Source organism: Mytilus galloprovincialis, chromosome 4 (genome assembly GCF_965363235.1).
Source record: "Mytilus galloprovincialis chromosome 4, xbMytGall1.hap1.1, whole genome shotgun sequence".
NCBI lineage: Eukaryota > Metazoa > Mollusca > Bivalvia > Mytilida > Mytilidae > Mytilus > Mytilus galloprovincialis.
This window is the reverse complement of record NC_134841.1, coordinates 97,028,334-97,089,281: the sequence shown is the minus strand read 5'-3', so window position 1 is coordinate 97,089,281 and position 60,948 is coordinate 97,028,334. Positions and strand designations below refer to the sequence as shown.

Genomic DNA, 60,948 nt, shown 5'->3' with positions numbered 1-60,948 from the left:
TCGTTTGGTGCACATATATTTTATTGTTTTATATACGCATGGATTGTTGGATTGGTGTGTAGATCATACCCCAAATCAATATACAGTTATCAAACGTAAATGCATTTTAATATAGGATGTCATTAAAAAGGAGGGTCATTTTTATATAAAATCTCGCAAAATTATGACCCATATTTTTGGCACATCCCCGTATACCCAATAATAGGAAGTTAACCCCCCGTGGGACAGGCACAAAAATGTGGGGGGTTAAACATGTTTTTTGAAATCTCAAACCTTCCCCTATACCTCTTGCCAATGAAGAAAAAACAAACACACAACAATAAACATACATGTAGTAAAACTCTGTTTAAGAGAAGTCTGAGTCTGATGTCAGAATAGGTAACAAAAAGAAACTAAACAAAGTGACAATAATACAAAAATTAACAAAGGACTACTAGCAGTTACTGACATACCAGCTCCAGACCTCAATTAAACTGATTGAAAGTTTATGTCTTCATCATATGAATATCATTCTTTATACAAACTACATGTAAACTACAAGTACAAATCAATGACCAATGACGGAAGGTGTAGGGCAAAACAGTCATTGGAAATAAGATATGCTGTTTACTAGAAACACATTAATTATATACTTTGCTGTTATGGCAATGTTAAGGATGTCTTTTTCCTTATTTTTTCTTTTTATGTTCTAGTTGCTTTACCCATCTTGTCAATGCATGGTGAATATTGATAATAATCAAATATGTCAATAATGTAAAAGTAAATACAGCAAAGCTTGATACAGCAGCAAAGACGAATCTTGGAGCAAATATCTTCCATACCATCAGATGTCGTCTATGTAAAGCAGCTGCACACATTGAACCAAAAACCTGAAAAAGAATTTTCATATTCATGATATTTTACAAATTAGTTCATAAGGTATATTACTTTTAAATATGTCACATGAAAAAGAAAATAACATGTATACAATCTGTTCAAAATAATTTCTCTGAGATTATTGTGTGTTTCATTGAAAGTTTTGAACGTTGTTCATTTTATGTAGAGTTTATGTTTTGTATTATGAACAACTGGATGATATTATTTGATATATTTATTATGCTAAGTAATTTTTTATTACAACTAAAACGGTTCATTTATTATAATCATATCTTCATTTCATCAGCAGTTTGCTCTTTTTCTTTACACTTTTAAAGGTTAAAAACATGAAAATTTTTCTAAAAAAAATTATGACTAATATATAAAAGCCTTTTCATTTCATTGTAAAAATTTGAAAAATTCATAACACAACAGTCATTACTGTCATACATTGTGATGCCACATAAAGCAATCACCGATCAAAGAGTCATACATTGTGATGTGACATACAGCAATCACTTATCAATGAGTCATACATTGTGATGTGACATAGGCAATCACCAATCAATGAGTCATACATTGTGATGTGACATAAAACAATCACCCATCAATGAGTCATACACTGTGATGTGACATAGGCAATCACCAATCAATGAGTCATACATTGTGATGTGACATAAAGCAATCACCAATCAATGAGTCATACATTGTGATGTGACATAGGCAATCACCAATCAATGAGTCATACATTGTGATGTGACATAAAACAATCACCCATCAATGAGTCATACACTGTGATGTGACATAGGCAATCACCAATCAATGAGTCATACATTGTGATGTGACATAAAGCAATCACCAATCAATGAGTCATACATTGTGATGTGACATAAAGCAATCACCAATAAATGAGTCATACATTGTGATGTGACATAAAACAATCACCCATCAATGAGTCATACACTGTGATGTGACATAAGCAATCACCAATCAATGAGTCATACATTGTGATGTGACATAAAGCAATCACCAATCAATGAGTCATACATTGTGATGCGACATAAAGCAATCACCAATCAATGAGTCATACATTGTGATGTGACATAAAACAATCACATATCAATGAGTCATACATTGTGATGCGACATAAAGCAATCACCAATCAATGAGTCATACATTGTGATGTGACATAAAACAATCACCTATCAATGAGTCATACATTGTGATGCAACATAAAGCAATCACCAATCAATGAGTCATACATTGTGATGTGACATAAAACAATCACCAATCAATGAGTCATACATTGTCATGTGACATAGAGCAATCTCCAATCAATGAGTCATACATTGTGATGTGACATAGGCAATCACCAATCAATGAGTCATACATTGTGATGTGACATAAAACAATCACCTATCAATGAGTCAAACATTGTGATGTGACATACAGCAATCACCCATCAATGACGTCATACATTGTGATGCGACATAAAGCAATCACCAATCAATGAGTCATACATTGCAGGGGCGTAGCTTGGGTCTTATATATAGTGAGGCAAAAATTTGAGCCGAGCGGAGCGAGGCGAAATTTTTTTTAGGGGTGTTTGAGGGCCTGAAACGCGTTTTCCTGGATTTAAATGTATGATTTGTGATCACAACCTAATGCCATATCGCCATATCGCAACATATCTATATGAGGAAAGTTAGTCTTGATACAACACTGTCTTTTGGGATGACAAGTACTAAATATTAAATAAATAGTGTATTCGTCTCGAAAGTATACCTCTTATGCATTGTATGGGATTCTCTTTTCACATGTAAATAATATGACAGTGTACTTTTTTTTGCAATTTTAATAAGTTAGCACCTGTGTACAAGTACATGTAGTTATCAAATCATCATTAATGTTAGAAATGTAATGGTCCAAGGCGACGTTTTTTGGTTTCATCAAATTTTCTCATAATCTTCTCTCTACAAACGGTGATATCTCTATGTATGAAGAGGCTAGCCAGTCCAGAAAGTCGGTCTTCGGTCATCGTAGATCTGCTCCAATGTTTTAATCGTCTCATCGCAGAGAAAGACCTCTCACAGGGCACGGATCCTACAGGCATTGTGAGCAGCACTCTAAATACTGCATGAACATTGGGATAATAATTGGGGTCTGCAAGTTGAATTGCCGTTTCCAAAGACTGATTACCGGTATCTTTATCTCTGTTTTGGAGTCCGAAGCAGAACATTTTCCACCGTTCAAGTTCTCTAACAAACCCTGGAGAGTCTGGCATATCCTCCTCATATCTGACTTGGATATCGGCAATTTCCTCCTCAGTTATGTTCTGAAGGCGACATGGCAGCAACTGAAACGCCAAGACCGTCTTTCCGTAAGAAAATGAAATATTGCCTATCAAAGTGTTATAAAGGACGGACAGACAGACATACATGTTATCAATTTTTAATATTGTACTGTTTGTATATTTGTCTCATGTTTGTGTGTCAGTTTAAAATAGCCTACAGAGCTTATGTTATTTGTACATGTAGTTACCGACTTTAAAAACAAAAAGGGGGTGTAAATATTTCTACCGATATGTCTCCGACCGCGGACTTTCTCTTTTTTTTATTGGGAACACACATTAGTATGTCACAGGGGTGGATCCAGGTTTAAATACTAGGGGGGCGAAACAATGACAAGTATATGATAAAAAAAGAGAAAAGTGCATGTTTAGGGGGCGTATGCCGGGTCCGACCCTCCCCCATTTTTTCTTCCATCTGAATCCGCGCCTGTGTCATACACAATTTAAAGATCTACGATCTATACACAATAAATCAGATATAATGCTGTCATGATACTAAAGAACTATTATATATTAATTTACCCGGATCCATATTATCCGTGGATTCTGCAGTGACTGTCTTTCTTTTTTTAATAAGATATTTGTCCATGATTTCCAATTTTGGATCGTCAACAACTTTTTACAAATTTGTAATACCAATGACGGGCGACAATATATGTTTCCGTAAAAAAGCTTCACAGAAAAAGACGATGATCTAGTATTTTCTTATTTGAAATAAAACTAAGTGTCAAGTACATGAAAATATTTCATATTTTTTTTTTTTGCCAAAAAAACTAGTGAGGCAGTTGCCTCATTGCCTCAATGGAAGCTACGCCACTGCATTGTGATGTAACATAAAGCAATCCACAATCAATGAGTCATACATTGTGATGTGACATAAAACAATCACCAATCAATGAGTCATTCATTGTGATGTGACATACAGCAATCACCAATCAATGAGTCATACATTGTGATGTGACATAACAATCACCAATCAATGAGTCATACATTGTGATGTGACACAAAGCAATCACCAATCAATGAGTCATACATTGTGATGTGACATAAAACAATCACCCATCAATGAGTCATACACTGTGATGTGACATAGGCAATCACCAATCAATGAGTCATACATTGTGATGTGACATAAAGCAATCACCAATCAATGAGTCATACATTGTGATGCGACATAAAGCAATCCCCAATCAATGAGTCATACATTGTGATGCGGCATAAAGCAATCACCAATCAATGAGTCATACATTGTGATGCGACATAAAGCAATCACCAATCAATGAGTCATACATTGTGATGTGACATAAAGCAATCACCCATCAATGAGTCATACATTGTGATGTGACATAAAGCAATCACCAATCAATGAGTCATACATTGTGATGTGACATAAAGCAATCACCCATCAATGAATCATACATTGTGATGTGACATAGGCAATCCCCAATCAATGAGTCATACATTGTCATGCGACATAAAGCAATCGCCCATCAATGAGTCATACATTGTGATGTGACACAAAGCAATCACCAATCAATGAGTCATACATTGTGATGTGACATAAAGCAATCACTAATCAATGAGTCATACATTGTGATGTGACATAAAGCAATCACCCATCAATGAGTCATACATTGTGATGTGACACAAAGCAATCACCAATCAATGAGTCATACATTGTGATGTGACATAAAGCAATCACTAATCAATGAGTCATACATTGTGATGCGACATAAAGCAATCACCCATCAATGAGTCATACATTGTGATGCGACATAAAGCAATCACCCATCAATGAGTCATACATTGTGATGTGACACAAAGCAATCACCAATCAATGAGTCATACATTGTGATGTGACATAAAGCAATCACTAATCAATGAGTCATACATTGTGATGTGACATAGGCAATCACCGATCAATGAGTCATACATTGTGATGTGAAACAAAGCAATCACTAATCAATGAGTCATACATTGTGATGTGACATAAAGCAATCACTAATCAATGAGTCATACATTGTGATGTAACATAAGCAATCACCAATCAATGAGTCATACATTGTGATGCGACATAAAGCAATCCACAATCAATGAGTCATACATTGTGATGTGACATAAAGCAATCACCGATCAATGAGTCATACATTGTGATGCGACATAAAGCAATCACTAATCAATGAGTCATACATTGTGATGTGACATAAAGCAATCACTAATCAATGAGTCATACATTGTGATGTAACATAAGCAATCACCAATCAATGAGTCATACATTGTGATGCGACATAAAGCAATCCACAATCAATGAGTCATACATTGTGATGTGACATAAAGCAATCACCGATCAATGAGTCATACATTGTGATGCGACATAAAGCAATCACTAATCAATGAGTCATACATTGTGATGTGACATAAAGCTATCACCAATCAATGAGTCATACATTGTGATGTGACACAAAGCAATCACCAATCAATGAGTCATACATTGTGATGTGACATAAAGCAATCACTAATCAATGAGTCATACATTGTGATGTAACATAAGCAATCACCAATCAATGAGTCATACATTGTGATGCGACATGAAGCAATCCACAATCAATGAGTCATACATTGTGATGCGACATAAAGCAATCACTGATCAATGAGTCATACACTGTGATGTGACATAGGCAATCACCCATCAATGAGTCATACATTGTGATGTGACATAAAACAATCACCCATCAATGAGTCATACACTGTGATGTGACATAGGCAATCACCAATCAATGAGTCATACATTGTGATGTGACATAAAGCAATCACCAATCAATGAGTCATACATTGTGATGCGACATAAAGCAATCACCAATTAATGAGTCATACATTGTAATGTGACATAAAGCAATCAACGATCAATGAGTCATACATTGTGATGTGACATAAAGCAATCACTAATCAATGAGTCATACATTGTGATGTGACATAAAGCAATCACCCATCAATGAGTCATACATTGTGATGTGACACAAAGCAATCACTAATCAATGAGTCATACATTGTGATGTGACATAAAGCAATCACTAATCAATGAGTCATACATTGTGATGCGACATAAAGCAATCACCCATCAATGAGTCATACATTGTGATGCGACATAAAGCAATCACCCATCAATGAGTCATACATTGTGATGTGACACAAAGCAATCACCAATCAATGAGTCATACATTGTGATGTGACATAAAGCAATCACTAATCAATGAGTCATACATTGTGATGTGACATAGGCAATCACCGATCAATGAGTCATACATTGTGATGTGAAACAAAGCAATCACTAATCAATGAGTCATACATTGTGATGTGACATAAAGCAATCACTAATCAATGAGTCATACATTGTGATGTAACATAAGCAATCACCAATCAATGAGTCATACATTGTGATGCGACATAAAGCAATCCACAATCAATGAGTCATACATTGTGATGTGACATAAAGCAATCACCGATCAATGAGTCATACATTGTGATGCGACATAAAGCAATCACTAATCAATGAGTCATACATTGTGATGTGACATAAAGCAATCACTAATCAATGAGTCATACATTGTGATGTAACATAAGCAATCACCAATCAATGAGTCATGCATTGTGATGCGACATAAAGCAATCCACAATCAATGAGTCATACATTGTGATGTGACATAAAGCAATCACCGATCAATGAGTCATACATTGTGATGCGACATAAAGCAATCACTAATCAATGAGTCATACATTGTGATGTGACATAAAGCTATCACCAATCAATGAGTCATACATTGTGATGTGACATACATTGTGATGTGACACAAAGCAATCACCAATCAATGAGTCATACATTGTGATGTGACATAAAGCAATCACCCATCAATGAGTCATCAATTGTGATGTGACATAAAGCAATCACCAATCAATGAGTCATACATTGTGATGCGACATAAAGCAATCACTGATCAATGAGTCATACACTGTGATGTGACATAGGCAATCAACCATCAATGAGTCATACATTGTGATGTGACATAAAACAATCACCCATCAATGAGTCATACACTGTGATGTGACATAGGCAATCACCAATCAATGAGTCATACATTGTGATGTGACATAAAGCAATCACCAATCAATGAGTCATACATTGTGATGCGACATAAAGCAATCACCAATTAATGAGTCATACATTGTAATGTGACATAAAGCAATCAACGATCAATGAGTCATACATTGTGATGTGACACAAAGCAATCACCAATCAATGAGTCATACATTGTGATGTGACAAAGGCATTCACCAATCAATGAGTCATACAGTCATACATTGTGATGTGACACAAAGCAATCACCAATCAATGAGTCATACATTGTGATGTGACAAAGGCATTCACCAATCAATGAGTCATACATTGTGATGTGACATAAAGCAATCACCAATCAATGAGTCATACATTGTGATGTGACATAAAGCAATCACCAATCAATGAGTCATACATTGTGATGTGACATAAAGCAATCACCAATCAATGAGTCATATATTGTGATGTGACATAAAACAATCATTAATCAATGAGTCATACATTGTGATGCGACATAAAGCAATCACCAATCAATGAGTCATACATTGTGATGTGACACAAAGCAATCACCAATCAATGAGTCATACATTGTGATGTGACATAAAGCAATCACTAATCAATGAGTCATACATTGTGATGTGACATAGGTAATCACTGATCAATGAGTCATACATTGTGATGTGACACAAAGCAATCACTAATCAATGAGTCATACATTGTGATGTGATATAGGCAATCACCAATAAATGAGTCATACATTGTGATGTGACATAAAGCAATCCACAATCAATGAGTCATACATTGTGATGTGACATAAGCAAAACCAATCAATGAGTCATACACTGTGATGTGACATAGGCAATCACCAATCAATGAGTCATACATTGTGATGTGACATAGGCAATCACCAATCAATGAGTCATACATTGTGATGTGACATAGGCAATCACCAATCAATGAGTCATACATTGTGATGTGACATAGGCAATCACCAATCAATGAGTCATACATTGTGATGCGACATATAGCAATCACTAATCAATGAGTCGTACATTGTGATGTGACATAAAGCAATCACTAATCAATTAGTCATACATTGTGATGTGACATAAGCAATCACCAATCAATGAGTCATACATTGTGATGCGACATAAAGCAATCCACAATCAATGAGTCATACATTGTGATGTGACATAAAGCAATCACCAATCAATGAGTCATATATTGTGATGTGACACAAAGCAATCACCGATCAATGAGTCATACATTGTGATGCGACATAAAGCAATCACTAATCAATGAGTCATACATTGTGATGTAACATAACAATCACCAATCAATGAGTCATACATTGTGATGTGACACAAAGCAATCACCGATCAATGAGTCATACATTGTGATGCGACATAAAGCAATCACTAATCAATGAGTCATACATTGTGATGTGACATAAAACAATCACTAATCAATGAGTCATACATTGTGATGCGACATAAAGCAATCACCAATCAATGAGTCATACATTGTGATGTGACATACAGCAATGACTTATCAATGAATCATACATTGTGATGTGACATACAGCAATCCACAATCAATGAGTCATACATTGTGATGCGACATAAAGCAATCACTAATCAATGAGTCATACATTGTGATGTGACATAAAGCAATCACCAATCAATGAGTCATACATTGTGATGTGACACAAAGCAATCACCGATCAATGAGTCATACATTGTGATGCGACATAAAGCAATCACTAATCAATGAGTCATACATTGTGATGTGACATAAAACAATCACTAATCAATGAGTCATACATTGTGATGCAACATAAAGCAATCACCAATCAATGAGTCATACATTGTGATGTGACATACAGCAATGACTTATCAATGAGTCATACATTGTGATGTGACATAGGCAATCACCAATCAATGAGTCACACATTGTGATGCAACATAAAGCAATCACCAATCAATGAGTCATACATTGTGATGTTACATAAAGCAATCACCAATCAATGAGTCATACATTGTGATGTGACATAGGCAATCACCAATCAATGAGTCACACATTGTGATGTGACATAAAGCAATCACCAAGCAATGAGTCATACATTGTGATGTGACATAAAGCAATCACCAATCAATGAGTCATACATTGTGATGTGACATAAAGCAATCACTAATCAATGAGTCATACATTGTGATGCGACATAAAGCAATCACCAATCAATGAGTCATACATTGTGATGTGACACAAAGCAATCACCAATCAATGAGTCATACATTGTGATGTGACACAAAGCAATCACCAATCAATGAGTCATACATTGTGATGTGACATACAGCAATGACTTATCAATGAGTCATACATTGTGATGTGACATACAGCAATCACCCATCAATGAGTCATACATTGTGATGTGACATAGGCAATCACCAATCAATGAGTCATACATTGTGATGTGACATAAAGCAATCACCCATCAATGAGTCATACATTGTGATGTGACATACAGCAATGACTTATCAATGAGTCATACATTGTGATGTGACATACAGCAATCTCCCATCAATGAGTCATACATTGTGATGATCAATAAACAGACCTGAATTTATATAGCTGCCAATGTTGTTGTCTCACAGATGTAGCTGTTGAGATAGTTTGAGATCGAGCAAATATAAGATTTTGATAGCTTGATTTGTTTTACATTTTTCATGCCTTTAATAGCTTGCTATGTGGTATGCTTTTTTTTTTCAATGTTTAAGGCTATATGACAACCTATAGTTGCTAACTTCTACACAATTTGGTTTGGTGGAGAGTTGTCTTTTTGGCAACCATCCCACATCTTCTTGTTTTTATATAAAATCTTTTTATTTAAGATACTTATAACCTAAGATAATTTCAAGACTTTACCTTGATTCCCTGAAAAAGAAACATAGAAGAAAAGAGTCTAAACAACATCTGCTTAAAGACATCTTCATCCTCCAACAACAGGAAGTCCCCCTTCCAATGTCCTGGTTCTTCCTTCTTTGCTGCCATGGATTTTAGAAACAATCCATCTGTCAGTGGCCATATGACAAGCAGTGGACACAGAATGCTATAGAATACTTCTGCAGCAAAAGTGTTTAAAGTGATCAAGATAGCAGGAATGATATTGTAGTCAAAATCACCATGGAAACCAGTAAATGCAGATTCCCACTTAATTGATGGTACTGTAGCTTGATGTCCAGTAGAATAAAATAATGTGGCAAACAACGTTGACATAAACACTACTGGTGGCCAAATGTTATTTACTTTGCCTACAAATAAAAACAAGTAGAAAGAAATGTTGACATAAACACTACTTTGTACAGGTGAGCAAATGTTATTTACTTTGACTACCAATAACTGATTTTGTTAATCATGTTAAGCTTTCCTGCAATATGGAAAATGATAAATTGTTGATTGAGCATTGTTCAGTATTTAGTGGCAAATATTACAATCATATTCAGAAAGTTACAATTGGAACTAGGTTTTAAAAGGGGGCAATAGGAGGTCATGTCAGTTAACATGTTAATCACACCTCGATTTCAGCCATAACAGTTAACAACAAATGCAAAAATGCTGATAACAGTTAACACAGTGGGTTGAAAACAGTTTAACAGTTTTAATTTATCTCAGATAACAGTTAACAACACCTTGAAAAAGGCCAAAACAGGTTAACATAAAAATGTTTTAAATATGCTACAGAACATCCCTGGGCAGTACATGTACATTAGAAAGAAACAGATCCCAGGAAATGATATGGGATACCAGTACATTGGTCTTACTCCAAGCTGACCTGTATTGTCTCTTTCTTCATATTATTGTGTGTTTGATCAAGAAGTAGTAAATACCAACTTTAGAATCTGGATTATTGAGACTGGGAATTGAATCCAATTTCTCACAATTGATGTTAACATGATATCATCAGACAATGAAGACAAAAACATAATGAAATAAAATAAATTTCAACATGTATGAACATTACATAAGGTGTATGTCTAATGTTTAGCTAGGATAGATCATTTTTATGTTTTTATTGTAAAAAAAAAAGCTTTACTGTGTACATTGTATATGTTATAACATGTATTTTAGTATAACATTATTTTAAAAATATTTCCCATGACTCATCAGCTAGTTATGTCTGAATGCCCCATATACATTTGTACATGAAGACCAATCTCAGGGTATTTTGTGAATGAGTTACCCTAATTGACATTAGAAGTCAACTTTAACATGTTTAATGAAGTAATTGAACTATCATTTCTTACTTTGACATTAAAAACACAAGCTTTGTGACATGGGAAAATGCATGAATTTGGAAGTCCTCTATTCTACATCTGTTTTTTTAAGTATGGATAGTTATATACAAAATACTTACATGCTTTAGTCAACCCAAATCCTGAACTTTCATCTCCTGAGAAAAGCATCTTTGTAAATGTTCCTGAAGCTGTATATACTTCTAAAAATAACCAAACTGATAAGAAAGCAAATAATAGGCTAGGTGAAGGGCCATCTCCCAACAGCAGAACAAGTAATAAGTAGAAGATCACAACAAAGTTGATCAGCGCTGATGAGTATGTTGTTCCTAGACCAAACACAATCGGTGGATGCTCAGCCTCTTTCTCATCTTTAAAATTTTGCTTGAGTTTGTTGTAAACCTGCGGTATAACAGTTCCATCAGCTTGAACAGAAAACTTCTCCTGTTTCGGTAGTAAATGAATTGTTAATGGTTTAATGGTGGTAGCTATGAATGATATGAATAGAAGTATATACACAAGTCTTGGCAAAAATATCTGCTGCCACACTGGTAAAGCATCTAATATTGGCTGAGGTAGTCCTTGCAAAGCCCAGTGCAAAACAATCGCAACACCACATATAGGATATATGTATTTTATACATATGATTCCTGCAGAATTTCCTTGAAAATTTCCAGAATGTTTTACATATTTACGGATTGAAAGGAGAAAAAAAATGACACAACCAACACTAAAAAAGTATCTAACATTTCTGTAGCTTGTTAACTCCTCTGGTAAACTAGCTAATGGATACAGAAACAGTGATAAAGAACATGTCCATTGTTCTTCACGGCATGCTCTAAAGTTTGATGAAAATCTGGCTAGCACATTTAAAAGTAGTGTCACAAATATTGCTAGTATTGATGGCTGAGTCAAAGTTCTCATAATATCGTAAGTTTTATGTTGTGTTTTGTGTCTTTTTGCTTTTTGGTCCAATTGTGAAGTATCGTATTTGACTAGAAATGACTGAATACTTTTAAAACAAAATATCCACGTTAATGTCTGAGTAAAGAACAATGTAACTGAGTCTTCATGCACTACAAAACTGTTTGAAAAGAATAATACAAAATATAATAACATTATCATCCATGAAAAGATGTTATTGATGTTTAATGAAAGGCATGTTTCTGCTACTGCTTCCGGTGCAGAAAAGTTATAGGTTAAAATCCATATCATTACTATACCAACTATGGCCAGAATATATACCATGAATGCTGACAATGTTTCTCCCACAAAAAATGTCTGAAACATTGCATAAGTCAAATAAACAACACAATATAGAATTAAAATGACCACAGTATTTGGCACTTCACTACTATCTGAAATTCGTATGTAATATATATTGGTTGAAATGGCCAAAAGAAGGGTCAATATTCCTATTGATATTGACATCATATCAAATTTGGCCCAAATTCCTTTACAAATTTTCCCAACTTGTGATATGTATTCAATATAATGGCCTCTTAAAATTTTCAAATCTTCAGTTATGTCCCTTGTTGCTCCATCTTTTACCATAGCAGTAACTAAAGCTTGTAAGTCTTTCTCAGCATGATCTAAAAGATTTTGTAGTTCATAATACTTTTGTATTGGAAAGTCTGATGAGTATTCGTAGTAAGATGTAAGGTAGTAACTGATTTGTTTCGCATTCAATCTCAAGGCTTTGGTGCTGTGATAAACCTAGAAACAGAAAATACAGTCATTTTTCAATCAATACACAATTAAATCTTCTATACTGTGGATTCATTTATTTTCATGGGTATCAATTTTCGTGGATTCAGTAAATATTGCATTTTCGTGGATATTTAATTTTGTGGTTTTGCCAGAGTCTGCATACCAGCCTATAGAATATTTGTATTTCATTGAACGTTTAAATTCTTGGTTCACCTTTATCAACGAAATCCACAAAACTTGATATCCCATGAATAGTAGTAATGAATCAACAGTTGTCAGTACATCACTTGTAACACTACTTCTGCAGATTTAGTTTTTTTCAGTGGGTACCAATTTTATCCAATTCTAAAATAAATTCTAAAATGTGGGCCAGGCCTTGCGGTCATAAAACTATCGAGCACGATTTTTGTACTCAGACTCAAGAATCAACCAATCAAAATACTGGATTTTGTGTTTCGAGCACTTATTTTGTACTCGGAGTACTGAGTAAAGTTTTATGACTGAGAGCCCTGGCCTTGCGGTCATAAAACTTTCAAGCACAATTTTTGTTCTCAGACTCAAGAATCAACCAATCAAATTGCTGGATTTCATGTTTCGAGCATGATTTTTGTGCTCCGAGCACTGAGCAAAGTTTTATGACTTCAACCCCATGTGTGCTAAAAGAAGAAGACGAAGATTTCCATTAAATTGGATCAAAAGGAGTATTTGCCACTGGACATTGATAACAACAATAATCAATCAAAATTCAAAACTATATGTTAAATTAATTAGAAAAGACCTTCTGTGTATATCAATTAACATTCTGCATAATGTTGGTACAAATGTATTTACTTAAAGGGGCGTTAGCTGTCATGTTTATGTTCACTGATTTGACTCAAATTCTAATCTTTGATTTAAAACAATGTAAAAAACTTAATTATCCGAACTATTAAAATTCTAAAATAAACAATTTACAGGGCATGGGCTCTATAATATGTAGCTTCTTTTCATGTGTATTTTAGTCTAGACGCCATCTTACTAACTATTGAGATGACCTCTGAAGTCATCCAAAGTCCTCAGATGAGCATTTAAGGGATGTAAACATAAATAAAATTCGTAAAGGTTCTGCAGAACCCAGTGTCTCGCCTACTTTTGCTGTTAATCGCAGACTCAACAAAAATGAGAAAAAACATCAATAAAAATTTCCCTCTCGATACTGTCTTTTGATTGAAAGAAGCTTCCAAGTTTGGTAAAAATCCAGGATAGTTTATGAATCTGATAATTTTTTTATAAACTTTAACTGCAGACTGTATGTAATGTTAACTGGAAGAAAAACTAAGTCCATTTATAAGTAAAATACGGAAAAAGTGGATTTTTTTTTACAAAATTTACTTCTGAATAATATCTTATGATCAGAAACAAGCTTTTGTCCAAGTTTGGTAGAAATCCAGGATAGTTTAAGAACATTATAAAAATTTTAAAAACTTAAACCACAGAGTGAATGTTTTGTTTCTGGCAAAAAACTATGCCCATTTATAAGTAAAATACGGAAAAGTGGAAATTTATTTTTACAAAATTTTCTTCTTGATACAAAATGTACTATCTTATGATCCTAAACAAGCTTCTGTCCAAGTTTGGTACAAATCAAGGATAGTTTATGAAAGTTATTAAAACTTTAAAAACTTCAACCACAGAGTGAATATTTGTGGACCCCGCCGCCGCCGCCGATAGAATGTAGGATCGCTTAATCTCGCTTTTTTGACTAAAGTCGGAGGCTCGACAATAAATATTATATAAATTCTTTTCCTCCAAAAAACTTGACACGCACAATTCATGTGTTATCCATCTCTAGATAAGTGGTCAAATTGAAGTTTACACAATTCAATGAGGTCCAATTATTCACTTGCAAGTGAATAATCTATCATCAATGTTTCTGTGCTCATTTTGACAAAACTGAACCATACTGGCTGCTTAAAGCAAATAAATATTTCATTATTTCACTTTCATTAATGATTGTACAAAATAAAATCATACTTTTTATTGTTTATATATCTCACAGCTAGTGCCCCTTTAAGAGTCTCTTTTACATTTGTTTTTTTCCTACAAGCGTATCTTATTCTGTAACAATATTATATAAATATATCTTAAATAAAAACTAAATATTGTAATTATATTTGTCAACTAGTGACAGCTTACATGATTAATTGAAAAAAATTGTATCATTACAACAAAATCAATAAAAATACTATTAACAAGCTTCCACATATGTTAATGCAAATAATTATGTTCCATTTAAAACAAAAATTGACTTTGTAGTTGCAATCTTTTATAGATTGTCAAACTTGCATTTCACATCCAGTGTTCTCCCCAGGATTTTTGGATAGCACCAGGGTAACGCGTGACGAAATGAATTTTACAGTATTTTGTGTCGCTTTGCGTCGCTTATTTTTTTTCTTGTTACTTTTTGTCATTACCTGTTTGCCTTTGTTTTGTTTACTGTGGAACTGTGTTGTAGGACTTTGGGTCAGAAAATTATTGGTAGAAAAAGTAAATTAATAAACAGTTTGTATACTTTAATATCTTTGAAGAATAAATAAAAGAAAGCACAATTAGTCTTTAAGCTAAAGTCACTTCTTATATTTTGATCTAGCCATTTTGTCCCGATACTTGTAGTTACACTACACATTCCCCATAACAATGAACTTTGAACAAGATTTTTGATACAGAACCTTCAGTAAATTAAAAGCTATTTTCCATAGTTTTAGATCTGATTCTTTTAGACAACAACAAATTTGTTTTTATGATTAATACTTTGTTACAGACATGGAGAGTACTTTTAAAGAGTTTTCTATTCACAAGGTTCATCCCTAGCTTTAGTCCTGTGTGGGAATGTATTAGAGTTGTGGCAGTAGGCTTTTTAAACCCGTTACAGTCAAATATTTTTAACATCGTATAAATTACCCATTTATTATAATATGTCTGTGCATCAATAATGGTATGATTCTCAAAAATAATTTGCAAAACATTTTTGTTGGTATGTTCTAAGAATGTTTTCATCCTTAATGTAACATTCTAATATAATTTTGCATTCAATTTGTACTTTATTTTTATTTGCAATGAGAAATTATATGTGAGGAGCATTTATTTGTAATTAGCAAAAATCAGGGGAAGTAACTCCACAATTAATTCCTAAAAGGCAAATTATTTTGACTTGAGACTGGCGTAATAGGGTTCATTAACAAATGTCTGCTTGTCCCTCACAAGTCTGTTATTTAAATTATGATCTCTTAATTAATTAAAACACAAAAGAATCATGTACATCGATTAAATCCAATCATCAAGGTTAACCTCAACAGGTAAATCGATCACGTGGTGTAAACAATCATCTTGTCAATACTGGATTAAACTGGTTAGAACTGGTCAATTTTGATGTAAAGTTGAAGTCATCTGAAACTTTACCGATTTTAATACGATTTTTTTACCGAAAACTTTAGCACCACGGAAAAAAATTATACATCGCGGCAAGAACGATACCACCGCGGCAGAAAATTATACATCGCGGGCCCGTGGTCCTTTAAGGGCCTGGGGAGAACACTGACATCAATCATTTATTAACAGATATTTTAAAGAACCTTGCATGGGGAATGTGTCCATGGAACACAGATGATGCCCCCCCCCCCCCCTTGCATATCATATAATAAACAGACATTACTGAAGAAAGGTAAAAGTGACACTACCCAATTTTGTACTTGATCTGAGTTTTGTGGTACATGTAATAAGCATTGTGTATAAGTTTCATAACATTTGGTAAAGGCAAACTTAAGTTAGAGAACGGAAACGAAAAATTCAGCAATTTTTCCATTTGTAAAGGGGCATTACTCTAGGAAGGTTAAAGTGACACCACCAAAATTCGAATTTGATTTGTGTTTTGTGGTAATAACATTGTGTATAAGTTACATAACATTTGGCATAGTCAAACTTGAGTTACAGAACAGAAACGAAAAATTTGGTAATTTTTTCCATTTGTAAAGGGACATAACTCTAAAATGGTTTAATTGACACCACCAAAATTCGAACTTGATTTGTGTTTTGTGGTAATAACATTGTGTATAAGTTACATAACATTTGGCATAGTCAAACTAAGTTACAGAACAGAAACGAAAAATTTGGTATTTTTTTCCATTTGTAAAGGGACATAACTTTAGAATGGTTTAATTGAAACCACCAAAATTCGAACTTGATTTGTATTTTGTGGTAATAAGCATTGTGTATAAATTTCATAACACTTAATAAAAGGCAAACTTAAGTAAGAGAATGAAAACCAAAAATCCAGCAATTTTTCAATTTGTAAAGGGGCATAACTCTAGAATGGTAAAAGTTACGCCATCAAAATTTAAACTTAATCTGTGTTTTAAATTTGTGGTAATAATCATTGTATATAAGATTCATAATATTTGGTTTAGTGAAACTTAAGTTAGAGAACGGAAACCAACTTTGGGACTTACATTGTACAGATGGGCCTTCCTCTACAGTGGGGACATAAAAATGCAATTTTTTTTGAGAAATAATATATGTATTAATTGACACCACCAAAATAACCAACACTATCAAATTACTGTATGGAAATTAAATTAAGGTTTTACTTTTCTTAATAAACACTCATAGTCATACTCAAACAGCTAAATTGTAAGCCGGATGGAATCACAAGAATAAAGACAATATCTATATCACCATATCCACAACTGATTGTACTATATATGTATGTAACAATTTATTGTATCTGTAGTTTCGTGTAAGTACTAATTTCTGACTCACTGTTCAAGAATTTGTAATTAATAACTTTTAAGTTCTTAGTATGTGTATCCAAGAATATTAAGCAATGTACATTTGATCACTCCTACATGTCTTTGTCTCAACTGGAACTAAAGTCGCTAGCATGGCCAAAGCAAGATGCAGGCTTGCTGTTTCCTTCATACACGTAGGTCGTATTGATACAAAAAAAAGTTCACACATAACTCTGTGTCACAACAAATTATTATTCTATTGTTGACTTGTGGTTTTAGTTATTTTTAATTTTTATGGAAATGGAAACTGTTTATTATTTATATATCATATACATGTACTTCTGTTTTGTTCATAATTACCTTCTTGATGTCACTGCTAGTTTGCCACCATGGACAATGTGTAAATAGTTCCTCTATCACCTGGCCTAGATTAGAGAATGGTATTGGTATACCTAATAGCAGAGAGATGGTTGGTACAAAATCTATTTGGGAAATTGTGTCCCTTTCTTTCTACAACATCAAAGAACAAGTATTAGCATGATTAGCAATCATTTTTGTATCTTCATCATGTTCATAGGGAAAGTAAGATCAAATTTATTTTTTGGCTAATTTTGATTCTGACGAAGCAGCAACCAATTTTTTACCAGATGTCTTATAATTGTCTTTAAGCATTCGTAATGAGTAATAATTTACATTTTATAAACAAACTTACCCCCTACATTTCAAATAGTTTGTTCTTATGTCAGTCCCTTGTAATTCAGTGGTTGTAATTTGTTGCTGTGTAACATATTAGTATTAGTTGTTCATTTTTTAACATTAATGAGGCTGTTAGACTTTTTGTGTGAATTGTTCTATATTTGTGATTTTGGGGCCTTTTATAGCTGTCTATGCGGTATGGGTGTTGCTCATTGTTGAAGTTGTACAGTGACCTAAAGCTGTTAATTTCTAAGTCATGTCAAATACTAAGCACAACTAACAAAAGGACACAATGTAGTTATTTACAAAGCCATATGCATGAAAGCCCAATTTAAACTATTGAATGAACCATAAAAATCTGAACAATTTAAAGGTTGGTAAAAGAAATCACCAGGGATCTCCATGGATGAAAATTGAACGATGGAGGAACTTTAACCATCATAAACCATATCTACGCCGTACAGTGTAGCGCGATCGAAAGTATTTCATCCCTCCACATAAGGATAGGTGAACATGCTAATTCATTGCTTATTTAAATTATATTTATTTGAATTTTCATTATAAATACTATATAAAAGTATATTTATTTTCAATAATTGCCGTTTGTAACCCTTCAAAGACCAAGCCCTCATGCCCCCTCCCTTTCCCTTAGTCGAAATAACCAATAGCTATTACGAAGGTCCCAATGTAGTTTTCTTGCTATTTTTGGTAATTGTAATGGGGTTAAAATTCATGTGGAGCTTATTTTTCACGGACATTGTCAAATTGTCAAATTCAGAATTCATGAACCCATTTCCGGTATGGCTGGTTTGCAGCAACAACAAAACGAGTCATACGGGTTATGTAAAAGGTTAAAAAGATTTGTAAAGCGAACGTTGTCAAATGAAAAGGTTTTTAATGACTTTATCTAGCAAATCGATGCTATATGCAACATGCATCTTTCGAGTCTGAATAGAAACCGGAAACGCGGATGTATCAATTGAATTTGATTGTAAACTACGAAATGAATTCGGAATTACGATACGATATTTATTTACAGGAAATATTAAAAGTTTTTACTTTTTAACTTTCAAAGTAATTCTATATTATCGTTACAATATAGCAGTACTCGAGTTATTTGCGATGAAATAATAAGTACTGTTTTACGTCTTATTTTGTACTTCTTAAAAAGGGGGATGCTGATTGCGTAAGTCAAAATATAAGCACCTGTTCTACTTGTTAATTTATGTTAAACTTTGTAACTGGACTATTAATTTATTTATTTAATCTGAATTATCATAAGCATTTGTGGAAACTTAATTAAATAATTCGACAAATGAATCGTCTATCTTCAGATAATATTCTCCTGTCTGCTTTGTTGATCTACCTGTACAAGCTCAGGTACAAGTGATTAGCGATCTTAATCCGGATATCCCTCAGGCGTTAGAACTAGATTATACTATAAAGAAAGCCTGAAGGTTATGCAATTACATGCATTTGATTATAATTGCTAAAAAAATGGCGTCAGGCTATTAAAACGATCACAGTTTTGAACGATGGCGCAAGTCATTTGACGATGGCGCAAGACATTTGAACGATGGTGCAAGTCATTTGACGATGGCGCAAGACATTTGAACGATGGCGGGGCGCCATCGTTAAACAGGCCATGGAGATCCCTGATCACAGAATTTTTTCTTGCCTTAACTGAATTATTACCCATAGATTATGTTGGCTGGTTATCTGTGCAGGACTATACACAAATAACGCTGCTTCTAATTCATCTTTACTGTCTCCGCCATGGTCTCCTGTTTTAGTCATTCCATGATCACCCATCACAAATAATATCGTGTCCTCTTTCATCGACCTTGTCACATTCCTTTAAAACAGATTTACAAAAAAATGCATTATTAAGTTGAAAGAATCAGAATTACTTTCAGTATAAAAATCAATGACATGCTCGCAAAGGATAAAACAGGTTGCTATTATTTAACAAATAATGTTAACTTTTCATATGATACATTGATAGAAGACAAACACAAGTAATGATAGGTCACAACATTTGCTAGACGTGCTAGAGGCAAAAAATTTGGAAAGACAAGATATCTAAACACAATAACAAAATTATTTAGAACATTTGCATACAGGGACAACAACATATTTGTAATAGAGGTATGGCAGGTGGCAGGTGGCAGGTGCTTTGCAACATTTGGGTAACCCAATCTGATTTATGATCATAAAACATTGTAATCATCTTAATAAGTGGACAAAGTCCCCTATAACAGTAGAAAAATTAATAAAAAAAAATAATTTCCAATGTGCTAATGAACATTCAAAATTGTTAATTTTTTTTTGTAACTTTTTCATTTTCACGCATTTGCGCAGAAAACTCTTTCGGTCTGTCTTCCAGCCTTGTTTGTCATGAGACTTTGAGTAACAACAGCACAAATTCCGAATTGTAACTGTATTTCCATTTCTTTTGAATATTAAAATATGTAATTGATATGGACTTCGTCCCCTTTCACAGGTAACACCTGCCTCATGTTACAATGTATTATTAATACAATCAATATATACATTGCATGTAAAAGCAGGATAATAAAAATTTGCAGATCTGGAGGTGTACATTGTATTACCTAATCATATCATTCATTTGAGACAATTTGTCTCTCATAGCTGGATGGTTTGGACCATATCGATGACCACAATGATCAACACCAAGAAAATGAGCAACCAACACTTCCCAGTCATTCTTGCTCTGTTCTTTGAACAGGTGTTTTAAGACACCATCATCAACTGTATGTAAATCTTTCACATTAAATGATGGAAATGGAAACTGTTTATTAAATCTGTTAGGGAACAGTCCAATCCAAGTGTCATCACCAAGAAATTTTATTCTTTTGTTGTGGCCAATTAACTGATCTATAAAATTATCCTCTGTTATTTCAGAGCTAGCAAAATTAGATCCAGCATCAACAAATGTGGGAAGACTTCCTGTAGTCAGTCCTTTCAATCTCTGTAGTGTCGTCGTAGGTGGGTCGGCAATAAATTTGTAAAGTTTTGCATTGTTTGGTTTCATCAGAGAATTTTTAATAAAAGTTAATCTATTTTTGTATGGAATAGAATCATTTGCTGTGGGGTCAAATGAAGCGAAATCGTATCGTAATGCGTCTATTACGATTATAATAGCCTTCTTATAACGGACATGCATCCAACAACCCTTTTCTCCGTGCATGTCACTTTGCATGGCAAAGTCAACTTTACAGGTACTGTTTCTTTCTACAACCACTCTCTTCAAAAGAAATCCTTTTGCAAATATAAGCAACCCACAAACGTAAAGTAAGATTAGAAAGCATAAAAGGAAAAAGCATTTAAAGTTTTGTCCCATTTTTTTCCTAAAAAATTTCTTCACATTTTCGCCGGTTTTTTACGGAAGTTACCAAACGAAAATAATGAAAAAACGTTTTCGGTTCAGCATTCGTCAAATTTACGGTTATTGAAGAAAATCGAACAAAAGAATATAAACAGATGATCACAGATAAATGAGAAATATATCGATTAAAAGACATGACCAGAGACATATGAATAATATATCTATCATTTAAAAAAAATCATGCACATCTAACGCCATGCGACAACTTGCAAAATTTCAGAAGTTCTAGCAATCTTATAAATTTATATAAAAAATTTAATAGTCTAAGAACTTTTTATCAAAAAACATCAGCAGCTCATGTGACAAGCACCTCTACTGGATAACCTGACAGCATGTCAGCAGCGTAACTGAAATTGAAAAGTTTAAAGATAATTCATATATATGCTGAAAAAATAATTAGTCAAAAAGTAGGTGGTATAGAAAGTAGTATACTAATTAAAAAATTGAACAGACAAATTAGTTGCAGAGCTGACAGTATAATATAGCAAAGATTTAGAAGTAAAGAATTAAAACAAAAACTAAACATAGCTCTAATTGTCACTGGCACCTTGCTTTTAGAAAATAAAAATAAAATTAGATACGCGATTCGTTTTTCTCCTTCAAAACAAGGCAGGTCAAATGACTTTGGGACTAATACAATTATCTAATGGTACCAAATAATTTATTTACATATTCCTCTTTAAAAGTTAGTCTGACAATCATGAGTTATCTACGGAAGCGTATGAGGGACATAGAAAAAATAAAATTGGCAGTGAACTTTTTTTTCAAAGTTGAAATTTTGACTTTTCAAATCTCGAAAATTTGACTTTAACTTGAAATTTTGACCCCGTTCACTAGGACATTTTTATCGATTTAAACTAGACCGGTTCACTTTAGATCGGTTTAAGGGCTAATGTGAACGCATTGAATCGATCTTCAATCGGTCTAAACTAAAACACCAAAAGAGGTAGTTTAGTTTGAATCGATCTAAAGTAAACCGATCTTACTTTAGATGTGAACGCAGAGATCGGTTTAAACTAGTACGATTGAATCGAAAATAACGTATGCGCATGTATAGCGGCAAAACTATCTCAGAGGCTCGTTGTTTAACCCATATTTCTCTGTTAAAAGACCTTTAAAACAAACTGTAAACATGTTGTCTTCGCCATAGCATAAATTTGCGAAGTCTGTGTCTTCTTTTCTTATGTTGATTTTTTTTCTTTGCAGGAACCGCAGTATTTCCGGCGTCGTGTTGTTACTTCGTTGCTACAGTTATTTTTTTTCAAAATTTAAGAAAACTGCAATAACACCAGTATCAAAATTTTAAATTGTGATTCAAGAGAAACAATAACTTTATCCAATTTTTTTTCCAAGTGTGTGTGTATCAGTGTATCAGCACATGAATTTGATAAATCAGTTCTATTTATACACAGTGTTTACAGTTTTACGGGCAAAAAGGTTAGATCGATTACGTTTTTAATTGTAGTGTGAACGCAGTGGTTCATATTAGACCGATAGAGATCGATATGATTAAAGATATTAATGTGAACGCTAACTGGTTTTATTTAGATCGATTCAAATTAGATCGATAAAAAAAATGCTAGTGTGAACAGGGTCTTTGACTTTTCAAATCCCGAAATTTTGACTTAAACTTGAAATTTTGACTTTCTAAAATCTTGAAATTTCGACTTTTCAAAAAGTCGAAATTTTGACTTTTTTGAAACTCGAAATTTCAACTTATAAAAAGTCAAAATTTCCACTTTAACCTCGAAAATTCGACTTTTTTAAACTCGAAATTTCGTCCTATTTTTAAACTCGAAATTTCGACTTATTTAAAACTCGAAATTTCAACTTATTTTAAACTCAAAATTTCGACTTTTTTAAAACTCGAAATTTCGACTTATTTTAAACTCGAAATTTCAACTTATTTTAAACTCAAAATTTCGACTTTTTTTAAACTCGAAATTTCGACTTATTTTAAACTCGAAATTACGACTTATTTTAAGCTCGAAATTTCAACTTATTGTAAACTCAAAATTTCGACTTTGATCTCAAAGTTTTGACTGTTGAAATCTCGAAATTTTTACTTTTCTAAGTACTGTTAAAACTTTGATGTTAGTATTCAAACAATTATTACAATTTTAGAAGGAGTAGACATGGACGCAAATTATTAAAGCGCCATCCACTTATTTTGGCAATTTGTATTCAGAAACTGGTTTTGTTCTTAAATTAAGATATGGATTAGCATTTAATATTAAAGAAACCATTCGTAAAGAACGTGCTTGTTGAGAGAATTCCCCCCCCCCCCCCCCCCATATTCAATGTTTTAGTTTCCACGACACTGTCATAGGATCGTCAGATCTGAGGACATTTAGCATCACAGTTGCAAAGGCCTGTTTGGTATACCAATAGCAAGTCACTGACTTTGCCTTGTTTAAACAATGGTAAATCAAGTAGCCAAAAATGACTGGCATATTCAGAACGACAAATGAGCTGCTCGGTTTTCTAGTTTTGGAAGTTTGCATCCTTAGAACAATTAACCCTTGGCTTTATATATTAGACTGTTGAATACAAGTATGTTGCAATATAGGTGTGTCGGAATAGCGGGGTTACTTGATACACATATCTGAAGTCCAGACTTGAAATATGTATTTGAACGTGAAACATATTTTATTTATTCTTTGGCAAGAACAAGATTTTCTATCTAAAATAACCTCTTTAAAAATGGTTAAGTTTATTAAAATATGCTTAATGAATCTTTTGTGGATAGTTGTCTCATTGGCAATCATACCACATTTTCTTTTTTATATTATGAAGTTTATGATGTAAATGGTTCTGTGCCTCGTTGATATAAATGACTGTGAATGTGGTAATCGCAAACGTATAAATACTGAGGAAAAGTCGAAATTTTAAGTTTAAAAAAAGTCGAAATTTTGAGTTTAAAAGAGGTCGAAATTTTGAGTTTAAAAGAGGTCGAAATTTTGAGTTTAAAAGAAGTCGAAATTTCGAGTTTAGAAAAAGTCGAAATTTCGAGTTTACAAAAAATCGAAATTTTGAGTTAAAAGAAGTCGAAATTTCGAGTTTAGAAAAAGTCGAAATTTCGAGTTTACAAAAAATCGAAATTTGAGTTTAAAAGAAGTCGAAATTTTGAGTGTAGAAATATCGAGTTTTAAAAAAGTTGAAATTTCAAGATTTTAGAAAGTCAAAATTTCAAGATAAGAAAAGTTAAAATTTCGAGTTAAAGTCGACATTTTGAGATTTGAAATGTCAAAATTTCGACTTTGAAATAAAAGTTCACTGCCAATTTTATTTTTTCTATGTGTCCCTAATACGCTTCCGTAGTTATCTCTCCTTACAAGGCTAAATTTGAAGCCTGAAACAAAATTAATCTATTAAAAGATGTTTCACGGTATTTGTAAAATCAGAAATAATAATTAGATAAAACATAAAATTTTAAAATGAAGGTCTTACAAATCATATATGAATGGATTCCGCTATCCAAATTTGCATATTTCACTGAGAAATGATCCGCTCACTAAGTTGACCTATTGTTTTCGAATTTTTGTACAATAAAAGATAGCGAATAACATTAGTTGAATTTCTTTTTTTTTCGACCGTTCGACCCTGTGCGTAGTCACTGAGCTCGTTAAGCACCTACGTGGTAGTAATGGTTCAAGGGTAGCCAGGATTGCTAACACTGCGTAGTTCTATTTTGATATATTGATGTGCCAGTTTGATTCACAAAACTCTTTTTTTTTTTTTTTTTTTTTTTTTTTTTTAAATTCAGATGTGTAGTTGCACTAACATTTTATTCAAACAGCTTCAAATTTATGAATAAGAAACATGAATCGAAACCATTACATTATATTGGTCTTTACTTTTAAAGGTTTTTAACCATCTGCTTTTGGATTTGCTAAAATCTCAAACCCACCTAATCACCATTTATATAAAGTTTCATAGCTGACATTTGACATCATACATGTAGTTTGAAAGAGGGAAACGTTAAAGTCATCATGATGAAACGAGTGACTGGTGAAGAATAATGATTATCCAACAAATCAACCAAATTTTTCCCACGAAAGGGGGAGCCCGGGCCCCCCTGGATCCGCCTATGTCCAATTCTTCAACCAATGCATGTATATATTATAAACTAAGTCTTCTGTGCACGGTTTTATCATTTTATTACTGTCTGTTTTGATGTGAAAATATGGCAGCTCCTTAATTGTCGTGTTTTGAAGTCGTAGTTTACCAATTGTCACTTTATAGTAAATAATCAACAAAGGAGCATGGATTTTTAACACGTGTATAACATGATAAGAGTTTATTTTAATGACAGATCCATGCGTATTACGATCTACGAATTTTTTACGAGAGGGGTTAACGGCTAAGCTCACTTGCATACGGAAAATATGTCGACGAATTGCTTCCTAGCTGGAAGCAAGCAATAAGAATAAAGTAAACTTCTTCTAATGTTAACAAATTAAAGAACTTTCTTCAAAAAAAGGTTTTGTACATAAGTGTTATAATGAAAACTGTCCTTTTAATTATAAAAAAAATATGCATCATTATTTTTTAATTTGAGGTTTGTTATTACTTTAAACTGACATCTTAAGGATCTCGGATTTTGATGCAACGTACTTCACTTTGTAACTAATATGTATGATTTATCAACATATATTTTTGAATATAAACATCCTGTACGTACATGCACGGAAGTTAGTACAATAAAGGACATATGTATAGTTTATTTCAAATATATGATATAATGTCTACACTAATCAGAAAAAAACTATCATGATACAAAACAAAATCATTAACAAGCTTGCTGACAAATATGTAAAACATAATAATATTATACAGACACGTGTCAAAGTTATATTTTAGATACATTTCTAGGTATTGACTATGTTAGAAATAGTAAATATATGCGCTGAAGGAGATTTTTTTATAATATTCTAGTACATTAATTTGTAACAGGATACGTATGCAGTCGATTTTACCGGGTTGTTTCTAATATTTTCGACATGGCAGTATTCATTGTTGGAAAATATAATTTTGTTTATTTCTTGTCATCTTATTTCACGTTCTTATCCTTTACCGCGTGTGAAAATTTACCTGGACATTTAAAGCCTCTTGGTCACCACAGAAAATCACTTGGAGGAGTTACCATATTGAAGGAATTCCCATCTCCTACAGACTTTTATGAAAATTACATTGCCAAAAGTGTACCGTTTATTGTGAAAGGTATTCTAGAAAACGGACAATTTCCAGCATATAAGTTATGGACTGACCAATACTTAGAGTATGTACTGTTTATATATACTATATGTTTATCCAATCAATAATCAATTAGAAAACTGTATAACAAGTAAAACATATATCACTGGGATCTGGGTCTCATTCAAATTAAAATTTCATTTACCAATGAAAATGCAAAACTGTGTAACTCTGCATAAATCCTATACATTGAATGTATGTTCTATTGTTTATATGGAAAGACTATTATAGGAATAAAACATGCACTAGCTAAGAAAACAAACACTTCTATAAACGAAGTTTAATAGATGAAATACAAAGACGGGATAAGCATTTTTTTTTTTTTACAAATTAATGGGGTTTTTTTCAAAAAATATTGATAGAAAAGGGTATGAAAACAAAACAATGAAATCCACGTATATCTGTACCGAACATACATCAAAAATGTGGATATATATAAAGGAAAACACCAATAAATTATACCGTTATAACTATAATTAATGTTGTGGTCCTGAAGGACGGGGGTTAATAACATAAAAAATAAAATAAACAAAAAGAAAGTACGGAGAAATGTTGGAATAATTAAAGACAAGAAGACAACTTGAGGCTAAATATAAAGAATCTGAAATTATCTAAAATTTTGTTTTTGCCATTTTTGACCATATCAGATTCTCGTCAAGATTATAGCGTAGGAGTCGAATACTCACACCACTAGTTTAACCCAAGAACTTGTTTTTGATCCACGTAAGGAATCTAGTAATTTTATTGTGACTGGCACATTTTCCGGAAACTCGCTGTGAGTGGCAAAGTTCCAGGAATGTTATTGTGACTGCCACAGGTCTAAGAAACTTCTTGCAGAATTCCAGGCATTTTATTTTGACTGGCTTGGTTTTATGAAACTTGCTTTTGAATGGAAAGAAAGGTCAAGGAAGGTTATTGTGACTCTGGCACTGTTCCATTAGGAATTATCATGAATGACACTGTTGACTACTGTTCCATGAGGAATTGTCATGACTGAAACAATTCCAAGAGTATTTCTTTTACTATCTCAGTCCCAAGAATAGTATCACGACTAGCACACTTCCATGAAAAATATCATGACTGGCACAATGCCAGGAATTTTATTATTACTGGCTCTATTCCTTGTCGTCTTGAACATGCATGAAATATTTGCCACGGGAAATTTTGAAGACAGCAACAAGCAGTCACTCTTCTTTTGTGGGTTACCTTTTATATTCATTCCACAAGCTTAGTATTAGTAGAAGACCGACGATTTCCTACATCGATTGAATTTTACGAACAACTAAATGATAACCAAACTAGGCTAGTGATTATCTGTTACATTTTTTTCCCGACACATCTATAGGCGCGTAGCAACCAGTACGCAAAAACTCAGTTGCGTACACATCGAAAATTTGACAAAAATAAAAATATGGTAAGTCTAGTTAGAATAAAAACTAAGTAATAGAATTAATTATAAAGTGTTATAAAAATATGTTAATAGTCACTTTATAACTATATTTCGTTCCAGAAACTAGTTTTCTCTTTACATTTTCGGGACCAGCATCGTGATTGTGCTGCTGATGCAAACAATTAAAATAGCTGAGTCCTCGGGGTTTCAGAATAAAATAAGTGCGTCTACTATGCCTCCTTACCCTGAAATCTTTTCTGAAGATTTCAAAATGACTGATGAAATAAAACGTGATGTTCTATAAATAGGGTAATATTTTTACAACCTATTCGCCAGTTTTTTTTAACGATCAACGTGTTTTTTACTTTTTTATTTTATGTTCGGTCGTGCAAGATGGGTGCCTCGTTCATTTAAGAATTGAATGCTTCTTTTTGTAACTTCATTGGGGTGTAAAAGCGTTGACCGAAGTACATTTTGTATTCCGCGCTTCATCCTGAAAATGTACGCATGGTCAACGCTTTTACAACCCTATGAAGTTACAAAAAGAAGCAGTCAATACTTATAATTACATTTTTTTTAGCAATGATCATGAAAACACGAATTTTATTATTGTTTTATTTAATTCATCTGTGCACTTTATTGTGGGACCACGTGTTATCATGAATGAAAAGTTTTATTGAGCAATGCAATTGCTTACGGAATGTGCAGTTAGCCAATCAGAATAAAGTATCATAATGAAACATACATCTAATGTAATTATTCATTTATACGTGTCTCGAGATTAAAAGTGCTTATTCTCCATGTGCAAAATTTAAAGTGCTTGTTTTCCTTGCTCTGTTAAAATTAAACAATCGTTTTTGGAAGTTGAAAAAAAGAACTCAAGATTTAGTTTTGAAGCTTTTCCTTGTAGATTTTGGGACTTCAAAGGTATTTATATACAAATGTATAGTTAAAGGTTTCCAAACTATGATGTTATAAACAAGGATTTATACCCGGGAATCTTTAAAATACTTAACATATAATATGCATGTATGTCGGTCTGGACGACAACGACAGAACACTCTTTCAGTACCATGAGACGACTAAAGAAATACAATGAAATCCATGGTTTATCTGGGCTTGTTCTATTGAACATATACCACGAAAAACAAATTTCAACAGACACGGTTTTGGATAACTGGAAAGGGTCATTGACTTCCAGAACTAACTTTGAGAATTAAAAGCTAAAAGAAAGACTGCTTGTTCTCTTATAAAATAAAACAGAGAAATGTGATTCGATTTATTTATGTATTTTCTCAATAAAAAAAATACCCTTTAAGGCTTAGAAATTTGGATTTTTCTCAGTGAAAGTATAGTGGGTTGAGACTGATTAGGTAGCAATTAAAATATATGGTGGTGGCACTATATATTTTAATTGTTACCTAATATATAAATAAGCTCTACCCACTACACATTAGAAGTTTTTTTTCTCTAATTTTTTTTTTTCAAATTTAATTATTTTCAAAAGTTGACTTGTTACTCATGAAAATAAGATTTCTGTGAGATCATTTTCAGTCCCAGGAAATCGCGAGAATGCAGGATTTTGCACCATTTACTCTAGAGCTTCTGGGGGGGGGGGGGGACCCCTCGCCGTATGACTTCTTTCCCCGGCATTGCGTACACATCATTTTGGCCTAGCTACGCCCCTAATCTACTCACTGACCGCTTGTCAAGAGAGGTCTTGGTTGAAAATCAACAATAGAAAAATGTTTCCAGAACCATGCAGAATATTCTTTTCAATTTGAAAAAAAAAACTGAAATAAATATGAACAAAAAGTTTTGTAATGTCCGTTTCTACACAACCAATTACCAACATTACATGGTGTCATTTTATTGTCTATTTCTAGACTCAATAGAGTCTTAATTATAATCTATTTCAGTGTTTACCCTAACTATGCTTGCCCATCCCGAAGCACACGAGTTAAAAACGAGTACGGATGTGAATGCAGTAAAACTATTTAGCTGTGGCCTAATCTGTATCCAATAACAAAGTATAACAAATGTCAGTAAAGGCATAGGACAAATACAAACACAAAGATTTCTAAAGAAACATTGGATACATTGCGTGGGTTATGTGGGTATATGCTCCTTTTAACGTTTAATATTATATCTCCTGAGCAGTCAGTCAAAGTACGATGAGACTATTTCTCACGTGAAAACCGAATAAGAATTATATTATGCTGGAGTGTGACTGTGTCCTGATGTTAACATTAATTTCTATTCTGATCTCTACTTTTGTTTACAGGGTGTATGACGATACCCTGTTAAGGTAACCTGAACATTTGCACGACTAGTCGGGATATATTTTTGTTTCAAAATTTCTTAAAATCTTATATCAAATAGACAATGTTAGTGTCTTCTTGTTGTTATCCATACGATAGTAAAATAAAATTCTTTAATATATATGCTTTCCCTCTATTCTTATTTTCCACATGTATGCCCTATACAAGCACATGTGGTTATGTACTGATCGGGTGTTAAAGTGCTTTAGTTAAGTATATCTCAATTGCGATTTCAATGTACATCTTAATCTAACGTATTGTAGGAAGGAATATGGAAGCCTTTTTGTGGACGTGGAAGGAGGGAAGAAAGAGGACCGTAATGCACAGGCTTACACAATGCCCATGTCAAAGTTCCTTCAGATATACAACCAATCAAATGTATACATGGTTCATGACGTAGCAACACAAATGAAAGGTATTTTAGAATGAAACTTTTTTTTGTAAGAATGAACTTATATTGTGATTTTTAGTATGATAATCTTTTCACAATATTCAGTCTTGGACAGTTATTCCATCATGACTGCCCAGTAATCCTAGGACACAGCATCCCTCATATGATTCTGATATAAAGATACAAATGTAGGCTATATATAGATATATTTTTAATACTTTCATATACAAATAATGTTTTTCTCGTATGTGAGTATAACATATTTGTTTTTCGTTCATTTTTTCTTATATAAATAAGGCCGTTAGTTTTCTCGTTTGAATTGTTTTACGTTGTCATTTCGGGACCTTTTATAGCCGACTATGCGGTATGGGCTTTGCTCATTGTTGAAGGCCGTACGGTGACCTATAGTTGTTAATTTCTGTGTCACTTTGGTCTCTTGTGGAGAGTTGTCTCATTGGCAATCATCATACCACATCTTCTTTTTTATACATAAAATGTGACAACATAAAAAATATACCATAAATTAATACATTGCATCATATTTGAAAATTGTCAACCTTCTTGCAGCTGATATTACAATACCAGTATCTCTACAATGTGGAGGTTTAGAAAAGGCTATAAAATCCGTTATAATGTGGTTTAGCAGTGGCGGAACAAGGTCCGTTCTCCATAATGATGGACTCGACAACATCAACTGTTTACTGGATGGAAACAAAGACTTGATCATGTTTCATAAGGTATTAACAAATAGAAATATCCATTGTTCTCAAAAACAAAACGAAGCATAATTTACCGAGTTCAGGCACCAAAGATCAAAGTTTATGAAGATTTTTTGTGTGCCGTACCATTTCTGTCTCTCCAAACTTACGTTTGTGCAATATCTAAAACTTAATATTTCAACCAAGGATTTGTATATTTAAGACTATACAAATCTTTCAAGTTGTTTTAACTGTCATATTTCTTTCCGGTAAACAGGACTTTCAATCGTCTTCATTGGTTTACTCTTTTTTTCTCTTCTTGAAACAAAGTTTTTGGCGTCTATGCTTTGATATTTAACATTGAATATAATAGTGTTTTTTTTATTTCTACACATGTAATTGCAAGTTATTTTGTTTCATTATTTCATTTAATAATACAGTATGATAGTTCTATCAAATGAACGATCTGTCCGTTTGTTTGGTGATTGTGCATGTTGTTTTTAAGTCTTCCGTGGTTTCTTTTTTTTCGTTATTTTAGTGTCCCTCTTTATTATTGATTTTTGACATTGCTCTGGAACATATATATATTGTTCCCAGCATTGCTTACTATGATTCGTTAACATCTAGATGTACTTTCTAGAAATACAAACCTGAGATTGAAGCGGATCATTTCGTGCACTATGGCGCCTATAGTAGTGTTGATGTCGAGGCTGTGGATATGGAGAAATTTCCTAAACTACGTGACTTACCATGGTATATGGCAAACATTACCAAAGGAGATTGTCTGTTTATACCATATCAGTTCGTATCCATTAAAACTTTCCATATTACTTTTCATTTTTATATATTTCAAAATTTTAGAACTTCTAACGTTTGGGAAAGGCATTTCAATAAAATGGTTAAAATATATAGGGTGTGAACTATCAAATCTTGATTCTAAGCCGTTTGTTTATATATTTAATGAATGGCTATTATCTATTTTGAATTTATTTAATGAATGGCTATTATCTATTTTGAATTTATTGAACCATAAAACTAATTTTTGACTCTTCACATTGAATAATCCGCGAAGCGGATTATGTAAAATGTGAAGAGTCAAAAATTAGTTTTATGGTTCAATAAAATCAAAATAAATTATTGCCATTCATTATAAATAAGTTTCTATCAAAAATAATGCTCAAGGAACATTTTTTTTATTTATATTAACAATAACAACGTACACACATGTTGGCGTATGAATACACAACGTCAGAGTGGGCGTGTCGCCATCAAAATTGACAACATTGAAAATAAAACTAATGATTTTAACCAATCAGAAGACAGTGAATACACCAAATTTATTTATTGAACCATAAAACTAATTTTTGACTCTTCACATTGAATAATCCGCGAAGCGGATTATGTAAAATGTGAAGAGTCAAAAATTAGTTTTATGGTTCAATAAAATCAAAATAAATTATTGCCATTCATTATAAATAAATTTCTATCAAAAATAATGCTCAAGGAACATTTTATATTATTTATATTAACAATAACAACGTACACACATGTTGGCGTATGAATACACAACGTCAGAGTGGGCGTGTCGCCATCAAAATTGACAACATTGAAAATAAAACTAATGATTTTAACCAATCAGAAGACAGTGAATACACCAAATTTATTTATTATGCCATGTTTCAACTGAAATATTTCTGTCATACACAGGACTTTCAATTGCATTTAAATAAACTGGTTTGTTTAAGAAATAATTGATGCAAGCTATACTTTATTGTAGTTTTAGTTTGGTAGGCATTATATTCGTGATTATTTTTGCCCGAGCGATAGTGTTTGTGTAGGCTCTTCCATGAACCTCCATTTTTTGTTTGTAAAGAAGCAAACGGCTGGCACTGTGATTTTTCAAAGGGAGGAGTTTAAACAGCCTGCATGAACGGTTGTCGTATCTAGGTCAAATATGTCAAATTCGGAATGCAACACACTACAGTCATGATAAAAGAATCAGTAACATCATGTGCACCTTTTAAGAGTTTGAAAGTGTAAATATATTTAGTGTATCAGTATGATAATTTGATAAAATTCATTATTCTGAAGAAGTCAATTATATACGAAACAAAGCGAAAGAAGCATGTCATATTAGCATTTTCATTTACACAAAGTTATATATACATATATGTTCCTTATTGGAAAAGTAATACCAAAACTTAAGACTGAGAAAAATCAACCCCAAAATTGGAATCTCTGCCTCAGAAGGTAATGAGGGGGGCAAGGGGGGTCCCCATAAAAGCAAAACAGTGAATTGATTTGGTGAAAAACAGATAACAAGGAATTGAAAAGGGACAATAACAGATAACAGTAAATGAAATATGAAAATAAATCTGTCCAGGACCAATCCAGTAGATGACTCGTAGATCTTAGTATATAACTTGTGGTATGGACCTAGAAAATTGTAATTTGTGTAAACAAGACGTTTCGGCCGTTGAGGCAGTTCTGCCTTGGTTGATTTTTTTTCCGTAACTTGTACAATAAGTTTGAATTTTTCTGTTTTTGATATACGGATATTTTTAGGGCATTTGAGGGATCAATTTTTAATGATTTAGGTTTTTTTATTTAATTTTTGAAAGTAGTGCAGCCAGTGACACTTTATTATAAATTTGATTTTTAGATTTTTTATTTCTGAAAAGCAATATATATACATTTGTACTTTACAAGTAATAAAAAAAAACATTGATGCACAATATATTTTTTTAATTTAATGACCTCATGATAAAACTTACTTATAAAATACAAAAATACCCAGATCAGTGGAGACAGGACATGTAACTGACACACGCATGCCAGTTATGGTTATTCTGATAATAGAAATTGACTCAAGTGACAATTCTGATAGTATAATAGAAATTGGACCTAGTGAAAATTTGGATGACACCAAGTGAAACACCAATCATGCATCTTATGTGAAATTATAGAATATGGAAAATTTGGGTACAGCATTGTAGAAGCTGTAGGATTTTTAAAAGGGTATTTGTCGAAAAATTAAACTGATGACACATCTTTATTTGCATCAATGGTTTCTGAGCTTCAATTTTCGCCATGTGAAGCAGTTAAAAACCTTTTAAAAATATGGTGGTCAGGGTTCTCTTTATGTAAATGAAAAGAGATGGAGTAGCACTTATAATATAAATGCTAAAAGAAAAAGATGTTGTATAATTCCCAAAGCCATAATTCAAACCCATACCACTTAGTAATGTAAAACAATTCAAAGGAGAAAACTAACTGCCTAATTTATCCACAAAATAGTGAACGAGAAACTTAGTAACAGTTACACAGTAACAAACTACAACCACTGAATCCAGGCTCCTGACTTGGAAATAGGCACATACAGAATGTGACTGCGTCAACTTAAGCATGCTAGTTGGTGTCCAATCCTCCCCTTATCAGGGACAGTGATGTAATAGTACAGCATACAGATTATTATGTGGTCATTGAATAAAAAAAATCTACAGGGTGTACCAATTCTTTTTTTTATAACAAAATCCATACTATAAGTTATTGTACAAGTAATAAGTGAATTATAATTTGTACAAAATGCTACATGTTCACAGACAACGGAATTTATTACAAAGGATAATAATAATATATACTGGAATGGTCCTGGGTCCAATTGATTTTAATATGTTTATGTGATGTATGTTACTGAAATTCTTCTGCAAATACAGGGCCACCCGATATTACCAGTAGAAAGACCCCAATAGATATCATAGGCGGATCCAGGGGGGGGCCCTTTCGTTGGAAAAAAATGGTTGATTATATAGAGAATCATTGAAGCATGACTGGAGCGCCCCCCCCCCCTTAGGTCAGTCAGCGGGCCCTCCTTAGGAAAAGTTCTGGATCCGCCACTGGATATACATTGTAAGAAGATGTGGTAAGCGTGCCAAAGAGACTATTATCCATTCAAATCACAATTTTCAATTATCTTCAATTTCTACGGAAGATTGGTTGTCAAAATGATAACATTCCAATTTTTAATAACAGTTAACAGCAAATAGATTCTCACAATAACAGATAACAAAATAGATAATAGTCCTATAACAGCTAACAAAGAATAAGACAATAACAGCTAACAGTAAATATATTTTCAGAATAACAGATAACAAAGAATTAAAATGCCCCATAACAGCATAACAGTTAAACCCCTTGCCCCCCTCGGTAATCGTGCACGTGTGCCGACTGCAATATTTCAAAAATTATAACCGACGAATAATGAAGATTCAAAGAACACACATTCCAGTAACGATTTAAAAAAAATATTTTCCTGAGCGTAAACGAACATTTTAATCATGATAATTGCTTAAAAATGTCTGGAGAATCTTATGATTTGAATTTGTACATGCATTACTAAACAATGTGTACTTTTCTCCATAATCTCAAATAAATGAAATAATGATCTGTTACTTTTAGATGGTACCATCAAGTGTATTCTCATTCCGGGCGTAATTTGGCTGTTAACATTTGGTCTAACCATCTTCGTTGGTTTGACAAAACTGTATGCAAAGAAAGTGAAGACAAACTGAAGCCAAAATCATTGAAGAACATAGAGTTAAAGAATGACGAAGAATCATCTCTAGACGACGAATTACGGTGAGTGAACTGGGTAATATAATGTTGTTTAATTCTTGCTTAATATATGCATTCGTATTTTGGATGTGAAGAAAACGTTATTAGTTATATCAAGAATTTATTTGGTATACAAATCCTTGGTAATATATTATAGGCAGTTAAAATGACAGCGTTAAAAAGAATAAAACTAAACGAATTAGATAAACATTGAAAATTATTTAATTTCAAAAGTATAGAGACTTCATCTGCCCACTCGAAGTTACGACAAAATCTAGAGACCAAAACTGTGACATACAGTCCCAGGATTTAGCAAATAACTCGCTTCTAGTATAATAGTATATATAAGCTTCTGTTCTAAATTTTAAAAAAATATGACAAGCGTGTTTAATTTTCGTCCAACAGATATGAAATTTGAACTTAAATTAAAATCCAATCTTGTTTAGTGGAAAGTAAGTAGTTTCTTTTTTACTTATAGCATCACGTAACGTTTGAATCTCATTTAAAAAAAGATAGATCTTTGATATCGAGTACGCAAATTCATATAGATCCAATTTTTTATCAGATTTCATGACAAAAGCCTCAATGGCCTACATTTCATATACTTTAAACTTCTATAGATATATATATATATATATAAATACAAATTTGAAAAATACCGCATCCAACCCTAAAATATTACTAACAAGTTCACATTAACGGTAAAGAAAAATGCACATTTACTTAACAAACTTCCCGCCTTTTTCAGAGATATGTTTTTGGATGCATTGGACGAACTAACAAATGTCAATTTTGGAGAATTTGCAGGTCGAATCAGAAAGATTGCTGTAAACGAAATACCAGATGATGCCTTTACTAAGGTTAGAATAAACAAATAACTAGATATAAGAAAATGTGTCAATCAGACAACTCACCATCTATAAGTAACAGTTTGTAAAAATAACATATATTGCACTAGATAAATAATTTTTCATTTTTATGGAATTTAAGATGAAGTTTAAACATGCTTCCTTTGATAGAGGGTTTATGCTTCATATGAAGCTATTGAAACAAGGAATCCGAGTTGTAAAGCTGAATTCATCCTTCGAAAGTTCTACGGTCGATCGTTAAGGAATATCTGTGCCACATTTTACCATAGCTTTGTTCCAATTTTCATAGATCCTTCCTCTTATCCTTTGTAATGTTTACGAGCCATTAGCAATTCAGCTAATGGGTCAGGATATACCTACCCGCTCGGAACAAGGATCAACCCCCCCCCCCCCCCCCCGGTGTATAGTTTGGTTCGTGTTGTTCATTTTTTAGTTTTTGCCGTCCGCCTAGACGATTTGTATCTTAAGCCTCAAAAGTCATATACAACATTTTGGAAGCCCAGAGACGATATGATATATTCGCATTTTACCACGTTGCATATACCAAAAGCAAATGCATAACTTATTTATTAGAAGTTGGTTTAACCAGACCACGATTTTCAGCATATCATTACCATTTTTGTTTGTCGGTGTTTGTATATTTGTTTTAAAAGTAAAATTCTGTAGGTGCACTAAGAGCTTTATATTTTCAACCAAATTTCACATTCCGGTTGATGCTTACACCGATGGCTGCCACTTTTGTCACGTTTTCGACGAATCAACGAATACAATTTTATAAAGCAAAGCACATCTTAAAAACTGTCACCATGACAATATTTTTTATATTTTTCTTTTTGGGATGAATAGTGTCTTTTTTTGTAATTTCAGATGTTTGATATAATCGACAATGATAAGAATGGTATGTTAACGATGGGTGAATTTCACACCTGTGATTATGCTGAGATGTTTGAGCAAATACCAGATTTTGAATCCTTTTTTACGAACAATGATCAAGATGCTGTAGGCGATAAAAATGACCAGCCTGACAACAACTATTACACAAGACAACCAATGAGGATAGAGATGGAAGATGACGTCAGTTTCCTTTTAAATCCTAAAAAGTCACTAGAACTAACATTGAATGACGAAAATATCCAAGAAGAAACAAATGATCAAATTAAAAATACGGTTAGAGAAGAACTATAACAGAAAGACAACTTCTAACTATTCGATTTAATGGTAAATTAAATATTTCCTTTTCATAAAAGTGCCGAATTATTCCATTTTTCCTTTTTATAAAAGTCGCTGAAGCGAGACTTACTTTGTCTACGGAATAAGCATGTACAACTGCCATAGTTTGTGATTTGGGTCACAAAGGCGAGCCATAAATCCATGTGCTAACTTCATTTAATAACAAACATATTTATTCTTAACCTAACTTATTAAAATCGTCATCTTTTATCATGTTTTATTAGTTATTTCAGTATTTTCCGCTGACATTATGATTGATTTAGTTATCATATTTCACCTGCAGTATTTTTTGTTTATTGTTAAAACTAAATGGAAGTATAAAAAACTCATAGATCTATTTAAACTGAATTTACTTCATGGTATTTATTTGGGGTAGTACGGCGGGTGTTGGAATGGGTGGCTCTAGCTGTACATGTGCAATGACTTGTGAATTGTTAAACTAATGCTTTTACAAATTACTACCTAGTGTAAAACCATTTAAACGGGAAAACCAACGGTCTAATCTGCATAAAAACGAGAAACACTTATGAACCACATAAACAGACGGCAACCTCTGAACATCAGATTCCTGACTTAGGACAGGTGCAAAATGCCTTTCTTGAGTAATGGTCGTTGATTGATTAGGACGTGGTATCTTAAGATGTTTTCGTTCACATCTTGAGAACTGTTAAACAAATGCTCTTCAGTTTATTCTGGGAACAAGATATATGTTCCTGGTTTATTGTGTTTTTGCTGGTGCAAAAAAGGAGGCCAAATTCCATATCAACAATTTTCACTTTTGTTGTTGAAATTGGAGGTATGCTCCTTGGCTGGTATTTATGCTGTTTCCATATGTCGAATTGACAACGTTCATCCAATTTCTCTTCAAATTCTAATCTGTCATTTTTCGGATGACAAAATGTAGTTCAATAGTTCAAGATAGGTTTTGACGATTTTCACTTTGTTGTTCAGGTTTCTAGCCCTTGGTTGCGTGTACAAATGTAAGATTACATCTATAAAGTTCTTTCTATTAAACAGCCTCTTCTGATTTATTTTGTTGATCGGATAAAGAAAGATTGGTAAATTCTCTATTCAATCATGATCAGTACCCATACCCTCCTTCCTTGATGGGTGCATTTTACATAGACAAATATAATCGTATAATATAATCAAAATGAGGATGTTAATTTGATGTATGCCTTTTTGTGCTTCTTCGTTACATTTGTTGTTTTTATAGTGATTAAGATGATAACACAATGTTGACTGCTGTACCCCTATTTTTGACATTTTTACCTATTATGTCTGTTTGTTTTGTTCACGCATCGGTGACTATATAATGGAATTTGATGCGACTGTCATACAAGTGAGAGGTTTAGCTAGCTATAAAACCAGGTTCAATCCACCATTTTCTACATTTGAAAATGCCTGTACCAAGTCAGGAATATGACAGTTCTTGTCCATTCGTTTTTGATGCGTTTTGTTATTTGATTTTGCCATGTGATTATGGACTTTCCGAATTGATTTTCCTCTGAGTTCAGTATTTTTGTGATTTTACTTTTTACAACAACTTTATAACACATTGGAGTTTCAGAGTAAGGAAGCGGAGAGATATTTGAGTTTAGAGCAACTAAATATACCACAACATTTTGTCAAGCTTTAAAGTGATAAATGATACCTTTTGTGCTTCTAACGTTCTCTAAAATAAATGATCTATATCCATGAAACTGAAACCAATTTGAAAGGGTTTTTCTCTCCGGCAATGGAATACTCCGAATAGTCTGATCATTCCAATAATTCCTTGATCATTGTATATATGATACTGATTTCAATCCTCACGCCACTTATTTCTTCACTAGTCTTCATCAGGAACCATAGAGACCAAACGTTTAACCAGTAAAATATATAAAACATCAAAATAAAAAAGGACAGGTTTTTAAATAGTATAATGGACATATTAGGCTTACACGCAGTGATGGGCAACTTTTTATCGGCTTTTTTTAATACAAAAATATGAATAGTCCCAAGTTTTTCGCTTTATAAAACATATACTTTCTTTAATTGCTCCAAATATACTTAAATAAAGTTATCTGTGGATTAATGGCTATCAATACACTGCATAAGTGCAATTAACCTGGCATTCTAGCCGGCTATATGGTATAAGTTCGTGATTTTTTCATTGGATATCTGGGTTTTTTTTTTCTTTCTTCAAATCAAATGTTTCTATGATCTTCAGAACTGTAACACTTTTGTATATGGATTTTTTTTTTTATTTCCCAATAGACATTTGAAATCATTTATCGAAATTAGGTCTATTATTCAAAAATTGAAAATGTATATTTTGAACTTTTAAACGCATTTTTGTTAATGAATAAAATCATTAGGGACATTTTTATGGCGTAAATGCATGCACAAATGAATACATTGTATTACTAGACTTTGGATAAGAGGCATTAAAAACAAACTTTTTTTCAGTCATAACCGTTTCTGTCCAGATATTCATTAAAAATACATTTAACATCGTCACGTATTAAACTTATATTACCCAATTAAAAGTAACATTTCCCGTAAATAGCTTTATAGATTCATAAGTTACTTTCGTCCTATAGCAGTATTCTTGATTCAGGTTACTAATTTCAATCATTTTTGTTTTCTCTTTATAAGTCTGTATCTATGTTTCACAATAAGATAACATTCCTTTTAGGGCACGGTAATAAAGTCCTGTTGTGGCCTAGAAACAATTACATGCAATGTGAAATATTGACGATTTTTTGGCAATCGAGAGGCTGCAATGATAAACTTGTGTAAGAACATTGACGCCCAATGATCATAAGCATTTAAAAAATTTGGCTTTGAGCTTTCCTATTGAAGGAAAATTCACAAGAGCGCTTCAGACACTGAATAGATGAATTGTTGTTTTCACTGCTTGTTGGGTTTTTATCACTGGGTCGATGCCACTGCTGGTGGCTGGTGAACTCTCAGTTCTCCAAGGGGTTCATCATAAATAAATTAAGGTTGTTACTTCTCAATTGTTCGTATACTTTCTTCGCTTTCGAATATTTGGCAATTCACATTGGTAGATTAATCTATAAAATATGTTTTAGCTAGAATTGGACTTTATTTGAAATCTCAGTAACCGTGAGTGCATCTTGTATGCATAAATCAATACTTTGTGCCGAGGAGCAAACTGAAGCACACCTCCGGGTGTGGGATTTTCTCGCTTTGTTGGCCCATTGGTGACCTTCGGTTGTTTTCTGCTGTTTGATCGGGTTGTTGTCTCTTTCACACATTCCCCATTTTCATTTTCAATTTTATTTTTTAGTACCAGTATGGTGAGTCAACCCGATTTTTAATTTTTTAAAGAGTTTATTTGAATGTGGGGCTGTTGTACCATTTCACCCACTTTTTTTTTAATTATTTTTCGTGTGGGGGGATAGAGCGCTAATAAACCTGTGTAACTAAGCAACGTTAACCATATGCCTTTTATAATTTATAAGAGGTTTTTGTTTTAATCATTTTAAAAGCCGTGTGCTGAACTGTAGTTGTTTAATAGTCATTTATCATTTAGTCTTTTGATGACGTGTTGTTTCGTTGGCAAAAACGATATTTTTACAAAATTTTACAGCAAGTTGCATAATCTTTTTTTTTTTTTTTTTTTTTAGATTGGACTCATTTTCATTTATTCTACGCAATTCCGTAGGACTTATATTCAATCAGATTTTCATCTTGAACAAATTATCAAGTATGATCAAGCTAACCGTGAAAAGGAACTTTATTTTCATTCACACAACACTGTATTGCTGTATACATGGAAACAGTGTACATATATCGTTATTTCATTTTCCAATACTTGATATTCTATTCTCTAAACTGGAATTGGTATACATTTACGCTACGCTCGATGGAAAAAGTGTAGTAGTCAAACGAGAACCTGTTTACTCTATATATACTATGTAGCTACTGATAGTACCAGAGGTAATTGTCCTCCCGATTTTCATAGAAAATACTTTTCCTCTTTTACTTTTTTTCGTCGTTTTCTTTTTTAAGTTTTCCTTATGTCTGTTTTTAGAGTTAAGCTTTTATAAATTCACTTTTTTTATTTGTATTTTTGTTGTAATTTGCTTTTCATTTTGTATTGCTTTTCGTCGCTTTTTTCCCCTCTTTATCAAGTTTTACTTTTCACGGTCTGCTTTAATAGATTCCAGCTTTTGTAGTCCTTTTTTAAATAAACAAATTTATTTATTTTTTTGTTGGCAGTATTTAGTTTTCCTTTTGTCTGTTTTTAGAGTCCTGCTTTTATGAATTTACTTTATTTGTTTTATGTTGTAATTTTACTTTTCCTTTTTTATTGTTTTTCGTCTCTTTTTTTTCAATTTGTATAAGTTTAGCTTTTGTCTGTTTTTTGAACTTTTATAAATTCACCCTTTTATTTTGTTTATGATTTTAATTTCTTTCCTTTTTTTATTGCTTTTTACGCTTGTTTTCCTTTTATTATGTTTTCGTTTGGTTTGTTTTTATATACAGTCCAGCTTTTGTAAATTCACCAATTTTTATATATTTTTTTGTTGTAATTTAATTCTCCTTATGTATTGATTTTCATTTTCCTCCCTTTTATTTGGTTTCCTTTTGTCTTTTTTTTTAAAGGTTCTAGTGAAATGGTGTGTTATTTATTTGGTAACGGTATCGTATTCAGTATATCACCAGAGACATATTTTACATGTATTATATGTCTCTTGTATACCATTATATATTACTGTACTATACTGTGTTTTTGTTAATTAATTATTGTAACGGCTTTAAATACGACAATCACTCATTTGTACCAGAGAAGCAAAAACTAAGACCATTTGAACCAAATGATGAAATAAACCAAAAACCATGAAACCATATAGAAACCTCACGCAACTGAAATGTGAGAGTCCTCATTCAGATTTGAAGTTTATATGTGAACACAGGACATCTTATTGATTTCCAGAACCAACGAACAACATGTGAACGATTCCATGTCAATGAAATCATTTTTAAAAAAAAATGTCTTAAGTATAGATACATGTTCACTTGTAACATACTACAATTTTGGTAAATTATTTCAATTCTTAATCATCCTTGAAATATTTTTGAATATTTTTAAACAGTTGTTCTTAAAGCTTCCAATCTTTTTTAATGATCCTATGTATCTACACTCTAGACAATTTTCAGTATAATTTAAAATACATAAAATGAAAATACTGTGAAAATACCATTTATTAACATTACAGCGAATTTTCTCGCCATCTATGCTATTTTACAATATATTATATTTACATATAAAACTTTCAACAAAAATAATCAACATTTAGCACATAAAAAATAAATATTAAACAATATAAATACGCGAACAAAGTTCTTGCAAAGATTTACCTTGAGTTCTGAGACAGTTTGATAAACACACACGATAAGTTATAATGTTATTGTCCTATTATGTTGCTTGCAGCCGTAATTGTCCTGGATATTGCGGTGCACAGTAAGGATTCTGCTGTAATGATGAATAGTTCGGCAAATTGTTAGTAAAACTACTTGTTAATGCATTGTTCGATGGTGGTACGGAATGAACGTTTGTACCAGACAGATAACCTCCTCCTAGAGAACCTGTCAGAGAGGAACCAAATGAAGATCCAAAAGAATTGGTGATGTTACCGGTATTGTAGTAAGATGAGTAAGCGGACGTTGATGGAGCATTCCAAGCTTCAGATTTGGGCGGAAGTCCATACTGCTGTGTTTGATGAAGGCCCTGTGGAAATGATGGCAATGCTGGCAATGGGTACGGTTTGTATCCCGATGGTGGTCCACCATACAGATTAAAATGTCCATATGAACTGACGTGTTGAATATGTGCCTGTTCTTCTTGTTGTTGTCTCTTTAGTTTAAATCGTTTGGCTCTTCTCAAAAAGCTCCCATTTCCAAACATGTCTCCACATCCGGGATGTAATGCCCAATAGTTTCCTTTACCAGGACGCCCTGGTGCTCGGGGAATTTTCAAAAAACAGTCATTCAAAGATAAATTATGACGGATAGAATTTTGCCATCTTTGTTGGTTTTCTTTGAAATACGGAAAACGGTTCATAATGAAGCTGTAAATTTCGTTCAAGGTCATCATTCCAGAAGTTGAACTTTCTATTGCCATGGTAATTAAAGCTATGTATGAATAAGGTGGTTTAACATCAGCAAATCGTCTCTTATGTTGCGACATGGTTGAAGTTCCGGAAAATTGTCCATTACTTTCATCATCCTCTTCATCAGAAGAATTTATTGGAGAAGAGTCATTCTTTTGTTGATAAATATCCTCGCTGCTTGTATCACAACTTCTGTCTGGAACTTCTGGTCGGGATGTTGAATGTAAGAAGCTGGAATCAGATAACATGCAAGCTGGATTTTCGTCGTTCATGTCGAATTTTCTATGTAGATTTTCCATAACCATTCTGCACTATAAAGTTTTACTGGTTGCACTTCCAAAACGTAACTTCAATATTTTTTCAAATGTTCAAATATGTTTGTTCAACTCAAATCACTGAATTATAACAATAATGTTGTTTGGATAAGTAAAACTTTCGCTACTGAAAAAATATTTAGAAGAAGTTGTTTTAAGCTCGTTGGACAGTGGTCAGCGTGATTTTGATTGGTCGACAAGGTCGTTTCTGACTTTTTACAATTTCAATTGACTTGTAGATATTCTTTTGAATTTTTTAATTACCTAATAATAGAGTTCATGAAGAGTAGCCAGTGGTCATTTGATTGACTAATTTAATACCGCCCCTTTCTACACAACAATTGTCATGACATGTAACGGGACTTAATCCGTCCGCGGGCTATTTTGTAGGTAGACCAAGTTTTCTTCAACTTTGAGTCACAGAGTTATTGTTCCAGTTTACTTTTTAATTTTATATTATTTTCTTTATAAACATTTATTTTGCTTATTTTTCATGAAACAAATAACATTGACATTAATCATTCATTAATCATACTGAACACATTCTGTATTTATTTATTTTGAAATGAACACGGGTAAACATTAAAACAAATTGAAAAATATTTGAATTACATGTAAAAATATTTCATGATTGTTTATAAAATATTTGTTCGGTTAGAAACGATTTAAAATTCAATATTAACACTACAACTCATATTTTTAGAATACATTAATCATATATGTAAAAAAGATGTTGTAGGTTAGAAGTGCGCAATAATTCGTAATGCATTTTCCATACGGAACCACATGTGTTTCATATTTTATTTCTTGGACAATACGCAAACCAGGAAAAATGGAAGCAGTTCATTTTTCTAGAAATGCTAGAGATGTATAACAGTTCAAAAATAGGTATTGTCAGGTGGCAAAAATTAACTTAAAAAGCAGTTGAAAAAGATCATCTTTTTTCGCTATCTGAAAAGGAATTTTTTTATGACTCGACGTACATGAATTGAAAATGTACCCTGCACTTTGTACAATAATTTTTAAATTTTGTGTGATTTAAAGAAAAAACCTAGATGATTAGCTTTCGATTGAAATAATTCCATCCCCTTATTATTAAATCACAAGATTCTATTCTGAGTACCATCGATGGGAAAAAAGTTGCCAGTAAAAAAAATATTATTGCGCTCTTGTAAACTATATTATATGTCTCTGCATGGTAATACACATAGTGCTCTCAAACAAATGAATATTTTCTCTCCTTTTAATATTTAACATCAGGACCATACAGGGCCGTAACAACATTGAGGCAAATGAGGCAAATGCCTCATGTTAGAAATTAAAAAAAAAAAATGAAACAAAAGATTTTCTCCATATCAAATTGTTTTCACGGAAAGTGTCTTACAATTAGTAAGTTCTCTTCACTCTCTGGTGTCGCCCCTGCATGTTTTTCGTTATCCATGTTCCTGTTTTCCTTTTAGTTTTCAGAGTTGATGGTCCATTGTTTGTAATTCAGTGTCCCTGGTTTGTCTTTAGTTCATTTATTGTCTTACTTTATGACTATAGTCTGAGTGTTGATTTTCATTTGTAAACGTGTGGTTTTGCAATGTTGCATGTGCACCGATGTTCAGACATTGTGACCAGGGGCGTAGCTGAGTTGAAATAAAGTGCAAGCATATATCAAAATTTTTTGAACCATTTTATGATGAAAATGATAAATACCCTATCTGTTTCTTACTATACCATATTTCAAGAAACGATAGTAACATCCTAGTGGGTTTCGTAATTTGGAAACCCGGGAACAGATAAGACACAAAATGACAAGCAAAAACTTTCAACATTGAAAACTAACTACAGATGAAAAACACGGACCCCGAAAAAATGTGGCGACCTCCGGTGCTCCGAAGGTAAGCAGGTCCTGCTTCTTGCAAGACACCCGTGGTGTTTCTCACGAGGGTCATTTTAAAATCAAATGAGAGGTTTCTACGACAACGGTAGAAGGTCATTTGTAACACAGATACCCTAGGTGAATCAATAGTCTTTTGGACGAAATGACAATGGGAATACGAAATCGAACGGCTACTTTTAAGTCTTGACTTATAAGTAATGGAAATAAATCTAAGATGTTTTCAAGGTGATTTTATTGAGCCTGTATTGTAGTTGCAAGTACAGACACCGCCAGACACGATAATCCGGAAAGACTAAAGACTATCCGAAATTCAATTTCAGGATTTTTTTTTTTTTGAAAAACATGTGCAAGCAAATGATTTTTTGCGTAAAGGCAGCTACGCGCCTGGTGACAGAAAATATTTTAAGATCATACGATGCTACTGGACACACATAAAAAATGGTCCTTTCTGCGTGGATAACTGAAATTGATATCACAGAATACAAAGTAGGTTTTTTTTTGGTAAATAAAACTAGATAGCTGACATGGTAACAGTTTGAGTTAAAGTAAGGTCACCTTTGTCCCGGTATCTAATAATTTGAGAAAAAGCAACAATGTATTGCTATAGTGGACCGTTTACATCGAAGGGTTAAACTTGCATTAAGTCGTGTTGAGACCTAATCGGACACAATTTTAATGCATAGAAAAAATACAAATGATCAATGATCAAAGTTTTTGTTCCTGTTCTTCATCTTGATAGTTGCTGGAGGGTCTTCAACAATACTTTGAAAGAATCATTAATACCGTCAAGAAAGGTGAAGATGGTCCCTATTAAATGTGGACTTATAAGCAGTACTAGTACTTTTAAAAAGTTTAATACTGCACTGTCACTTTATTCAAATCTAGTCATAAAAAAAATTACCAAAGTCTAAGCACAAGACAATATCAATAATTATGAGAATTACGATTTTTTGCTTTATCCTACATATTGGTCATTTAATGTTGTCTCTAGAACCTAAAAGTCTTAAATTACAATGAATCTGTTTTTGCTTTGGGACCAGAATATTGTCGAAAAAAAGCTCTATATTCATAAGCCGTTTCAATTCAAGAAAGAGCCTGGGAAACGCTCAGAATGGACGATTTTGTTTTATTTTTCTCAGAGCTTCTGGGGGCCTTGAGGTGTCCCAGACCCTTCGCCAAAATTTTTTCGCCTCGCTACCCTCGGCAAATATATTTTGCCTCACTTTTAAAAGAGGCTAGTTATGGCCCTGCCATATATATGTTTCATCTTTCAAACCGTTACTGAAGTGTTTGATTCTGTTATATCGTGCAAACTTGAACTTTGGTTAAAACACCAACATAAACAAAAACAAAATGCAAGGACGATATTAGAGTAATATAGAGGACTGTTTATCAGAATCTGTCCAACATCTGGTAGTATGGTTTCTTGATGAAAAACTAGGAAGTTATATATATGCGACTCAAAGTATCGGTCTTTTACAATATAGGTACTTTTTATATAACACAAGCATGTGTATCGTCTGGAATATACATGTAATTATATGTGTGACTGGACTTTCAGCAATCTTCAGCTAACTAATTTATCGAATTGACTAAATGTAACGAATGCTAACCTTAAGGAAGTGAAATATAAAAAGACTTATATTATGTTTTTGTTTTCCTAATTTCCAAACTATTTTAAATCTGTAAGAAGAATTCAAGGATAAGTTTATGCACGTTTAGTTCGAAAACATCCCGCACTCAGAATATTTAATCGAATTTCAAATTCTTAAAGATAACAGTGGCTTCATAAAATGTTCCATCATTTTGTAAAAACAACATAGAAAGCACGCTCAAATTCAATACTAAAATTTGATAAAAATAAAATCTAATCTTGTCTAAGAATCAATTTAGTCATTGGTTCCAGATTTCACTCGATTTAATAATTTTACAGAAATAATGTATTTGACTTTTGTGCTTCAAAAATGCCTTTAAAGACTGTCAGACATTTATATATGATTTTATTAATAAAAAAAGTTTCGTCACCTTTCGAATTTTAACCTTGAATGAAACAAATACAGAGGAATTATAGCAAGTTATCCAATTTTTATCATTTACTTTCCAGGAAAAACAAGAACTGCTTGAAATATTACTTGGAAGAGGTTCCATCTGTAGCATTCATGCAACGATACTACTGAAGCCATGCAGACTGCTGTTGTTTATTTTCCTTTTTCCTGACTGTTTTGAAATAAAGTTCCAAAAAAATCATGGAAAATGTTTTTTGATAAGTCGTCTTTAGACTTTTCATAGCATTTTCATTCGAATCGGTAAACATCAAATATTTCAATAATCTTTTTTAAGTGTTTAATATTTTCTAAATCCAATTACTTTTTATGAGATCAAGATTAAAGATATTGTTTACATGGTAAACAATTTACTAAATAATGCAAATACAAAAAAGGTACTTCAGATTAATTACGATCAGTCGGATTAGAAAAAAAGTTAATTTGTATTATAAACTAACAAACAAATTGGATAGAGGATTATTGCGAGTAAATGTATATCTTAAGAGTTAAGTCCAACTTTTTACACATAGATGGAAGTCGGTTGCTTTTGGGTAACAGCTTATTTTAATGCCTCAAAGAGAAAAAAACTTAAAACCATAGATTTAAGAGATTTTTGTCTCTATACGAATTCCTAAACACACTTTTTTAACGCCGCTTTGAGAAGAGATAAGTTTTCCCTTAATTGTGTGGTAAATTGCTGTGATATTATGACTGAAACATATCATTTGTCAATTGCATTATTTTTTTTTTATTTTATTTTTTATAGAACTGTACAATATTAAATGTTTTATTTGCAATGCAATTAGGATATATGTCTTCATAAAGAATATCGAATATCAAGCCTTTTTACATTTAATCTGTTTACCTCTATGATTCCGAAAACAATTGTTGTATATACAGACGTAAATTGAACTATTCTACAGTAAAATCTTGATAAAATGAACCTGAAATGTGAACATCCCCTCTGAAAAATAATGAAATAAGAGGTACATGCCGTGCTTTTATTACTGTATAACAGTTATTTGTTTTGTTGGTAGATTAACAGTAGATATAAGAAGATGTGGTTTGAGTGCCAATGAGACAACTCTCCATACAAGTCACAAGTTGTAAAAGAAAAACCATTAATGGTCAAAGAACGGTCTTCACCAAGCATATTCTTGAACAAAAGTATTTCGTTGTCCATTTTCGCCTGTATATTGAAGCTCCGATGTTTGCTTTAAAAAAATGTGGTGCTAGTAGTACATGTATATGTTTATAAAATGTCCAAATATTTTGTGAAACCCACATGTCAAATCGTGTACAAAACCAAGAATTCTGCTAATTTTTGCGTTATTTGGTCTTTTGTGGAGAGTATCTCATTGGCAATCATACCACATCTTCATTTTAATATTAAGCAGTGTGTTTATAAACCTTACACGTATCATAATCAGTCTATCAAGGAGTCTTTAATCATAATAAAAAAAAGGTAGACGATATCTATTGACAACATCTTGCACTCAAATATAAATATTATTAGGTTTTGTACAAAATATGCATATTTGGAAATGAAAGTCAATTCCAAAAAAAAATGTTATGGAATTTCATGTTTATCTTTAGTTATTGTATCTTGGAACATACAAATAACATTAATTTCTTTTTGACTAAATTCAATTTCACCAACAAAACTTCATTATTTTAAAGTAAAAAAAGGTACAGTAAAACCTGTATAAACCGGCCGGCTACGGGACTATGAAAAAGGGCCGGTTTGGACAGTGAGCCGGTTTATTCAGGTTTCCGTTTTGACCGGAAGTTAATGACTTGTGACGTCCGACATTTTGCATGTAAAAGTTCTCTCTGATTGTAAATTATATCTGATATATTAAAATAATTTGACTTCGTTTTTCATTGATTGCATTTGCATCATAATGCTCGCGTTGTTTGGATTGTAAGACGAGAGTTTTGATTTACTCCCATGATCAATAATTTGAAATGTTGGAATGGCCGATTAAAAAGCCAGAATATTATCAAACGTAATTTCATCACTTTCGAAACGTTGTCGTACAGTGTACAATATCCATTGATTGTTGTCATCCGAGTGTTTTTCATTATCAAGGTCATTTGTTTAGGGGTTCACAACAGAGAACCCAGGATTTCGAAATCACGATGTCAATTTCTTACTCCGCAATTTTAATTTGTTTATCCAAGTTTAAACGTAGGTTCAATCCGAGATATATTCGGTGTGTCTTTTCGTTTAATTGACACGTTTATAATGTTTTAATATATAATACAGCTCACTACTGTACGATTGTAGGTTCACAGTTTGACACCTGAATAATTGATTATCACGAAAAGCCATATTGTATAAACAAATATGTTTTGATTGCATATCGATCATTGAAATTAATTAGACAAACCGGTTTTGACAGGTAATAATTAATGTAATTAAGAGTATTGGGACTTCATAATTAGACCGGAATTCGGAATACACAGGGTCCGGTTTGCAAAGGGTATTTTAACAAAGACTTTGAATGGAAAAATATGGGACTTTCTTTTTCGGCCGGAATGGACAGGAAACCGGTTTATTCAGGGTCCGGTTTAATCAGGTTTGACTGTACTGTTTTTATTTATTGTTTTCGACAATTGATTAAACAAACCGAATTATGTTATATCAAGCTTATAAACAATAACAGTAACGGTAAGTACGTATAAGTACAGTTATTCAAATAAATATGTTTTAATGTAAATAGCAAATATAAATAAGATGGATTATTATAATCGTTACACGTTGTTTTTTATAATCGCATCTTTACGTCTTAATAATAAAATGTAAATGAAAATCCTAAGAATAAAAATTTGATTGCAGACACCTTATGTGTTGTAAGAACACTGTCTTACGAAAAATGATATATTTATTATTTTGATATGTTTACCGACAAAGAAATATTTAATTTTAATTGGATTATTTCGTTTTAATCATTACAGACATAGCTAGACAAACGTGATATACTGATTTTCCCATGCCGCTTTAATTTAATTTTTGTTTCCAAATTAATCTTATATTGTTGAAAAAATAATTGCAGAACCAAGGAGATTTCGAATCTCCGAATTTTTTCGTATTTTCGAGTCTTCCAATAACAGGGAAGTAACTCGTGTATTGACACAGAAGAATTTCTAGAATGTCATGTCAGAATACATAGAAAAAAGAAATGTCATCAGCGATCAGCTGACATATCACACCTGTAATTATTACCTATTAGCCTGTCTTACATTGCACCTTTGTGTTTTTTAAGACACGTGGTAAAACTTGATAAAGCAATTACAGAAAACAAGAGAGCCTTGAGGGGCTACCTGAAAATGTCATTGACCGTGAAATTACTTTAATTGTAATTCTTAATTCAATATTAAGTCATATTATTTTGATGTTTATTTAGTGATGAGTTTACAAATTACAAGCTTAAACTGGAATTATGACATAAGTATTCTTCACTGTATTTTCACAACAATTTGATGTTTATTTTATACCACAGAAAATGTCAAAAAATCAAGACAGTAAAATGACAATTGTAGAAATACTGGTAACGATACAAACAATAGAAGAGAGAAATCAGAATCAAAACAAAACAAAACTTAATAAATACCCCATACAAAAGAAACCAATTACAAGCAAAAAAGAACTGACACCAAAAAAAGGAAAAAAATAAAAACGTGCAGGAAAAAGAAAATTACAATGGAAAAGTATGAAATGTTTTATTTTGTTGCGTATCATACTATATTAAATTTGTTTCTTGTTTCTGCAAATCACAGATGAAGTGTTTTGCTAAGGTACCAGTATTTAAAAATAGAAACACGCCCTTTAAAATTATCTTTTACAACCATCCGATGGTACCAGACAACACAGTAAAACGATATTATTCATGAATGTGTGAAGTATGTGAAATGCTTTCTTGATTTAGATACAAGTTACTGTAATGACAAGTTTTTGGTAATGTTTTATTTTTTTAGTTTGACTCTAAATTTATATCAAGAGGCATTCCTCTTTTACTTTGATGAGATTTTGAAAATATAAAATTGTTTTCAACGAATAAAGATGTAGTCCTCTGGCATTTGAATGAAGTCTGCGAATCTGTTCTTTTGGATTTAAGACTAAGTGTTAAAACTGAACAACACAATGTTAGTTTGGTCGAAATTTGTCACATTTATTTTAAGTTCTTTGAGATTTTAACAAAAGTCAGAAGTTAGGTGACATATTTTGGATATTTGCTAAAGGAATCTGACCATTGTCCGAGTCTCTGGACAAATAAAGAGACCATACTTGTTACACTATCAATGCTGAAAATATTTACATTATTAATCAGAGTAGAATCGCTAAATCACAGATTGAGTACAAATATTTGTTCAACTTTTGAAGAAACTAAATAGAAAAATTTCAATTAGTTAAATCTATGTATCAATTTGAATATATTGTTGTAACTGCTCGTTAAGGAGACGGGAGTGCTTGTTAATAATTTCATCTCTTCGGTTTCTGATCGTTCCCATGCCCAGGTGCGAGTTCCAAATGTGTATTTAAAATGACGAAGTTTTAAAAAATGGTCTTAAAATTTAAAAGTATGTTTGTTCAGTAAACATTGACATAATTTAAAACATCTGTGGCTTTATTGATTGTAATGCTGTTTTTGTATTTGGAGGAAATGCCTGTTTTTATGAATATCAAATACTTCCGCCTTAATGTACTTTGGTGTATACAAAAATATGTTGTTTTTATTATATTTGTGTAAGAAGAAGAAAAAATCATAAACAATGGAACTAATGGTCATCTTTTTTTTAAAGAAAAATAGCCTCATATACAATGATAAGTTTAAGTAGAAGACCCTCCCCCACAATGTTTCCTGACAAACAAAGATAACACTTAATCTTAAATTTTGTGCCATAAGTGGAGCAGGAGCTGTTTACCCCTTCCGCAGCACCTGATATCACCCTCGTGTTTTATTGGGTTTCGTGTTGCTCCGTCTAAGGAGTCCTATGTTGTGTTTTTGGATACTATTGTTTGTCTATGGTTCTTTTCAGTTTTAGCAATAGCGTTGCCAGTTTATTTTAATAACATGTTTGATATCTTTCACCACTCTTTTAATTGTTATGTCTTATAATTTTAAAGACTAGTAAAATTGATTCGCAAAAAATAATACAGGTGTCAACAGATTGTAGAGCCATGAATGTGTAGATGTATATAACAATAATATTTTATAGTTTGCTTTTAATTTACTGATAACAAAATCAATATTAATACCAATTAAAACAATATTCAAAGATCTAATTACAGTGATGATTTGGTAACCTTTTGGAATAAGTTTATTCAAAGGATCTACGAGATTAACAGGATCGTTTCTAAATTTCCGGGCCCGGTAAACAAAATCTCCTTAAAAACGAGGATGTATTATATGAATGTCTTCCTGTATCTTGGCATGGCAAAAGGTCATATTTTTCTCTTGTTTTTGACGTCTTTACACTATTACATATGATTTTTTATGTGTACTGATTGATAATTTTGTCTTATAGATGCATACTTTTATTGAATTTGTTATTGGCTTTGAACTAGCTGTCAGTAACTGCGAGTACTCTCAGGTCTGTCCTTAGTGTCTTTTTGCTGTAGGAATGTACAAGTACCCGGTCACGCCCACACTGTGTTTTTGTTATATGTATCCACTGTATCAATCATATGAGTAGAGCCTTTTCAACTGATTTTTATAGTTTGCTCTTATATTTTACTGTTACATCAATGTCACAGGTAAGGGGGGTTGGGCTCCCACTAACCTAGTTAAACCCGCCACATTATCCATGTGACTGTCCCAAGTCAGTAGTCTGTGGTTGAGCGGTTGTTGTTTGTTGCTGTTGATCACATGCGTTGTTTGTTTATTGTTATGTACAGTTTTTGCATTGTTCTGTTGCACCATTGTCCAAGGGAAGGGTGCCCACGAATTTCTTTAACCCCACCACATTCTGTATGTGCCTGTCCCAAATGAGGAGCCTGTTACTAAGTGTTTGTCGTTTGTTGCTGTGTTGCATAATTGTTTTTCGTTCATTATTTTGTACATAAATTAGGCCATTAGTTTTATCGTTTGAATTGTTTTAAATTCGTCATTTCGAGGTATTTTATAGCTGACTATGTGGTGATGGCCGTACGGTGATCTACAGTTGTTAATTTCTGTGTCATTTGGTCTCTTGTGAAGAGTTGTCTCATTTGTAATCATACAACATTTCTTTTTTTACATATATATTAACACTTTTAAAACGTTACAGCGTGAGTTCAGATAACATATTTCTGCATGCAAGAGTCCCTAGCTTGTTTGTTTGTTTTTTTGTTGTTTTTTTTTTTAAATTCTAAGTATATCACAATGGAAATTTGTGCTTTAATTTTGAAACACCTGTAGTTGTTGAACATCTCAGTCAAGAATTGAGAAATATAGATTATAATATGTATTTGAAATGATGGCGAAATACAAGAGCAAAATTGATCATTCCCTGAACTTCAGATATCAAGCGAAAACTGACCTGTGATGGATGCGTGTTTTTGATGTCTTCATAATACCCACTTTTAGGTATATAATGAGACTTATGTATAACTATACAAATGTGCTTTGAAGTTACTTTTAAACACGAATGTGCTTTGAAATGACCATTAAACTTTTAACTATAAAGAAAAATTTTGAAAGCGCAAATGTCCTATATATATATATATATTTTTTTTTAAGAAACTACCCCTTTACAACGGGGGCACTTGCAGGCAGGGTACCCACAAATGCGTCTAAGAGCATATACAATGAATAATGTACAGTTAAATAAAATACACATAGGACAATATAAAAGTTAGAAATTAATTCTCTTTTTAAAACAAGTCAACATTCATGTAAAACATAACAACATTATATATTAATATAAATTCTCAAAATTTAGAGATTTGATTGGGGACAGTACTCTTATTTTTGCCTTTTAAAAGGTCCCAGAAGCCTTTAACTTTATTGGAGAAGTTAACATATTTGTCAAGAAATTGTTTCAATTTCAGAGCGTTTTCCTTCTTTTTAATAGCTTCTTGAACTTTGACTTTCCTGAGTTTATAAGTATTAGTTAAAAGATTGCCCGTCTCGCTATTACAGTCACGGGTTTTGTCGTGCATTCTTTAGACGGTTACTTTCTTTTCTGCTTTTACTGTGCTTATCCAGTGACCTTTGGGGTATCATAATAGCAATGACCAAAACAGTTTACCAAATGGCAGTTAGATTTCTTCTCCAACTAACTGATCAACTGGTAAAATATTTTAGCAGATTGCTCAAGTGAAATGTTGTTAGTATGAAGTGAGTGCTATAAAATCAAAAGTATACTTACCATCCAGATCCAGTTGATATCTTTGTCATTTGTTTCAAACACAAAAATGACTTACTATAATATGAGTCACTGAATAAGAAGGTCTAATTTTGACATGGAAACTTCTATCATAAATAGATTTTATAAATAAATAGTTGAAAACATTGTTTTGTAAGTCTATAATTAATAGCTCCGTTTTCCAACAACAAGTTAGTGCATAATTGTAATTTGGATTTTTTTTTCTAAAGCAATTACTTATCTGCTACCATTAAAGGGAAATAATTTACATTACTGAAAATCAGCAAAATGTTGTCACAATTTTTGTCTGACAAATATCAACTTTCCTCATTTAATTTGTTTGTACAATACTTTTATGATTATTAAACTTTTATCCTCTGTTTTGAAAAGAAACAATGAAATTTATTTTTAAGATGATTAAAATTTTGAAAAAAATTGTAGGCAAAATCAGAAGCCAGGTATCATTGCTTAATTTTTTATTGTACAATAATTCAATAAAAATTATTTCCCTTTAATGCCAGTAGATCAGTAATTTGTATAGAAAATACTATACGAATCATAATTACACAATAACTTTGTCTTAGAAGACAAAGCTATAAAATATACATCTACAAAACAACGGTTTGAACTATTTATTTATAAAATCTATTTATGATAGAAGTTTCCATGTCAAAATTAGACCTTCTTATTCAGTGACTCATACTATAGTAAGTCATTTTTGTGATTAAAACAAATGACAAAGATATCAACTAACTGGATCTGGATGGTAAGTATTTCTTTGATTTCACAGCACTCACTTCATACTAACAACATTTCACTTGAGCAATCTGCTAAAACATTTTACCAGTTGATCAGTTAGTCGGAGAAGAAATCTAACTGCAATTTGGTAAACTGTTTTGGCCATTGCTATTGTGATACCCCAAAGGTCACTGGATAAGCACTGTAATTAAAAGGTCAAGTTCTTTGTCCCATAATCTACGGTATTGCTTAGAATGATTTGCTTTTCCGATTAAAAAAAAAATCAGCAGCATCATGAACGGAATTTTTCCGTTGACCCCAAACAGTATTGATATTAGATGTTATTTTCGTTATAGGCACTGATGCGTTGACATTTTGTTTTAGGGTTGACCGAAAAGTGTGCCAATCAGTATTATCGTTTATTTTCCAAATGAAAGCAGGTTTTTTTTATTCTTTATACTACACATTTTTACATTTATTTCAGTCCGTATCATTACATGGTCACTATATATATATATATATGTATCGAAACTATAATAACACGTGTAACGATGCGACTTAGGGCTTCTGAAAGAAAAACAGTATATATAGTCTATCGCGGACCTCTGGTTGTTAGAAATACGCGTATACAATTCTTGGCAAATCGCGAGGCAATTAACAGCATATAGCTCACTTGCTTCTATAAACTGATGAAGCCTTTTACCATTATAAGATGCCAATTCACGCATGATATTAAAATTAGTAATTTGACACTTCTCGCTACATTTTCCGTTAAAGTCGCCCATAAGTAAAATTTCAAATATATTTCAATACAAAAAGCGCAAATGTCCATATCTAAAAAGTGCAAATGTTCTAGGGATGGAAGCCCAAATGTCCATTTAAAAAAGTGCAAATGTAATATGAAAAAGCGCAAATGTAATATGAAAAAGCGCAAATGTAATATGAAAAAGCGCGAACGTCCTGTGCCGATATATATATATACAGTCAGGGTTAACACTTAAAAATTTCATTTCGAATTTCCAAATATAAAGCGCACGGCTTTAAACTTAACATTTTATTCTGAATTCCCATATATTTGATGCCAACGGCTCTACATTATTTTATTTGAAGTCCCATCTATAAAGCACACAGCTCTAATTAAATAATATATATCACCAGACTTGATTTCTTAATTTTATAAGCACCAAGTGGCGTCGTCCTGGAAAGACAAAATAAGTGAAAGATGTCAAATTTGACCAAGACCGGTTGTAATCCACACATGCTTTTTGGGAAAATTAAACTAAGTTAATCGTCCAAAACCAATTTTGTGATATATGAACAGTTATATGGATGGACAATGATAATACTTGATGCCTTGGCATTCTTAGGATATATAGATAGTCTACGCTGAAACCGCTGAAGTATCATGTAGCTTTAAAAAAAAATCAAACTAGCCAAAACGAATATTTGATCGGATTAATGGAACTGTAGGAGTACAGGGAGTATTCCAGCGACAAATATTAGAACTACTATAGTGCTAGAAACGTTATGATGTGTTAACGAAACTATAGTACAATGTCTACGATACTATAGTACAATGTCGACGATACTATAGTACAATGTCGACGATACTGTAGTACAATGTCTACGATACTATAGTACAATGTCTACGATACTATAGTACAATGTCTACGATACTATAGTACAATGTCTACGATACTATAGTACAATTTCGACGATACTATAGTACAATAACAAACATGTAACGGGTACTTCTATCAAACAAAACAGTCGATTGACTATAGAGAGTATATCATGTTGGAAATTCTTGTCACAGCTGGAATCGTGTAGCAGATCCATTAGAAACCTGATGCTTTATATGATAACTTTATATCAAAATATCAATATTGTCAGTTATTTGTGAAAATTGTTTTTCGTAGAAACATAAATATTGAGAGCAAATGAATGAATTAAAAAGAGCTACCTAAATGTTATACTCGGGAATTGGGGAAAATATTATTGGAGAAAGTAAAAATATTTTAGCATGTTTACACCTGATATACCTACAGACTTAAATCGATTCCAACTATAGAAGCAAAAATATTTTGAGGGCCAAACAAATTACTACATGAAGGCCTAGAATTCGCTACAGGGGAGAAAATTTCGTGGGAATTCTTTGACATCCGATCAAGCAGAATAGTTTGAATTTATTAATCTCTTATTTGTTGATTTTTGTCAATTAAGAAATCTTAGGGTTTAATTCCCTGTGTCAATATATTCTTGTAACTTCATTTTATCCATTTCACTTTCAGTTTTAAATTATAAACGGTCATTTCCTTTTAAACAGGTGTCTCAAATTTAATTATTGTCTTCGGACTACTGGACTTAAGCTTCAGTTATTAATTGTTTCTATTGGTGAACTATATGATTCTGTTGCCCAAAGGATTGTATTAGTCATAACAGAACCTTGGATTTATTTTTCTAATGTTACTAAATGCACATCATTTAAAACAACTGCTTGGCAGAACAGATACTTTTCATATATCCAATATAAGGATAACTTTTAACATTCATAATGATGCCGCTACATACAATACAATATAAAATATATAGGTGCATTGTCGACTCGGAAGCTGAACATCTTCGCTAGCCAAAAGTTACGATCAAATGGATCCAATGGATCGTAACTCTTGGCTAGCGAGGATGGAAGCTGATACGAAATAGAGAATATTAGAGGCTTTAAATGTGCAACTACAAAAGCAAAAAAAATATTACTGTATACATAATAAATATTTATTTAGTTATAAGCGAAACAAGTTACCAATATCAAAATATTACATTGCCACAATAAAATAACACCAGTATGGACAGTTTATACACTTGCGAAATATTTTAATACACCTTCCAGAATTTGTTTCTTTATATATTTAATGTATAAAAAAGTAAGTATGGGGGTGACATTACATGTGAAAAAAATTTGGGCAACGAATTTCAAGGTAAAGTAATGGTTTGGTCCTGTCACGTTAAAAAAAAATAGTATATCTGAATCTGTCATGAATTACAGACCCCCTTTAATAGATTAAAATTGTCCATATTTTGAGTTTTCTATAATTTTGACATCATTTGTCCCAATAGTAGTACACTTCACGTTAACAATCATTTTTGGAAAGAGCATGGGTGCATACTTTTAGATTTGAGTTTTTTGTCTATAAGAAAATACTACGAAATAACTGTTCTCGAACGTCAGGGTCATTTATCAAGACAGTGAAGCCTGCATGGATTGTATTCAGCGAGACGTATATATCACATCCCCTGTTTGAACATCCTATATGCAGCTATTTATTCGATCACTGCAAACAGGAAAACACTTTTAAGTCAATCTCCCGTTTTCACCTTTTCATCATGTATTCAGTTATATACTGAACGAAATTTTTTAAAACTACAGCAGTTGTTTATCTCTTTTTTTTTGCACCTAAATGAGGAAGTGCATAGGTACATTGAAAGTGTGCAATTTTCAAACCGTTAACGCATTTAAATGGAATGCATCC

General features: G+C 32.5%; 3 protein-coding genes across 3 annotated transcripts; 1 reads left to right on the top strand and 2 right to left on the bottom strand.

The window, feature by feature from the left end:
- Nucleotides 1–226: 226 nt before the first annotated feature.
- LOC143073539 (GPI ethanolamine phosphate transferase 3, catalytic subunit-like) lies at nucleotides 227–22,174 on the bottom strand. The gene is made up of 6 exons (XM_076249177.1): nucleotides 21,390–22,174; nucleotides 20,473–20,632; nucleotides 18,442–18,591; nucleotides 11,731–13,324; nucleotides 10,242–10,627; nucleotides 227–869 (listed from the first exon to the last, which is right to left on the bottom strand). The coding sequence occupies exons 1-6, from the start codon at nucleotides 22,139–22,141 to the stop codon at nucleotides 669–671; spliced, it is 3,243 nt and encodes a 1,080-aa protein (XP_076105292.1). The 5' UTR covers nucleotides 22,142–22,174; the 3' UTR covers nucleotides 227–668.
- A 4,934-nt stretch (nucleotides 22,175–27,108) lies between these two features.
- Nucleotides 27,109–39,165, top strand: LOC143073538 (bifunctional peptidase and arginyl-hydroxylase JMJD5-like). Its single transcript, XM_076249175.1, has 7 exons — nucleotides 27,109–27,467; nucleotides 31,417–31,568; nucleotides 32,112–32,281; nucleotides 32,883–33,043; nucleotides 36,701–36,880; nucleotides 37,605–37,716; nucleotides 38,593–39,165. The coding sequence occupies exons 1-7, from the start codon at nucleotides 27,190–27,192 to the stop codon at nucleotides 38,908–38,910; spliced, it is 1,371 nt and encodes a 456-aa protein (XP_076105290.1). The 5' UTR covers nucleotides 27,109–27,189; the 3' UTR covers nucleotides 38,911–39,165.
- A 4,992-nt stretch (nucleotides 39,166–44,157) lies between these two features.
- Nucleotides 44,158–45,533, bottom strand: LOC143070869 (uncharacterized). The gene has a single exon (XM_076244983.1). The coding sequence runs from the start codon at nucleotides 45,386–45,388 to the stop codon at nucleotides 44,390–44,392; it is 999 nt and encodes a 332-aa protein (XP_076101098.1). The 5' UTR covers nucleotides 45,389–45,533; the 3' UTR covers nucleotides 44,158–44,389.
- Nucleotides 45,534–60,948: the final 15,415 nt, after the last annotated feature.

What these genes read in the sequence shown, in the direction of transcription:
- LOC143073538 (XM_076249175.1), top strand. Translation starts at nt 27,190, where the DNA reads ATGGCAGTATTCATTGTTGGAAAATATAATTTTGTTTATTTCTTGTCA. An exon ending in CGTAGCAACACAAATGAAAG is followed by an intron (nt 31,569 to 32,111) that starts GTATTTTAGAAT and finishes ACCTTCTTGCAG; the next exon opens with CTGATATTACAATACCAGTA. An exon ending in ACTTGATCATGTTTCATAAG is followed by an intron (nt 32,282 to 32,882) that starts GTATTAACAAAT and finishes TGTACTTTCTAG; the next exon opens with AAATACAAACCTGAGATTGA.
- LOC143070869 (XM_076244983.1), bottom strand. Translation starts at nt 45,388, where the DNA reads ATGGTTATGGAAAATCTACATAGAAAATTCGACATGAACGACGAAAAT.
- LOC143073539 (XM_076249177.1), bottom strand. Translation starts at nt 22,141, where the DNA reads ATGGGACAAAACTTTAAATGCTTTTTCCTTTTATGCTTTCTAATCTTA. An exon ending in CAAATGAATGATATGATTAG is followed by an intron (nt 20,633 to 21,389) that starts GTAATACAATGT and finishes TCTGTTTTAAAG; the next exon opens with GAATGTGACAAGGTCGATGA. An exon ending in CTAGCAGTGACATCAAGAAG is followed by an intron (nt 13,325 to 18,441) that starts GTAATTATGAAC and finishes TTCTGTTTCTAG; the next exon opens with GTTTATCACAGCACCAAAGC.